The sequence below is a fragment of the Erythranthe guttata genome, chromosome 12, assembly GCF_056151865.1.
Source record: "Erythranthe guttata isolate IM_541 chromosome 12, IM_541, whole genome shotgun sequence".
Taxonomy (NCBI): domain Eukaryota; kingdom Viridiplantae; phylum Streptophyta; class Magnoliopsida; order Lamiales; family Phrymaceae; genus Erythranthe; species Erythranthe guttata.
This window is the reverse complement of record NC_142544.1, coordinates 2,307,816-2,379,741: the sequence shown is the minus strand read 5'-3', so window position 1 is coordinate 2,379,741 and position 71,926 is coordinate 2,307,816. Positions and strand designations below refer to the sequence as shown.

Genomic DNA, 71,926 nt, shown 5'->3' with positions numbered 1-71,926 from the left:
GGTTTTCAAAAATGTCCTTACGAGCATACTTTATTTGTTAAAGTTGGAGAAAAAGGTGAAATGCTCATTGTCTGCTTGTATGTCGATGATCTCATATTTACTGGAAATTGTGATATCATGTTTAAAGAATTCAAGAAATCTATGATGGATGAGTTTGAAATGTCTGATCTTGGTAAGATGCATTATTTTCTTGGCATAGAGGTGGTGCAATGTGATAGTGGAGTTTTTATATCTCAAAAGAAATATGTGCGAGATATGTTGGATAGGTTTCGGATGACGGATTGCAATCTCGTGACTACTCCAATTGAGTTTGGCTTGAAGCTAAACAAAGATCGTGAAGGAAAGAAGGTGGAGAGCACACTTTACAAGCAAATTGTTGGCAGTTTAATGTATTTAACTGCTACAAGACCGGATATTATGTACTCAGTGAGCCTCATAAGTAGATACATGGAGAATCCAACTAAGATGCATATGTTAGCGGCCAAGAGAATTCTTCGTTACTTGCAAGGCACCAAGGAGTTTGGATTATTCTACAAGAGAGGTGCAAAGTCGAATTTGCTTGGTTTTACTGACAGCGATTATGCAGGAGATCAAGATGATAGGAAGAGCACTTCGGGTTACATTTTTATGTTGGGCACAGGGGCTGTTTCGTGGTCTTCTAAAAAACAGCCAATTGTTACTTTGTCGAGTACCGAAGCTGAATTTGTTGCTGCTACAGCTTGTGCTTGTCAAGCTATTTGGTTTAGAAGAATTCTTGAAGTACTTCAGTTCAAGCAAGGAGAAGCTACCACGGTTTTCTGTGATAACAATTCAGCGATCAAGTTATCGAAGAATCCCGTTCTACATGGAAGAAGCAAGCACATCGAAGTGAAGTATTATTATTTGAGAGATCTCTGCAGTGATGGAACAATTGAACTGGAATTCTGCAGAAGCGAGGAGCAGCTCGCGGATATCTTTACTAAACCTCTAAGGTTGTTCCCCTTTCAAAATCTAAGGAAGCTGATGGGCGTGTGTACTATGAAAGATCTGGAAAACGAAAGTGGCTAAACTAAAACTTCAAAGTTTTGAGTTTAAGGGAGGGAATGTTAGCTACTGTATTAGTGAGTAGTTTATTTAATTACGTATTAGTAGGTAGTTTAAATTATGTTAGTGGGTCAGTTATTTAGTTCATGGTGTTAGTGTTTTAGTGGATTATTAAGTGGGTTAGTGGGTCCTTATTTTATGTTTGTGTATGCCTATATAAAGGCTATTTCCATTGAAGTATTAAGAGTATATTGCAGCAGTTCCCTTCATCCCTTTGTTTTTCATTATTATTATCTTCTTTATTTACTATCAAAGACCCCTTACTTCTATTAAAAAAAGTTGTTTAAAAGCTATTTTTGTAAAAAACCACTTGGAATTCTTTTGACTAGATTCCAAGCGACAATGATGTGGCAACGTTCTGATGCGAATAACAGTGGACTACCGGAGAAGAAATTTGTCAGGCGGTGGTGATGCGGCGGCAATCAGGTGAAGAAGAGATTAAGAGAGTAGGAAATATGTTTTAAAAGAAGTCTGAAGAGTGAAGAGTGATGGAAGCGTGTTGTGGTTGTGGGCGACTACTGATGAACATAGTTTACGTGATTATGATTTATGATTAGTAATATTTAGATGTCTATATTTTAATATAATAACTAATATATAAATAATATCATGAAGGGCGGCGGGTCTATGGGCGGGTACCTACAAACCCGTCCTCGTACTCGGTAAAAAAAATAAAAAATCATCCATCCCTGCCCCTTATTTTTTCAAGGCAAATACTCGAGAATTTCGTGTCGGAGCTAGGTGGAAATTCATCAGGTCGGATCAAATTACCATCCCTAATGTTTACGGGCCTTTGAAAAAGAACTCAATTCTCTGTTTAGCAAATTGGGCCGTATTTCTCACAATAATCCTAAGTCCATCCTTTAATTAATAATCCTATTATAAAACAATGAATATTATATTAGTTTAATTTCAAATATATTCATTCATTAGTTTTTGGGAACGGCTAAAACAAATACCGTTTTTTTCTCACTTCAATACCACTAATAGAAAAATAAAAAGATCAATAGGTAATGACGTTAATACCCTTAATAAAATCAATGCCACGCAAATTTTGTGTGTGATATTGATTTTCATTAAGGGTAATATTGTCATTACCTATTTATTATGAATTTATTTTTTATTTTTTATGTTGTTGGTATTGAAGTAAGAAAAAATCGGGATTTGTTTTAGCCACTCCCTTAGTTTTTCTTGTTTTTAATTTTATGATTAAAAATTAAAGAGAAAATGATGAATACAAATTCTTACAGACACATTTATGATGGTGTACGCAAAAACTTTTAAGAACAACAGATTATAAACTTGTTTTGACTTATAATCTATTCCGAAGTGTTTGCAAACACACAATTTTCACTTTTACTATTCTTGAAACATATTGAAACACTTTTTTTTTTTGATAATTATATTGAAACACTTTAATAAGTCGTACCAGTGCAAACAAATCGGCTCAACTCGAAATGGAGGAACCAATTCACCCCAACGGCTTTACAGTGCAAAAATTGTGAAAATGTTCAATGCAATTTTTCACTTACTGCACCAATTGGACCAAATCGAGATGGGCTTCGGAAAGATGAATTCATTGGGTAGCCGGCCCATTTCCTAATATTTTTAGCCCATCAACAAATTATAGTAATTTGGTAGCACTTAGGTCCAACATTGAGCTAAATTGAAAGTTTGACTCAACTTTTAATCAATTTTTGCTACAAGGTTTACTGATAATCACTAACTTCTTATTGCGAACCATATTTTGAAAAACATCACATCCATCTTTCCTGCATGAACAACATGAAGAAAAAGAAAAAAAAAGAGATACATCATAGACAAAAGACCCTTTTCTCATAAACTAATAAGTATTTGGTAAATAAATTTTTTTAATCCCAAAAATGTGAACAAACATGCAAAAAGTTGAAAAGGAAAACAACCCATCCATCCATAGGAATGAATGTTTTTTTCCCCTCGTATCGATGTTGATTGTTGCCCGAATATAATAAAATTAGTTAGAGTTGTAGTAAAGAAGCAACTATAGTCTAATATATATATCCCAATCATGAACAAGGGGTAAACATCATACATTATGGGTTTTGTAGAATCGAAAATCTGGTGAAATATACCATGTAATTTTAGATTATCGATTTACATTAATAGTACACACATCTATATATATGATCAGTGGATAATTATTTTTGTAGATATACAATTTAAATCACATAGTGTATTTCATCGGATGTGGCATTTCACAAGGCATACATTCTTTTCATTTCATTGGGTCAAATATTGTATACACACATGTACACAACTATCAAATAATTTACGTGCATGTATTCCACATTTTTTATAGTAGTTTTGGAAATTAAATATACCAAAAATACATCATTATTTTCGAACAAGTCAATAAAAAAAAAATCATTTTTTCACTACTTCAATTAAGAAACATTTCTCAAATATTTATCCCGGAACGGTGTATATTTTGTATCAAATAAAGATTTAATCGAATTATTCATTTTGATTTAATAATGTATCTTATATTTTATTTTATATGCTTTTCGTAATTATATATTTTATTTTTCTAGCTATTAGTTCATTCCGAGTGCTTCATTACATTATATTTATTTATGATTATAATACGAATGTTTTTATTTTTTCATCTTTCCATCAAATTGAAATAAAATATTTTTATTTAACAAAACAAATAAAATTATATATTTTCCACGGGACTAAGGAACTTCAACTAACCGCATAATTGGGCACTGTAGGCAGGAAACTGTCGCATTCTTTCTGTTAGGCTTTTCCCTCTTAACGATTTTAGATCTAATAGCCTGTCCCCCCACCAGCAAGTTTTTCCCCGCCAAAATTTCAATTCCAAGCAATTCACTCCGACCGTACATCTACCTTCGTTCAATTCCGATCTACGGTCTAGATTGTTCTCCACTGTAACCCTTCTGTAGACGCGCACACATCAGATACTTTCTTCCCACGCTTTATATTTTCTGCTGCCTGTTTGTTTGCGTTTATTCACAAATTAAATTCCAATTTCAACCTTTCTTCTTCCCCACTGAAATCCGTCGTCTGCAAAAATGCAAAAGGAGAACGTTTCGTACGATTCCATAATTACTTCCTCCGCCGCCGCCGCCGATAAATCCTCAGCCTCCGCGGCGTCGATGCTGCACTTCTCCGGCGGCAATCCGTTTCTCTCCCCCAATTCACCGACCTACGTGAACTCCGACGCCTCCTTGTACACCTCGCTCTTCCAGAACTACTCCCCGTCGGAAAACGCCTCGTTCGACGGCGGAGATACCGATCGCCGCCTCCACGACGCCAGCCGCGTCCTCGAGTACCAGCAGCTCTACAACGACTACACACTCTGCCTCGCTCAGCTCTGCGATTCCGTCGAAGAGGTGGAAGCGCTCCGCCGCGAGAATGATTCCCTCCGCCTCTCCAATGCGGATCTCTCCCATCGAGTCGCCTTGCTTTTCTCCCGCGATCGGCTTCTCTCCGGCTTCAACCGCCTCAACCTCGGCTCCACCTCAACCGCCGCCGCGCCGCCGCGCGCGGCGGCGGCTCACATCGCAGCAACTCAACCTCTCACCGTACGCAATCGCGTCGAGCGGAAGGGAACTGAAAGAGTTACGCTTCCAAAGAGCATTTCCGTGCGATCCAGTGGTTATCTGAAGATGTCTCGACCGATTTCCGACGCGACTGAGAATAAAGCCCTACTGAGTCAACCCGCTGCTGCATCGGTGAGTCAATTAGATCTCTGGCGATTCATTTCCGTTTCCAAATGACGCTGAATGATTTCCCCTTTCTAAATTGCTGATTCAATAAATTTTAATTTCTCTCAACAATTTTTGGTGCAATTTGTATTTTTCAGATTTGAATATCAAAATCCAATTTACTTGAAACTGATGCTACAGTAGTTGAAATTATAATTAAATTTGGGTGGTATTCTCTGTGATCACGTGCAGCAGAGGGTGTATGTACCAGCAGGATCCAAAAAGGAAGAACCACTGGAGCTGGATGTATACAACCAAGGAATGTGGAAAACCGAGCTCTGCAACAAATGGCAGGAGACCGGCGCGTGTCCGTACGTCGACAACTGCCAATTTGCCCATGGAATCAAAGAGCTCCGGCCGGTGATCAGGCACCCACGCTACAAGACAGAGGTCTGCCGCTTGTTGCTCGCCGGAGGCAGCTGCCCGTACGGCCACCGCTGCCACTTCCGCCATTCTCTCACTGAGCAGGAGCGCCTCACGGCAGCGGCACCACCACCACCACCACCACTACCTCGTTGATGTATCAATTTGGTGAGTAATAAGAAATCGAAAATTCCTTGATTCAATTTTGGGGATTAATTAAAATTGGGTACTTGTAAAGTGGTTGATCCTATAATTAATTTCATTTTTGAGTGATGCAATACTTTCATCAAATATTCGGTATAAAATTTTGCTATTGGTGGAGATCATTTTTATTTTATTTTTTCTTAAATATATATACAACTTAGTAAATATTTACACATTTGGAGTAAGTCATATGTTGCCGAAAGCTATTGTAATATCGTTGTTAATATTTTGTCACTATTTTTATATTTTTGGATTGATTACAATGTTGTTTATTTAATTTATGAAATGTGATTACTTCTCAAATATATTTCTCAAACCTTGAAAAAAAATAATAAAAAAATAAATAAATTAATTAGTAGTAACTAATGTTGACAGATTAATGATATACGATTAACAATCACAAAGCAGTCAATGCAAACTTCTTAGATTTCTTTCTTACTGATGGTAATGGGACGAGCATGGGGCGGATTTTGCAATCCCGTTTCAAAATCCCCATCCCCGTCGGCCATCCCCATTCCCGTCCCCGTGAAATATTATGCGGGTCCCACTAAAATCCCCCTACTTATATAAAACGGGGCGGGAATGCAGAGCAGGTATAGCAAAATCGTTTCTCACCCCCTACCCCATTTAAAATTATGCATGAATTCCCATACCCGCCCCATATTTTTTGGGGCGGAAAATACTCGCTATTTTTCAAGGCGGGGCGGGGCGGATACTCAACGGGATGTGTCGAATTCCCATCCCTATTCTTTCTTACATAGCTTTCTTCTTCGAAGGATATGTTTTTTGTCACCAACAACCGTTTGGTACGGTGATGCTTATTGGCCCTAGCCCCTAAGTGCACTTCCAAAACAAACTACCAACAAATTAAGTCAAATAATGTACAATATCATATATATATATATATATATATATATATATATATATATATATTATTTCCCTAAGTGCAGCTTTGTGTTCGTGATACATAGTTATGTTATTTAATAGGTAACAATGTTTAACTCCATAAATTACAATTTTGGTTATGTAAATGTATTTATGCATATTTAGTCCTATTTCATCTTGTTTCGTTTACTCCTTTTACTAAGAATACATTGCATGTGCAGTATTGGGAGTGACGGAGTTAGCATAAGATTAACGGGCCATGTTTCCCAACATTTCTCAAATTTCTATTATTTTTTATCGAAATATATTTCTTTTTGTGTACAACAACCTTAACGACCCTTTTAGAATTTCTTTAATGCATTTGGCCCCCGAGCTTAAAATCCTGACTTCGCCACTGGTATTGGAAGTGTGTAAACATTATTTGGTCAATGGTTCAACTCAACTTTAGGTTCGGTTGTAGATTATTTCAAAATAAGAAGAAAAAAAAAACAAAGAATAGACCTATAGCTAATTTATAAGTCTCTGTTTGATTCCTAAGATAAGATTCCGATTTATATCCAATGTTCTCTCAATTAATCAAGATTATAGTTATTTTTTTCTATAACTGCGGATCGGCCAAAAAGGTTATCGGAGCAACCAAACGAGGACGAATAAAAAGTGCTACTAATATATTTACAACACCAAATTTACATTTCCTTCTTATTTATTCAACCATCAATGTAATTTATCTATCCGACTTCATTTGGATCGAATGATTTGAAATAATTCTAAGGGAGAAGGATTTGAAATGTCTCGAAATGGCAGAACATTGAAATCCCCAACGATTTCTCAAAATTCTTTGATCTATTCGTCGTCTAATTACTTCATATTATTTTTTATAAATGCAAAACTGAAGGTGAAGAAGCAGTTAGTTCTGTAGTCTTAGCTTCCAAGTTTCATTTCCATTTCATATATTATTCTTTAGAAGTAATTGACACTCCACGTTTTAATAATTGGGCTGAGGTTTTTGACAATTTATATATATCGGAAATTCAAAACATCAACTGTTCGATATTCGGGGTAAGCTTCGACCCGGATCCGAAGCCCACAAGACTTGGCGATTTTGAACACAAATGGATTTTCAATTTAACTTCACAAAAGCAGCCCAATATCAAAATTAACTTTGTTTATATATACTCCAGCTAAAGCCTAAAAGTATATAAGAAATTCAAATTAGTCATCCTCGGCCGGTCGCCCAGGTTCTCGCCTCGAGAAAGACGCGCGAAAGAGGTATGACCGGCGCGCCAATGATCCATTGAGAGTTTGTTAATGGTAGCATAATATATTAGCGTAGATTTTATACTATCTAAATCGAGGAGCTAACTTGAGAAATTAATGATACATGGATATTTAATAAGGGAAAAAATGGTCAAAAAGACGCTTAATATGAAATGGAGATAGTATAGTTTAATAGAAAGTTTTGCTTTTTATATTACTACTCAGTACTCACCATGGTTATCGAATCGGAAAATATGGGCATATCGTTTTCCTTCGTGTATTTTATTGTATCGTTATCGTATCGCATGATATTTAACCAACTATTAAAAATACTAAAATATATCTATTTACATAATATAGTATTATAAACATGTGAAATTTAATATTTTAAAATCAAATCAAGTTTCAATTCTGAAAATTGCACAAACACCTCAACTAAGCTGAAAATTGAATCAATCACCACAAATCAACTAACCCACCTCAAATTAAGCAAACCCATCACAAAATCGAACAAACCCAAGGCTAATTGAGCACAGAAAGAACGAAAAAGTGCTGTAAATCGCGCCCCCGTTCAAATTGTGCGAAACTCATTCAAATTCGCACTTGAATCGCAAAAAAATAACAAGAATCTATAGAAATTGAGTTAGGGTTGTCATATTGTGATAATTTTTGAAGAAATTGAAGAGAGAAAGGTGGATTAGGGTTGTGAATTTGAAGGGTTATTTTGAAATCCGTTTTTCAGCCCTGGAACTGTGAATATTTCGGTTTTGTTTTTTTGTTTGTTGAATAGTTTGACTAGTATCGTAAATATCGTATTGTATCGTGATATGGCGATACAATATGATATCTCACGATATTTACCGATATTTAAACATAGCCGATACACAGTACGAGTCGTATCGTTTCGATTGGAACCGTACCGTATCGCGATAAATATTGCGATATCTCACGAGTTAAACTACAATGCTAGTCACTTTAATAATGCAATAAATGATTTTTTTCCCTTCGGTTTTACCTTATTGATGGAACTTCATTAGACATTAATAATTCTCTCTTATATCACCTCCTCATCAAAGGGTAAATATTGTTTTAGTATTTTTTATGTATTTTTTTTTAAAATTCAAACTCTTTTATGTATTTTACGAAAATCCTAAAAGACAGATACTACGGAACAAAGGCGTTCACCGCACATTGATGCATGCAGTGGCGGAGCCACCCTTTGGGGTGGGGGTTCCTAAAAATACTATAGCTATATGTAATTAACCCACTCAAATAATTTAATTTAACCCTCCCACCAAATAAATTATGTGTTATTAGTTAAAGTTTATAAAATTTTAGTTATTTTGTACTACTTTATATGAACGAAATAAAAAAAAATCTCAATGACTTTGCCCCGAACCCTCGTAAATATTAAGTCCACCGTATCTCGAATTGGGATCTTGAAAACATTCTAAAACTATTGGGACAAGAGGAGGATAAAATATAAAATTCCCAAATTAGACGAATAAAATGTGAAGGTAGGGGGTGATGACACGTGGAGGAATATGAGTGCCACCGCCCCACTATGTGACTATGTGTGCTACTTTAGAGATACATATACATGTATCTATATAGCAATAGTCTCTGAACGCAAAAAAGGGTTCCTTTTTGGGTTAAGATGATAAGGAATTTGTGATGATATGAAAATTCTTTTGTTCTCCATTCTTCTGACAAGATGATGTTTTGTCCAATATCTCTAACTCTTTGAATCCAATAATCTTCTCAATGATTTATTGTTTTCTATAACTAGAAAGATTTTAGTTCTGAATTTTCATAAATTTTCTACCGGTCACAATCGATTATCAATATCGTATCTTATAGTATCTTATACGAAAGTTGATATTTAATATTGATTAAGTTAGATTTATTTCGTGCAAATATTATATATTAATTTGTGTCAGATTTAATTTTTCGTTACTGTTGATGTTGATGTAACTGTTGTAATAGTTCGTAAAAATAAAATTAAAAAAAACACAAATTTAATTTGGTTCAGATACGATTGTACCCTACATCCATGAGGATCTGCAAAAAATAAATTTCAAAGTTTTTCGAGCACAATATTAGGTTTTAAATAAGGGTTTATTAGGGATAACCCCCTTGTTCATATTTTCTAATGTGGTAGATCCAATTATTTTTTCCCTTTTTGAGATACACCCAAATTTGCCAACTTGGCAAAATATATTATGTAATTTCCCTTTAATACCCCTTTTTTATTTTGTTTTATTTTTGAACGGTATTTACTTCCTTAACTACGTGATATGAGATTGCTGATACGTTGCCTAAAATCACGGAATAAAATTACGTGAGTATATTGGCAGTTTCTATCAAATCTTGTACAACCGGTTTTGAAGAATTTATCCAGCGTTTCATCGTTTTCCATCGGATTTGAAGATAGGTTCGGATTTGAAGATAGGTTCGGATTTGAAGATAGGTTCGGATTTGAAGATAGGTTCGGATTTGAGCGTTCATCGTTTTTCATCGTTTTCCATCGTTTTTCATCGTTTTCAATCGGGTACGGATTTGAACCGGTTTTGAAGAATTTATCCAGCGTTTCATCGTTTTTCATCGTTTTCCATCGTTTTTTCACCGGCGTGGAAATAGGTTCGGATTTGAGCGTTCATCGTTGTCCGTCGTTAAGCGGGTATGAATGTGTTTTCTTTTTAGTTTTTTTTCGGTTTTTTTTTTTTTCGTTTTTATTTTTCGCTGTATTTTTTCGTTTTTATTTCGCGGTATTCGTTTTTAAGATTTGTGTTGATACGTTGATTATATTGGTAGTAAAGTAGATCGTTTCTTAAAAAAATTACGTCGTTACATATACATCCTTATTTTGGCTGATGATGTTTGTTTGGAAGAGGATTCACAGAGTTGGCAGAGGATGGTTCACGCAGTCGGACCAGAGTTGTTTTATATGAGTGTCGTAGTTGGTTTACGCAATAATCGAGTGATAGTTGGTTTATTTGTTTATAACAGTTGATTTTAGTGTGCTCGGTAGTACATTGAAATACATTTTCGTAGTCTTTTTCAACTGATTGTATGGATTATGCATTTTCAAGTTTATTTTTGATGATGTTAATTTATTGTCATTCAAATGTATTTGCAGTCTATTTAATCATTTTTAGTATTCAGCATTTTTAAGTTTGTTTCATGATTTTAGGTTCATATGATGCTGAAGTTACGTTGTTATTTCTGATGATGATGGAACAGGGGGTGGGGGTGAACTAGTTGGAGCCGTTGATGCCACTGGAAGTGAGGCATTGAATGCAGGCTTTATGCAGTTGTTCGAAGAAGAAGTCGACTGCATTCCTGATGATAGCGACGAGGACATAAACTAAATGAATTCAAATGATTCCGATGGTTGTTATTTTCCAAACCACCCTACGATTTGATATGTTTAATGAATGTCGTGTTTACGATGTAATGGCTCGGTAACTTCGGTTAAGTGTTAAACCGTTGTAATACAACAGTATACTATTATGAATACCGTATGATACTACCATTATCATTTTATTATACTATTATGAGATTATTAATGTACTAGAGTTTTTTAACTCGACATATTGGTTTGATTGTGTTATGATGTGTTTTAAGTATTTTATCAAAACCCTAGATTGAAATTATGAGATTATTAATGTACTATTTTATTGGTTATGTTGGAATTACTTTACGTTGGTTTTGTTCTCAATGTTCTTGTCATTTCAGTGGTATATTGTTTGTAACACAATTTCATATCACTACTAACCGTAATATACTATCATAGTAGATTAATGTACTATATTGAAATTATTAATATACTATGTGGTTGAATAATACGGGATCCATAGTTGATTAACGAGATCCATAGTCGAATTAGATCAATGAGATAGTCTATTACATGATATGGGGTAGTCTAACAATATTAAAACACAAATCCGCCGCCATCACTTATCAGATCTAGGATTTTGTTGATTCTTCGGCCCAATAGTCAAATAACTAAACCCATAGTCGAATTAGATATATGGGATAGTCTATTAAATGATATGAGATAGTCTATTAATTTTAAAACACAAATCCGCCGCCGTCACTTCTCAAATCTAGGGTTTTGATAATTCTTCGGCCCATAGTCGATTAACGAGATCCATAGTCAAATTATATCAGTGGGATAGTCTATTAAATGATATGGGATAGTCTATTAATACAGATGTAATTCGACTATGCATCTCGTTAATCAACTATGGGCCGAAGAATTATCAAAACCCTAGATTTGAGTAATCCTAGATTTGAGTAACCCTAGATTGGAGCAGTGACGGCGGCGGCGACGGCGGCCAACGACGATATCACTCCTAAATTGATTGTTACGACCTTGGAGGCGGGAGCGGCGGAGGTCTTGGTCGTTTTTGGCGGTCTTGGAGGTGGAGGTGGTCGGATGTGGTGGTGGTGGAGGACTAGGCGGTGGTGGAGGTGTTGCTTATGGCCAATATCGTTGTTATCGTCGTTGGCCACCGGCGACAACGGTGACGGAGGTGGCGGCGGTCGATTTAGCCAAAACATATCAACATATTGATTGATGATAGCGATTCAGCGAGTGGCGACGACGTACCTACGGCGGCTTGGTCGGAGTGCAAAAAATCGTCGATCCACGCCGTATAAATTTCTGGTTTTGGGAGGTTTGAAGATTTTTGGTAGTGGGTTTGTGGGGATAGTGTTTTAACGGGAAAATAGGGAGGGATTTGATATTATTTCAAAAGGTAAAGTAACGGGATTTGTGGGATTTGATTGAGGGTACTTATGTAATTTAGAAAAGTTTGGGTTTTTATCAAAATGTCAAATTTAAGTTTGGGTCTACCCCTATTATTTGAATGTCTAAGGGGTTATATCTAATAGACCCTTTAAATAAAAAAACTAAAGCCTCTCACTTTATTTTGAGGCCGTTCTTTTAAAGTTAAAAATGAAATTTGTAACTCCAACCTTTGACTTTTCAGTGCAATTTGAATCGATGCTAAGCAAGGTGTGAACGAGAGAGTTGTGATAAAACTACCTTGCATTGACTTTATTATACGCCCTCCTTTCCAATTTAAATGTCCTTTTGGGTTATTGTACACATATTAAAAAAATCAATAAATATCCATATATTATAACAAAAATATATATAATTACTAAAATATCCATATATCCTTTTGGATTATTTCACAACTAATTAATTAAGAGTAAGAAAGTGGTAAAATTGAAAATAACAAGAAAATCTGAAATGAGAAATAATCTGGTACCCAAAAAAAAAAAACTCTACGAAGAGACAAATATTTAATCTCACAAATTACAAAGCATAAAGGTTAATTGTAGATTTATTTGGGTAAAATAAACCTATAAAAAAAGGTTATTAAGTGATAAAGCAAGGGGTACTTGTAACTAATTAATTAAATGTCTTCCTTGGAGCTAATTAGGGTTCATTGCTAGCTAGGGACTTACAGCCAATTTCTCGTTATGTATTTCCAATTAGACTGCGGCAATAATAAAAATACAAAATATACGGTATATATATCTATGTAGTACGGAAACTTCAATTTCTTAATGTTTTCGCGTTTTGGACACGTTTCGTGTTTGATACTCAAGGACACCTGTCGGACACGTTATGGACCATTTTACAATTTCTAAAAAGTTAGACACATATTTGAATAGCAAATTTTCAAATATTTTTGTTGTCTACCTAATTATTTACATGATTTAATGATCAATTGTATATAGATATATAGTTGATTGCAAAATTTATTTTGAATATGCACGTATGAAAATATATAAAAAGAAAATTATATATAAATAAAAACTTAAATATGTTTAAGGGTAAATTACACACACACCCCTCAGGTATAATGAAATAACTTTAAGGTCCCTGTGGTATTGGTAATTACACTCACCCCCTGAAATATAGTTAGAAACTCTAATGTGATAATGCATTAGATACATTGTTCCAATAAAGTTCTAACGGACTATTACTTTCAGTAAGTGGTGGAGACAAGGGTGACATAGCTCCCCCAACATTTCTTAAATCACCCATAGCACTATGTTGTCTCTACCATTTCATGAAACTAATAGTCTGTTAGAACTCTATCGGAATAACGCATCTAATGCATTATCTCATTAGAGTTTCTAACTATGTTTCAGGGGTGAGTGTAATTACCAATACCACAGGGACCTTAAAGTTATTTCATCATACCTGAGGGTGTGGGTGTAATTTACCCTATGTTTAAATAGCATATTCATAAAAATACCCCTATATTTTTAATATTTACATGTTTCCCCCAAGCTCCAGTATCTCCATTTTTGGGACATGCCGTTTGTCATTAATTATCCGTTTCCCTGTATAGCCGTTTCCGTGTCCATGCTACACAGCTGTACATTGTTTCCAATTAGAAGCTTAGAACTTCGTAAAAAGAAAAGTTGAAATATTCTTTTTCCTGCACATTAATATTATATATATATATATATATATATATATATATATATATATATATATATATATATATATATATATATATATATGTGTGTATGTGTGTGTGTGTAAATTGTAATGTTCTTATTCTAAATTCTACTGCTGGGAATATCAAACTTTTTATCTTGCATGCATATGCAGATTTCAAATATTATAATAAATCTAATCCGTTACGCACCCAATATAGAATACCATATTATTATTTTCTAAATGCTAATTAATAAAAGTCATGAATAAATTGCAGCTTTTTTTTTTCCCCCCAATAGTCAGGGCTTGATTGTGGATACATGCACGTGTGAAAAGAATCTTTTGAGTGTAATTAAGAATATAAGAAGCAGACATTTGTATAGTTCCTAGCACTATAAATAGAGGTGCTTGGAACTATACAAACTCACAGCCAAACACTTCTATCTAGTGCTCCAATCTTTCTTCTTTTCTGCTCTACATATATGTGTGTGTGTATATATATATACATATATATATATATATATATATATATATATATATATATATATATATATATATATATATATATATATATATATATATATATATATATATATATATATATATATATATTTGTGTGTGTGTTGCATGAATTCAACACACACTATTCATTAAATTTCTTGTATCCGAAGGTACAGCCGAAAGCCCAAATTCGTGTTTGTGTACGTATCTCAATTTTCCTTCTCTCTGTTCTTTTGTATGTATGTGTGTATGTATACTATATATATATATTATATATGTATATGTATATGTATATGTATGTAATATTTATGTGCATGTGAGAGGTGGAGGCAGGGGGGAGTGTTGTTGACAGAAGATAGAGAGCACAGATGATCGATGAAAATGCATATCCAATTTCGCATCTCGATTATTCGTGCTCTCTATTCTTTCTGTCATGTATCTATCTTCCTTTGGCGCCACCTCTTTCGAAACTCGACTTTTTTATTTTATTTTTTGCTTATTAGTTCTCATTCAAATATCCTCTTGAAGTTTAATTAATTAATTACATATATTTGTCCCTTGAAATTAAGGTGTTAATTAATTTGCAAAATAGAAACAAAATTATGTCCTTAATTCTAGAATCAATAATCGAAGTAGTATTTTTGTTCTTAGAGTGCATGTCGTTTCGGTGAAAAAGAAATCAAATTATCATATATATACGGTTGTGTTTGGATGGAAAAGAAAAATAGATTTCAAGTTTAAATTTATGATACAAAATTCAGAGAGTTTATTTGGAATCCGCTCGGCTAAATTTATTTTAAACAATTGATAAGCTCTTGTATATATATATTACATCCGATAAACTATTTTAAGATCAACTTATAAGTTGTTACGTCATATTTTTAGAATTATTGTTTGAAGTGTCTGGATAATAAGCTGATGAGTTACATTTACTATTTTTAAGATCTTAAATATATAACATGTATGTGGAGAGAGAGAGAGAGAGAGAGAGAGAGAGAGAGAGAGAGAGAGAGAGAGAGAGAGAGAGAGAGAGAGAGAGAGAGAGAGAGATGGAGGCAGGGAGGAGTGTTGGTGACAGAAGATAGAGAGCACAGATGATGAAAATGCATATCAAATTTGCATCTAACTTATTTGTGCTCTCTATTCTTTCTGTCATATATATCTATCTCCCTTTGGCGCCACCTCTTTCAAAAACTTGATTTCCATATTATTTTTTCCTTATAGTATCTCATAATACAAAGATCCTCTTGAGATATTATATTTGTCACTTTAAATTCCAAATTTCAGTTAAAAAAAGAAAAAGAAAAAGAAAAAGAAACAATCAAGTGAGCTCTATTTGTTCTGGAATTCTCCCCTGAAATATCCTCTCTCTTGTTTCTGTAGCCTGCAAATCATTTTATTTAGTAAACAAGGAAAATTAGCAAGAAACCCCCAATATAGGAAATGTAGGTTAAGAAAATACCCCTTCCAAAAATACTTAGAGAAAATCTCCTTATCTAATATTCCACCAAAATGCTATTTTAATAATTTCCAAATCACCCTTATTGATATTAAATCTCATTTTCACGTTGCTAAACCCTAACTCATTTCATTTGCCGTTTCTCTCTTATCCTTTTCTCATCTTCTCATTTTCTTTCTTCTCTCTTCTCTTCTCGACTGAAATTCGGAGGAAAAGCAAGACGTCATCGGAGAAAGAGATCAGACAGCGATTCTAGAAGAATGTTTGATGGCGACCGACGGTGGTGGTAGTGGAAGAGTGTTTACCGCCGCCTCCCGCTGCAGAGCGAGGTATGGTGGACGCCAACCCGAGGTCGTTGGGGTGGTTGTGCCGCCGGTGGTGCCGTTCACCGTAAGGGAGAATCACGACGGTGGGCCGGAGAATATTTTTCAATATCAGATGAACCATAGGGTAAGGTATTTTGATTAGACGCTGGTTTTATTTTTTTTATTTTTGTTTTTATTTCTATGAACATTTGAAGTACTTTTAATTATATTTATTGAATATTTTTTATGGGTTTTTTCTCTGTTTATTTTAGTTATTTTATTCTTGTTAGGGATTGGTTGAATAATGTGGTGTGGCGGCGGTGTGGTGACAATGGGGAGGCATATTTAGAGTTTTTAGGTGGATCGGGGAAGTGTTAACTGCATATTTTTACACTTAATCGTACATTTTTTATTGGAGCTTTTGGTGTGTTATTGATAATTGGTGCTTAAAATGTTGATTTATTGTGTTTTAGGTACAAATTGAAGAATTGGATAAATAGGGGGTCAAAACTGCAACTTTGGAGAAAATATGGGCGAAAAGTTAAGAAGTCAAAATTCTGAAGAATTATAGCCCAGACGGCCGGCTGAGAAATACACTTAAATCTCAGACGGCCGTATGAGAAGACGTAGATGCGCAGTAAAGGGATTCAAATTGCAGAAGAAAACTACCTTATTCTCCAAGTTTTTCCACCCTATATAAGATCAAGCCAAGCACACAATTGAGTATCAATCTTTTACGCAATTTCAAGAGCAACGAAGCAATAACGAAGACGAAGAATTCGAAGATTACAAGCATAGTTTATCTTTTCATGAATTATTATTTTGTTTTTACTTCAATCATGAGTAGCTAACTCTTTTATTTCTAGGATTTTATTGTGGACCCTATGTGGGATTTATGAACCCAATTCTATGATTTTATGCAAGTTTTAATTCCGGATTATTTCTTCTACTTGTTTTATTAAGTGCTTGAAACTGGCCACTTTGTGTGCTTTTATGTTATTGTTAATCGCATGAATCGGAAGATCAGGTTAATAATTAGAACTGTGGTAGAAGAGTCTTTGTGGTATTAACATAGGAATATAGTTAATCTCTTAGGTAGCCATTATCGAGATTTATGCTTAATGATGTGTTCTAGAATTAATTGCGTAGGAATACAATAATTGAATCTAGAGTATTAGAATCGTAATACACGCGGAAAGCAGGTTATGATTATTTAGCATCTTAGGTTAATAATCCGAGTTAATTACTTGCATAATTGAAGGAATTGGGGGATTAATAATCACATAGGGGGAAGAATAAAATCATAGGCTTGTTTACTTTGATTAAATCTCCGTTCTAAATTGCTTTCTTGTTTTTGCCTTTTTAAATTGCTTTAAATTGCTTAATTTAGTTTAGTTAATTTAGTTTATTAATCCTCTTTCGACTGTGTAGGGTGGGCTTGATAATAATTGCTAGGATTTAGCGTCTATGATTAGATAGTTAAATATGCTCTATGATCGATATTCGGACTTTTGGTCCACTATATTACTTGTACGATACGTGCACTTGCGTGTAGGTTTTCCACCAACACGGAGGACGGTGTGTGTAGAGAAATTCGCGCAGGTTGGAACCTTAATCGACTATGTACATGTTCAATAGTCTATTAAGCTAATCGACTATGCTATGATAGTCGATTAAGGTTAATCGACTCCAATTTTTAAATTTTTTTTTGATTTTTTGTTTATTGATTCCAATTGTATTATAAAGAATTATAATGTTTATATATTTTTTGTTTTTGTAAAATATAGTTGATTTTGCATTTTTTTGTAGTTGTGATTTGTTATTTTTAGTAAACAGTTCCTTAATCGACGATGTTTCATCATAGTCGATTAATATGCTTCATTGACTCCAATTTTTAATTTTTTTTTGGATTTTTTGTTTATTGATTCCAATTGTATAAATCAATTATAATGTTTGTATATTGTTTGTTTTTGTAAAATATAGTTGACTTTGCATTTTTGTAGTTGTGATTTGTTATTTTTAGTAGTCGGTTCATTAATCGACTATGGTTCATTATAGTCGATGTAATAAGCTTCATAGTCGATCAATATACCTGATAGAGAAAAAAAGTTAAAAAATGAAAAAAAATATGATTTTTTTTTAAATAATAAAATAATAATTAAAAAAAAAATAGGGCTGATGGGCGGATAGTGTTGATGATGGGCAGGGATATAATTGAAAAAATAGGTGGCTAGAACTAGGAGTGAGTTTTTCTCAAATGGTGCAAAATAGTTTAGGTTTCTCCCTATTAAAAGAAGTATTGACGGGTTATGCCCGCATCGGTATAGCTCAACTGGTTACGAAGGTGGTAAATTGGTACAATGTCCTAGGATCGAATCCTGGCAGCCGCAATGTGAGAATTTCAACTTCAATAAGGATTGGTTCCTTATGGGCACAAAAGAACAAGGTAAAAAAATCACTTTCAATTAAAAAGTCCATTTATTTAGTTAATCACCAGAAATAAGATCTTGCAAGCTATCCATGACAATGTGCCTGTGGGTTCCCAACTCGAAGTTCGTTCGAAATCCGAGTGCTATTATTATATGTAAATTGTTATTCTAATCATAAGATCATAAACAAAAATAAACTCCTCTTTATTTTTTGTATTTTCTAGCACGAACCTTGCAGCAGCGTAAGTTGAAATGCAACGAAGTAATCGTCATGCTGCTTAGAAATAGAAAAACTCGTTAAAAATATTAGTAAGTACATAAATAAACTGATTTACTTAGGGCTCGTTCGGTTACTACTGTTATATCCTACAATAAAAATGTCCGGTTTACAAGATTCGTACTTATTGAAATCCGCTACAAAAGTTAAGACCCGCAACTAAATGCTACTATTTCATTAAATCGGTGGCATCCAAACTCCTTTCACGCTCATGTCACGTCGAGGTACTGCAGAAGAAAAAATGGCAAAATCCGATCCAATTTACCGCAATCGATTAGTTAAAATGTTGGTTAACCGTATTCTGAAAAATGGAAAAAAAAAAATCATTGGCTTATCAAATTATCTATCGAGTCATGAAAAAAATTCAACAAAAGACAAAAACAAATCCTAAGATTAATCTTGTAGGAGGTGACAAGTTAACTAGGAAATTATATTTTTTTCCTTAACCTACATGTTAATTTTGTTGAATAAAAAGGGGAAAATTACATTTTATGTCCCTAAACTTTACCACCGAAATGATTTTTGTCCTTAAATATTTCGATCCACGAAATATGTCCTCGAACTTGTCACTTTTGATCAATTTTATGTTTTGCCGTTAACGTCGTCAGCGAACTTCGACATAAATAGCATGTGTGGCTCACGTGACGCCTATCTAACCGTTAAATGTGACGTGGAGAGGAATTAACCGTTAACCGACTAAAAATATATTTTTCCCAATAAATCATTTTAGTGGTAAACTCGTACGAATTACAATGGTGTGCGAGAGGAAGTACGGCCGAAGGCGCCGTGTGGTGAGGACCAGGGCGTAAGCGATTTTCTCCACCTCGGAATACCTTGTCTCTGCACCCGTCAGTATCTTGCTGATATAATAAACTGGCAACTGTCGATTATCTATTTCCTTGAAAAGGACCGAACTGACGGCCTCATCCCCCACAGAGAGATACACGAAAAGTATTTCACTCCGTTCTGGCGTGCTTAAGACGGGCAAATGAGACAACGACACCTTCAATGCTTCAAAGGCGAGTTGGCATTCGGCAGACCATTCGAACTGTGCCATTTTTCTCAGAACCTTGAAGAAAGGTAAGCTTTTGTCTGCCATACGCGAGACGAAACGAGCTAATGCCACGATCTTCCATGTGAGAGACTGCACCTCTTTAATGGACCTAGGATGAGTCATCTGGAGGACCGCTTCTACCTTGTCCTGATTCACTTTATTACCTTCTTGGGTAATTACGTACCCGAGAAACTTCCCTGCCTTGACCCCGAACGCGCACTTCTCTGGATTAAGCTTCATACCGAAGAGATGAAGTGTGGCAAATGTTTCGGCGAGGTTAGCGAGATGTGTTGAACGTTTCTTGCTTTTTACTAACATGTCGTCCACATATACCTCTATATTCCGTCCGAGATTAGGTCTGAACATTTTATCCATCAACCTCTTATTGGTGGCCCCTGCATTTTTTAAGCCAAACGGCATCACTACATAACAATAAGTGTCGGTTGTTGTGACAAAACTGACTGCGGGTTGGTCTCTCTGATCCAGGGGGATTTGATGGTATCCTTGTGAGGCATCCATCATACTAAGGAGTTCGCATCTGGCTGTGGAATCAACAAGTTGATCAATACGGGGTAAGGAGTAATCATCTTTAGGGCAATTTGCCACATTCGCCATTTGCCACTCGCTTTTTGCACTAAAACCGCATTAGATAACCATGTTGGGAATTGGATTTCTCGGATGTGCCCAATATCCAGAAGCCGCCGAACTTCTTGTTCTATAATTTCTTCCTTCTCGATCCCTAAATGACGTATTTTTTGCTTTATCCATTTGCACTCGGGTTTGAGATTTAGCCTATGTGTCACAATATGAGGCGCAATGCCGGTTAAGTCGCTGGGTTGCCATGCAAAAACATCTATGTTAGATTTCAAAAAGGCGACTAGCCTTTCTCGGAAGGCGGGCTCCAACTCTCTACTTATCTTTGTCTGTTTAATTAGATTCTCCCAGAACCAGATCGATCTTCATCAACTCATCCATTGGCTATACATGCGTAATTTTCTCTTCAGGATCGATTCGGGGTCGTTTCTCGTCTCCGAGATCTTCGCTTATGAGGGAGCTACGTCGTCCCTTTTCCGCCATCTTGACGACCTCGACGTAACAAGACTTTGATTGGGCTTGGTCACCTCTTACTTCGCCTATGATCCGATTCACAGGAAATTTGAGCTTCTGATATATAGTTGAGGAAATAGCTCGGAAAATATGCATCATGGGTCGCCCTATGACAATGTTATACGAGGTAGGTGATCCTTCCACAATTATGATGTTAACGGTTTGTGACCAAATATGGGGTGCGGTGCCTATCGTAACTGGGACCTTAACCTGCCGAATCGGCACGAAAGATCCTCCTGTGAATCCGTATATCGGGGTAGTGACTGGGAAAACCAGGAGGTCAAGGTCCATTTGTTGGAAACAGGCGTAAGAAAGAACATCAACAGAGCTTCATGTATCAACAAATGCTCAAGCGACGTCGTACCCAACTACGTTGATTGTAATTAGGAGGGGATCACAATGGAAATCATTAAGGTCCACAGCATCTTCTGGTCCGAACGAGATAAGAGGGTACTTATGGCATTCTGCCGCAGATATTTGACACAGTTCATGCCCATTCTTAATATTACCGAGGTGACGCCTTCTGGCTCGATGGGTATCCCCTCATGTGGGTCCACCGGATATTATTTGGATATAACCTCTCTTTGGTGCTGGGGGCGGGGGCGGAACCCGAGCTGGATTTCCGAATTGAGCCTCTCGCTTCTGTCCACGTAGGGGGATCTAGTTTTACGAAATCTCCTATTTTGTTATCCCTGATAAGGCCTTCTACCTCATCCTTCAAACGTGAGCACTCGTCAGTGGTGTGACCGTATTCATTATGAAAACGGCAAAAATTGCCTAACGCGGGATTTCGACGGGGTTCTTCTCGAGCGAACCGAGGCCATTGCAGGTCGGGCCTTTTCTCGATGGTGCACATGATTCTAGATAGGGGAGCCGTAAAAGGCTGGTATGATTGGTAGCGGGGTCCTTTAATTTTTTCCATCCTCCGACTCGGCATGCCATCTTTCCGAGGTAATGTGACCTCCTTACCTTTGCGTGTCTCATTCGGCTTTAGTATCGTGACATGGTGAGATTCCTCTATTTTTTGCTGCCGAGCTTCTTCCAAGTTAATGAATCTAGATGCTCTACCTAAGAGGTTATCAAAATTAGGTGATGGTTCGAGCGCTAGGGCCTGAAAAAACTCGTCGTCCCTCAATCCCTGGGATAGTGAGGTCATTAACACTTCGTCACTCATAGTGGGGACCTCTAGAGTAGCCGAGGTGAAACGCTTAATGTAATTCAGCAGGCTTTCCTTTTCTCTCTGTTGGATACTAAACAAGGATAGCGAGGTCTTTTTGCATTTCTTCGAGCTAGCGCACTGATTCATGAAAGCCTTGGCAAATTGGTCAAAAGAGTGTATGCTTCCCTGTGGCAGTAGTCCGAACCAAGCCTGAGCCGGTCCAGCGAGGGTAGTGACGAAGGCTCGACATCTTACTCCTTCGGTGAGTTGGTGAAGGGAAGTCGTGTTGTTAAACCGACTTAAATGTTCAGCGGGATCCGAGGTACCGTTGTACTCGAATAAGATAGGTCGATAGTTCAGGGGCATGGGGTCGTCGTCAATGTGTTTAGCGAAAGGACTGATTGCTTCGGGAACCCGTTTAGACTCGTTTCATAACGCCTTCAGCTCATTTATATCTCTCCGCAAGATATCAACTTCAGTTCGAACATCTTGGTTTTTCCCCTCTCCGCGTGCCGAGTAACTGTTGCATTCGTTCTCAGCTCGCCCTTCATTCGTGTGATGTTTGAAATCTCGTTTTGATTTGTTCTCCTGGGGGAGTGGCTAGGAATGGTGGCTCTTTATGGTTTCGGCGATCATCGCTTCCACCTCGTTCTTGGTGTACATGCGTTCGTTTACATGGAGTGGGGTGGGTGGTTTATGTAGCTTCTTGGGAGCATGTTCTGTTGGCATAAATTCGAAAGAGTGATAATCGGAGAGGGGGGGTGCAGGGCCTTCTTTGGTGGGAGTGATCACGCTGCCACCTGGCTTATCGATCTGTGCTCGTGGTGAGTTAGGGAGGGGTTCTTAACATGCTGCAATGTCCAGTTCATTTTGCAAATTTCGGATGGTGGTATCCCCTTGCTCCATTTTCTCTACGTCATTTGCTCAGATCCGGTCCTCCGGGGGCAGATATTATTTTTCCCGGAGGTTTCGTACCAAGGAATCAGTTAGTTTCCCACAGACGGCGCCAGTTGATTTAGTCTTTTTTGCTTCTTCTTCTTCCTCAGAGTGTGGATGTATCTTCTTCTTCGTGATAATGAGCACCGAAAACCAGGGTACCTGCAACGCCGGAAAGAGTTCCCGGCGGGAAAGCTCCAACGATCAAGTCAACGAAGAGTAAGATTCAATTTCAGTGTGTGTGTGTGTGTGTGTTTGCATCAGGGTCCCTGTTTTAGAAAGAATAACTTCATTTTTATAGATGCTTTAAGGAACTTGCCTTAGGCTCAAAGGTTTCCATTTTTAGGGTTTCTTTTCTCTTAATTGGTTTATTGGGCCTCAAACTTACAATTGGGCCTTCTGGAGGCCTCTAAAGGACCAACTCGGTTCCTTTCTACTTCGTTGTGTATCTCTCTCAAGTGTTCTTACTCCAAGGTACGGTTCATCACACCCCCGATAAGTTGAGTTCGGAACTAGTTCCTCGCGCAGAATGGGGATTGAGCATCCGTTCTTCGCATTTACTCACTTCGGACGAAGTGGCCCGTATCACTAATGATGATCAACAAGTTCCGCAAGCTGCGGCAGCAAGAGTTCCGTAAGCTACGACAGCAAGCAGCAGAACGCAGCCCTAACAACACCGCGGAATATTCTGGAACAACAACAACAACAGAAGGCTTCGAAATACTGAATTCAACAACCGTTGGTCAACCATGCGATGGGCGTACTATGATGATCCAAAAGTTTCAACAGATGCGGCTTGAATAAGTGCAGCAAGCAAGCAGCAGATCACAACCCTAACTGTATCGAGCTTACGAGATATATTTTTATTTTGGATTGAATAATTTTTTTTTTTTACATTTTAGCTCTTCTTTCGATGTTTTGAACTACTTAATATCAATTCGACGAGACTCGATTTTCTTTTTGATTATCGACAAAATCCCGAGACTCGATTTTCTCTATTCATTCTTCGGGCAAGGTATCGATCGATGCACATTGCATAGAATTGATTTGAAAAGATCAGTGCCAAGTGAATTTATTCAAACCCAAAAAAAAAACAAGAAAAAAAATAGAGATCAATATCAATTGGTACAAACCACCTAATGAATATAAAACTATAACCAGCAACAATCAAACAACTGCTTGAGTATAAAAAAACGACAAGTCGAAAATCAGCCTATATTATACACACACTATGTTGTGTAGCTATCTGCTACTAGGCCTTCAACTGTGGTGATAAAATCCGCTTGTTTCTTCGTAAGATCAGTGACAACCAAATTAACTGCGGCTACAATGGGCACGAGGTGATGAATCTCAGAAAGAATGAATTCCCAATCATTGTAAGTTGGATTCTGCCCCCCCCCCGCACCCCCCATCAGCGATGACATCATCGTGCTGCCCCTCTTCCTCAGCGTTGACAGCATCATCGTGCTGCCCCGCCTCATCAGCGTTGACAGCATTGTGGTGCCCATCCTCCTCAACAATGACATCACCGTGCTGTCCCTCCTCCTTAACGATGACATCATCGTGCTGCCCCTCCTCGGCGTAGACAACATCATGCCCCCCCTCATCCGCGATGACATCATCGTGTTGCCCCCCTCATCGACGTTGACAGCATCATGCTCCCATCAACGATGACATCATCATGCTTCCCCTCCTCAGCGTTGACATCATCATGCCCCCTCATCAGCGATGACATCATCATGTTGCCCCCCCTCCTCGGCGTTGAAGGCGTTCGGCCCCCACTGAGGGTTGAGGATAGTCGGGCCATTGTGAAGATATTCAAGAATCTCAGCCTGCTGATTCCCTAGCGCTACTACGTTTTCGTTGATTGCAGAAATACACCAAGCGAGATCCTCGATCTCCTTGCGAATTAACTGTAAGATATTGTCGGGATTCACAAGAACCGCTGAGCCCCATCCGCCGGAAACGGCTGAACCCCATCCGCCAGAAACGGCTGAGCCCAATGGGTCGGAAAGGGCTGAACTAGACACGGTCATGGGCCGATTTTTGGCCCGAACCGGCCCGTTGACTGGTGAACCGGCCCGTTGACTGGTGAACCGGTCCCGAAACCGTGAAACGGCCCGTGTCCCTCGGGTCGGGCCCGGTTCTTGAAATAGGTGAACCGTGAACCACCGGGCCAGCCCGACGGTTCACCCGAAATTAAAAAAATATATATTAAAAAAAAACAAAAAAAGCTTAAAAAACTTGAACCGGCCGTTATTTGCTCTTTTTTGAAATTTCCCCCCCCATTTTTTCCGATAAATATCCTCACCCCATTTTTTCTTATAAAATTTAAGTTCAAGTCATTTTATTTATGTTCTTGTCTTTTTCATATTTGAAAGTAATTCTTTTAATTTATTTATCGATCAAGTATTTTCAAAAAAAAAAAATATATATATATATAAATTTTTGGGCCGACCCAGAACTGGCCCGGAACTGGAGTGAACCGGCGGGCCGACCTAACCCGCCGAACCGTGTGTAGTACGGGCCGGTTTCGGTTCCGGAAAAAATGAACCGTGAACCGGCCCGAACCGGCCCATGGCCGTGTCTAGGCTGAACCCCATCCGCCGGAAACGGCTGAACCACATTCGCCTGAAACGGTTGAACCCCATCTGCCGGAAACCGCTGAACTCGATCCGCCGGAAAAGGCTGAACCACATTTGCCTGAAACGGTTGAACCCTATCCGCCGGAAACGGCTGAACCACGTCCGCGGGAAGCGGCTGAACCCCATCCGCCGGGAATGGCTGAACCCATTCACCAGAAACGGCTGAACCCCATCCGCGGGAAATAGCTGAACCACATCCGCTGAAAACGGCTGAACCCCATTTGCCTGAAACGACTGAACCCCATTTGCCGGAAACGGCTGAACCCCATCCGCCGGAAACGGCTGAACCCCATTCGCTGGAAACGGGTGAATCCCATCCGCCGGAAACGGCTGAACCCCATCCACCGAAAACAGTTGAACCTCATCCGTCGGAATGTTATGTATACCATTCATCATAATCACCTAGATTCAAGAAAAGCTGAAAGAATGTTAAAAGACGGACCTCAGAGAATACCTTGTAAATTGTTATGCACTATATTTCTTATGAAGAATACCAGGCGAAGAAGTATACCGGAACTAACTATTTAAAAGACGCCAAAAACGGTTTTAAAAAATGGGCTCTTTGAGAAAAGGACAAAGTTCACTTTTCACCCCTAAATTATGGGATGTATCGCAAACACACCCCTTAATTACTAAATGTTGCAAATACACCCTTCCTTTTGTATTTCATATAAATTATATTGACATTACTTATTGACTTTCTTGTGGCCTTTTTTTGGCGACCTGTTTAACCATATTGTATAAGTATTCAAAGCTTATATGTGTATTATTTTTAACCTTTATTTTTTCTATTTTTATTTGAAATTAGTTCATTCTTGCTCCCTTCTTTTTTTCTTAACTTCACTAAAATGTTCAGCTCTAATTGTTATCATGAGCTAATTTTATATAGCAATCCTAACCAAACCACATTAGCAACTAGATACCTAATTTTTTTTAATTAAAATCAAGTATCTCAAAATAGGAGATCAAATCGGGGTAAACATCTCACCCAATGTATGTCAAACTTCCAATATATTGAAACTCCATAATCAGGTCTCCATAATGAATTTTACTTTAAAAAGAAATTATTTGTCATTATAACATACAAAAAAATATGTTCAAGTTAATAAAATATTAAAATAAACTAAACAATTGTTTAAATACTCGGTAAGGTACTGTTTGCATGATGAGTTATGTTGGAAAAATGAAACAAATAGTGACTTAATTTGTATTTTTTATTTTAACAAATCGATGCAATTGAAAGTGAAAGGGGGTAAAGTGGTATCGAGCCAAAGTACAAGGGGCAAATCGATACATTTAGGAGTAGAAAATGGGGTAAAGTGATATCGAGGCAAAGTGGGGGGGGGGGAGGTATTTTGATTCTCTTTAATATGCAAATTGGAACGTACCATTTGTCCCTCATGTCATACTTTTGTATAACATGTTTCATACTTTTGTATAACATGTTTCATACATTTGTGTAACATGTTTCATACTTTTGTATAACATGTTTCATACATTTGTATAACATGTTTCATACTTTTGTATAACATGTTTCATACCTTTGTATAACATGTTTCATACTATTACAAAATAATATAGGTCATGAGGAAGTACCCATTGCACAACAAGTTATACTGGGCGAGTGTTTTACATAATGCTGCATATGCCCCTACTCGGCAGGAGTTCGATGCAACTATTTCTCGTATAGTGCAATCTATGCCTCTCGCGGCATCATTTATTTCGAATTCTGATCCAAATCATTGGGCCAATGCCTATTTTTCTGGAGAAATATGGGGAATCGTGAACAATAATCAGGCAGAAAATTGGAATGGTTGGGTTAAAGATGCCCGATCTTTGCCTGTTCCATCCATGATTGATCACATACGGATCAAAATAATGGAGATGCTAGTTAAACGACAAGGAAAAAGTTTGGCAATGACTGGCATATTGTGCAAGAAAATTCTAAAGAGATTAACAATCAATCATATGGCCTCTCGTTCCTTCAAATATTGTAGATCAAGTAGTACCGCTTTTGAGGTATATGATGAGGACAAGTCGTATAAGGTTGACTTGCAGCACAAGACTTGTTCTTGTAAAGCATGGCAATTAGAGAAACTTCCATGCAAACATGCATGTGCATGTTTGGAGTCAAAAGGATACTCAGTATATGAGTTTGTTGATCCATGCTTTCATATTGATACGTACAAACAGGTATATCAATTCACGATTAACCCAATTCCCTCGTTTGATGAGGACTTTGACTTGTACGATGTGTGTAATGCTCCGCCCGATGTCTTTGTTAATGCACCTGATTCGAGAACTCGACCGGGACGTAAAAAGACAAAAAGAATTCCTTCACAAGTGCAAACTCGTAAACTGAAGTGTACTCGTTGTGGGAAGCCTGGACATAATCGTCGTACTTGCACACAACCAATCTGACTAGCAATTTTTTTTAATGTAAATATTGTCTGCATTTGTGTTATTTAAACTAACTAGTTTTGTTTCTAATGTAAATTTTATTTTTTTCATCAGGGAGGACAAGATGGAAGAGAGCACACATGATTGCCCATTATGTTATTCAAGTGATTGAAGTGAATGAAAACTGGCTGTTTGTACTTTATTATTATGTGATTTGTACTATGTTGATTTGAACTTCGTACTATGTTTCAATTTGCACTATGATTTTGCTATTTGTAGTTTGTACTATGTATCATGTACTCTGTTCATTGATGGTTTATCATTTTCAGTCTAATAGTACTATTTTTATTTACACATGGTATTGGTTATGAGATAGGATGGTATGCCTATTGTTGGTTGATGGTTTATCATTTTCAGTCTAATGGTACTATTTTTATTTACACATGGTATTAGATATGCGATATGATGGTATGCTTGTTGTTGCTTGATGGTTTATCATTTTCAGTATAAAGGTACTGATTTGATTTACGCATGGTATTATCTATGGGATATGATGGTATGTCTTATGTTGGTTGATGGTTTATCATTGTCGGTATAAATGTACTGATTTTATTTACCCATGGTATTATCTATGAGATAGGATGGTATGACTTACTCAATTTATGACCGTTACAAACTAATATAGCCGTTGCTTATTGTCAGAAGTAGTCAAGTCATAATATGAGCATAAATGACACATAGGCTCATTTGTTTCTAATTCGTGGCTTCTTCGAGTAGCACCACTCAAATGAGTGGGTTAAAATACAAAAAAGGGAAGTGCAAGCGTCTTGACTGTGGGAAGAAAACAATAATCATGGTTTCAGAAACTATTTCGAATCCCGGAAGGTTATTTTACTGTTGCCCACACCATGGCTACTCCCATTGGTGTGAACCATTTGAAGTTGGGCAAACTTTTTCCAACTCAAATCGTGAAGAAAATGAAGCTACAAGTGCGTCGATGAACCAAGTCCATCAAGAAAGTGAAGTGAAGAATTGCAATTCTGAAGGTGGAGTAGTTCATAGTTTGATAGTGTTGAATCCAGTAATATTTGCAGTCTACATGCTATGTAAAACCTATGTACTGTTGTTTAATTAGTGAACATAAGAGTACAATGTATAAGCTGGTAAAGTTCGGGTTATTCGTGAATATAGTACACTTTGTTCACCAAATAAGACAATGTATAAGCTGGTAAAGTTCGGGTTATTCGTGAATATAGTACGCTTTGTTCACCAAATAAGTACAATGTATAAGCTGGTAAAGTTCGGGTTATTCGTGAATATAGTACGCTTTATCCACCAAATAATTACAATGTATAAGCTGGTAAAGTTTGGGTTATTCGTGAATATAGTACGATTTATTCACCAAATAAGTACGTTGTATAAGCTGGTAAAGTTTGGGTTATTCGTGAATATAGTACGATTTATTCACCAAATAAGTACAATGTATAAGCTGGTAAAGTTTGGGTTATTCGTGAATATAGTACGCTGTGTTCATCAAGTAAGTACAATGAATACACATGTGAAGTACAAGTGATTCGTGACTATAGTACGATTTGTTCACTGATAAAGTATATGTTTGCCATCTATATAGTATTGTTACACTCTATATATTATTGTCGGGCCAATGCATCCATATGATCGCATTTTAAGACACAACTCTTCAGTTTAAGACTATTAAGAATGAATGGAGACAATGTGGGAGTTGATCAATATCGATTATGGTAACAATTGAGGAAAATATTAGTTTTACACTTGAGCATTGTAGACTTGTATGAATATATTGTATAGTATATGAGTATCATGTATGAAATTCAACATATTTATGGGATCTTGTATTCCAAACGCAACAATAATGCTCACCTACCTTAAAATAACCATCTAAAACATAATTTATGCATCTCCCGTATTTATTGATCATTAAAGCGTCAATGAAATTGGTACAATTCAATTCATCAAAAAATATGGTACGCTTTGTTCATCAAGTAAGTACAATGAATACACATGTGAAGTACAAGTGATTCGTGACTATAATACGCTTTGTTCACTGATAAAGTATATGTTTGCCATTCATATAGTATTGTTACACTCTATATATTATTGTCGGGTCAATGCATCCATATGATCGCATTTTAAGACACAATTCTTCATTTTAAGACTATTAAGAATGAATGGAGACAATGTGGGAGTTGATCAATATCGATTATGGTAACAATTGAGGAAAATATTAGTTTTACACTTGAGCATTGTAGACTTGTATGAATATATTGTATAGTATATGAGTATCATGTATGAAATTCAACATATTTATGGGATCTTGTATTCCAAACGCAACAATAATGCTCACCTACCTTAAAATAATCATCTAAAACATAATTTATGCATCTCCCATACTTATTGATCATTAAAGCGTCAATGAAATTGGTACAATTCAATTCATCAAAAAATATGGTACGCTTTGTTCATCAAGTAAGTACAATGAATACACATGTGAAGTACAAGTGATTCGTGACTATAGTACGCTTTGTTCACTGATAAAGTATATGTTTGTCATTCATATAGTATTGTTACACTCTATATATAATTGTCGGGCCAATGCATCCCTATGATCGCATTTTAAGACACAACTCTTCAGTTTAAGACTATTAAGAATGAATAGGAACAATGTGGGAGTCGATCAACATCGATTATGGTATGTTTTTCGTGAATACACATGTGAAGTACGCTTTGTTCATCAAATAAGTACAAGTCTAGTGTTGACAAGGTATCTTCGAATAGACTAGAAAGTATTTGTTGCTCATTTTTATGGTACGCTTATATTCTTTATACAAATTAATTAATTGCAAAATAAAGTACCATGTGTTCAAAAGGTAAGTACTTTTCATCGAAACATATAGTACAATGTATACAATGGAAAAGTACGAGTAGAGCTAATCAATAGTATTATTAGCTCTACAACAAAATGACAGATTGTTTATGGCACAAAAACACATTCATCTGTTCATTAATTAATTACAAAAAAACACAAAAACCCCAAAACACTTCCACTCCCAGTTTTTTCACAATAACGCTAAATCTCTTTCATCTTTAGCTTCCACTTCTACTCCCCGATGCCTCAGAAAGATAATTGCTAGTTTTGGGCGAAGTGTTTTGATATCGCAAGTTTTTGCCTTAAACCAAATATCTTCACTGTCTACAGCACGACAATATGCCCACATGCAGACAAACAAGCCGCAATCAAGGTTCCCATCCTGCTGTCTGCATCCATGAACCCATTGAGCTTCCGATTGTATCTCCAACCCAGACCTTCTTTCAATCACCTTGATGTAAAACGAGGCCTACGAAAATAAAATATTATATTAGTCTACAAGAAACCAGTACATAAAGAATAACTAATTACAAGAATATGGGCTTACGACATAATTCGCAATTCCTGGGAAATTCGGAGAATAGTCTATGGAGTTCCAATGGTAAATACATTTATCTATAGGGTTCAGAACAAGTAGGAACCAGTGTTCACTGGAATTGATAGGTATCATGACAAACTTTTTACTGAAGATATTTGCTGTGTTTAGCTTGTCAAAAGCCATCGTTCCAAAAATAGTAAATTCATTGAGAAGACAATCAAACTTGGCATCGCCCATTTGTTGTACGTCCACCCGAGGTCGCGACAGTAACTCTTGCTAACATAATAGAAAATATTAGATAAACATTGTAATGTATGCAACATATTTGTTAAACCGCTATATACCTGGGCAGGGGAATCAAGGTAATCAATCTCATGTCCATGCTGGTTCATGATAGACTCGGAACATAATAGATTCAAGTACAAATCTATGTGTTCCGCACTCAGCATGTCATCAAATAAAAGTTCGCACATATGCCTTCCCGTCAATTGATGTGGGCCTCTCTCCACAATAGTTTCACTACAGTAAGACATAACCACGTACTATTGGATAAGTAAACTTGTACTATGTACAAAGTTACTACATACTATAACATGTAGTCAACATGTACTATTGGATAAGTAGACTTATACTATGTACAAAGTTACTACATACTATAACATGCAGTCAACATGTACTATTGGATAAGTAAACTTATACTATGTACAAAGTTACTACATACTATAACATGCAGTCAACATGTACCATTGGATAAGTAAACTTATACTATGTACAAAGTTAGTACATACTATAACATGCAGTCAACATGTACTATGTATTCACTTGACATATACCATTAAAGACATTAACATGTACTATCAAGGTGGTTGTGCTCTTACCCTAAATCAACACTTTCCAAGAACAGATCCAACAATATCCTCTCTTCTTCGGATATTTGGTCACGACGTACGTAGTCCTTTCTTCCCCGGTAATAATCGGCATTCTATATAACGAATAAATCACACCAATTATGACAAAAAATAATAATAATGTAATACTAATATAATCATAAATACCTTGATCCCAGGGACTGAAACCGAAACCTTGGACACATGAACTTGTTTACGACCACGTCCTCGTCCTCGTCCTCGCACGCGTGGAACTTTGGCCTTTGACTTTGGGCATGTGGAACTTTCGTCTCCCTCATTGATCTCTCCTTGATTTCTCTCTCTTTCTTCATTTCGTTCTCATTCATCTTCCATCCCCTCTACTTCATTTTTTTCTCCTTCTCCTGCTTCTTTTTCCCTTTCCTCTATCTCTATCTCTGTCTCTATCTCTTTCTCTGTCTCTGTCTCTCTCTCTTTTCCTCTATTACTCTTACATTCCCCCTCTTCCTTTTTTTGTTATTCTTCTTTTGATCTCCTTCATCGGGTATTGCCTCTGGAGAATGATGCTGCAACTAAAATAAAACAATAGTACGAAACATGTTATACATTAGTATTATATTAGTTGACATATAGTATGTTCCAATGTGAATGGAAGTATGAAGTTTAGGGTTTATTGTATTAATAACTTACAGGTGTTTCTTCCACGTCTTCAATCTCATCTTCACTACTTTCAGAATTTATTTCAACAAACCTATCAGCACTAATCCTTGGCTTTGTTGCAACAACTGGACCATAAATTATTTCCAAAACCGGAGAAAGCAACGCTTTCTCTTTTGGGTACACAGAAAATGGTATAACCTAATAAACGTAAAAAAATTGTTAGCAAATACCTAATACATTATATATTTTGTAACTCAAAGTGTTACCTGTACTTTTTTTATCTGATCAAAAAGCAACCTAGCTGATTCTTCATCGATTAGGATTTTGCTGTCTTGCCACCGGAAGAACCGCGGAAATTTGTAAACGCTGGTGGAAACCCCTAGTAACGTGATCCTTTCATGCACCCATGCCTGCGTATTTTGGAATCACTATTAATTGGTATATTCAATATAACATAATATATATTCACTATTAGATATCACTTACCAATCAGCCGATAGTGCATCCATCAAAATACTTTAACCCCCCCTTCATATACATCTCCATATTCTCAACAAGAATATCATATACCAACTTTCCCCATGCAAAAGACCCTAAAACCTCCAAATCTTCTACATGCGGATAAACCCACCTTTCTAACGTTTTGTTACCCTTTGGCAGTAGAACAGTATTAAATAGATAAATAGTGTACAATCTGCTGAAATCTTTAACAGATTGTTGATCGGTCATAACTGCATAGGCCTCCAGTTTATAACCAATATATGGCCTCGTCATTAATGATAATTTACCATCAAAAATACTTGTAATGAAATCAGTGTCTCTGCCATCCATATTTACTTCGATCGGTACGCCTTCGTATTGCAGCCCTAATACGATAGATAATTGTTGCGGAGTGAATTCCAAGCGTATAGTATTTCCCCCGAACCAGAAGGCCCGATCTTTTACATTGTACGCTTGCATGAGAGACACAACCCTATGGAAGCTGTGGTTTATTTTAGGCATGTCCATGTAGTGATATAAGGGATTTTTCTTCAGTACTTCATAATGTTGTTTCTTCATCACTTTTTTCACACCTTCCATGGTTGTTTGAAAAGCGATCGATGAGCACCTGCTTATTGATAGCTTGCTGCAATCTTCTTTTACATCAATTCCTGCAATTACATACACATAGAACTACAATTATAACAAATACAACGTACTATAAAGTTCCACATGTCAATACCATCCAAAGTTACTAGTAATACCATTCAAAGGCACTAGTAATACTATTATGGCATATGACTTATACCACAGGACCATCAAACATTATACTTCTAGTACCACATGTCAATACCATCCAAAGTCACTAGTAATACCATTCAAAGGCACTAGTAATACTATTATGGCATATGACTTATACTACAGGACCATCAAACATTATACTTCTAGTACCATATGTCAATACCATCCAAAGTCACTAGTAATACCATTCAAAGGCACTAGTAATACTATTATGGCATATGACTTATACTACAGGACCATCAAACAGTATACTTCTAGTACCATATGTCAATACCATCCAAAGTCACTAGTAATACCATTCAAAGGCACTAGTAATACTATTATGGCATATGACTTATACTACAGGAACATCAAACATTATACTTCTAGTACCATATGTCAATACCATCCAAAGTCACTAGTAATACCATTCAAAGGCACTAGTAATACTATTGTGGCATATGACACATACTACAGAACCATCAAAGATTATACTTCCAGTACCCTGTGTTAATACCGTCCGAAGTCAAGAGCAATACCATTATTACATATGACATATCCCTTGTAGGGACTAAATGCTTTCGGGACAGTACTTCGACTACCATGTGTCAATACCATCTAAATGCACTATTAATACCATTACTGCGCATAACACATACTATAGAACCAGTACGAAAAATACAATAAGCCTCTTTCCCATATCCTATATGAAACCCTTGTTAGGACTCAAAATGCTTTGGGGACATGCTAATGTCACCGAAGAATAATACCCATGAGAAAACTGTTACAAAATCATGAAATTCGACAACAAATAAATGATCTTTGCAAACCCAAACAACAGAACAACAAATATTGGAACCGATTTAATGATTAGGGGAAACACCGAATAAAGTCGAGGCATAATACCCATGAGTGGATATGTTCAAAATCATGCAATTCTATAACAAATAAACCTTTTTGCAAGCTTAAGCAACACCCAAATGGGTCGGTTTCCAAGAAAATGAAAAAAAAATAAAAAATCAAACCTTGTTGTTTACCCTGCTTCACCATTGTTTATAAATGGGTTTGTTTATTTTTATTTTTCCTTTCGCTTTATTATTTTTCTGCGTTTTGTTGATTCTTCGTGCTTCGTAATTTCTTCCTTCTTTGTTGTTTCTTTGTTCTTCGTTTCTTCTATGTTTCTTCTTGGTCTGAAAATGGGTATAAACTGACCGGTGGTTTTTTTTTTTGCGCCTTTTTAGCTTCTTTTGTTGTTGTTTGATTTTTGAAATGTAACGGGCAAAGAGCGTGTAACACAAACGGCGCGTTGGAAGTTGAAAAGAAGTTATGTAAAATTAGTATAAAGTAAAGGGTATTTTAGTATTTGCACATTTTATTAGGGACTGATCTGCATGTTAGGCGCGTGAGTAGGGACTGAATTGCTTGGGGAAACTACCTAGGGACTGATCTGTGTTTTGAGTTTTGGATGAGGGATTTATCTGTAGTTTCCCCTTGATTCAATATAGTTGTTTTCGTATAGTAATATAGTTGTTTTCGCAAAACAATATTGTTGTTTTCATTACTTTTTAGTTGTTTTGAATAAATAGTTACTTTAACAAATAGTTGTTGGAATGTATAGTTGTTTTAATACCAATTGTTTTAATAACAGTTGTTTTTAATAATAGTTGTTTTATTGAAATATAGTTGTTTAACTGAAAAACAAAAAAATATATATAGTAACAGAATATTTAAATAAAAATATTAAAAAAATAAAAAAGAAAATTTAATTTTTTTTATTATTTTTTAAAGAAGAAATAAATAAAAAAATCGAAAATTAAAATTAAAATATTTTTTTTAAAAAATACATCAAACTAGTGGATAATGGGTAGAGAATAGTTGAAGGGTAAATTTGAGAATAAAAAATGATGGGTCTCTCACTAATAAAGGAAAATGAGCTAGATCCATTCTTATTAAAATAATATTCGAGGGGTTCTCACTAATAGCCCCTTTTAATTAATAGAGAGAAACGCATATTTCACTCTTTGAGATAAATTCTTGCTCTTTTCACCTTCTCTCTAATCCCAAAATTGTCCTTCCACTATTTTATTTCCACTACATCAATCCCTATTCTCATTTTTTCATTTGAAAATAATATATTTTTTTTAACATTATCTTATTAATTTTTTTTTTAAATTCTCATTTCTTTAAACCTTTTTTTTTTTCCTCTGACATGTATATTAATCGACTGAAGCATACAAACGAATACAAACAATAAATAAACCAAAAGAAATAACAAAAACAACTACAAAAATCGAAAATCAACTATTTTTTACCAAACAACAGAAAACCTCCGTGGAACTTAACCGACTACTTAAACGTAGTCGATTAACCTTAATCAACGACGAAACGTAATCTTAGTCGATTAAGGATCCATCCTCAGCAAACTTCATCAACCCACGGCATCCTCCTCGCAATCTACTAAAAAAATCCTACATCTACTCCCCATCATCACCCCATCGTCGCCACACCACACCATCACCATCCACACACCATTTACGCCGTCCGCGGCGAACAAAATAGAAATAAATTGTAAACGTTTGTCATACTAAACATAATATTAATATACAAAGCATTCCTGGATGAGTAGTTGTTGGGTGCTAAATACCAACACGCAAGTGCACGTATCGCAAAGCCTCTTCAAATTTCGCACGGCCGTGCGAGATTTAGGTGTAAAATCCGCACGGCCGTGCCCTTTTCCTATTTTGGGCAGTAGCTTCCCCGAAATCTCACACGGCCGTGTGAGATTCCTGCCCTTTTCTTGCACGGCCGTGTGAATAATTGCAATTAGGTCCCTGCAAAATAAAAACTTCCTATTAGTGCCCCTGAAACTTTTTTTTTTTTTTTTTTTTTAAATAAAAAAAAAAAAAAAAAACTAACACTAACAAGATAAATAAATAAAAACAAAAATTAAAAGAAAATAAAATAAAAGAACGAAAAACGAAAGCTCGGGTTGCCTCCCGAGAAGCGCTAAGTTTACAGTCTTCAGCCGGACGTTGTCTGCTTCTTTAATTCCTTAGCTTTTGAACCCATCTCCTAACTTCCTTTTGGAGAAAGTCTTGAATAAATGGGTTGATCCGATTCTTCTTTCGACTGGTTCGCTTAGGACTGCCCTTGAATTTATTCTTCTTGATGTCATGAGGCTTGCCAACATCGTCTTTTATCACGGTGTTTTGAGTAGGTGTTGTAACCAACTCAACCTTTTTCTTATGTTCTCCTACATGCACATTAGTATCCACAAAAAAATTTAAATCATGTAATTTAACAGGAAAAAGTTTAGAATCACTTACCTCATCAAGAAGATAACATCCATTAGCCGTAATAGGCTTTTCATCCACCCGGTACACCTTGAAGATCACTGTTTCTTCCCCCACACTCATTCTTAGCTCTCTCTTTCCTACATCAATAATTGACCTACCGGTTGCTAAGAATGGGCGTCCTAAGATAAGGGGAATATTTTCATCTTCCTCTATGTCTAGTACTAGAAAATCGGCCGGGAGTATGAACTTATCTACCTTGACCAATACATCCTCCACTATACCTAAAGGGTGAGTAAAAGATCTATCGGCTAGCTGCAAGGTCACGGAAGTAGGCTTAATTTCTCCTAAATTCAATTTCTCATAAATTGATAAAGGCATTAAATTTACGCTCGCCCCTTGATCACACAACGCCCGCCCAAAATACCTAGTACCTATTGTGCATGGAATGGTACAACTGCCCGGATCTCTAAGCTTCGGTGGAATTTTATTTGCAAGGATAGCACTACTTTGCTCATTGAGGTCTATGATTGCTGCACACTCCGGAAGCCTCATCTTCTTCGATACAAGTTCCTTTATAAACTTAACCCAATTCGGCATATGCTTAAGTGCCTCAACAAAAGGAATATTAACATGCAATTTTGTAAGATAATCTAAAAATGACTGAAATTGCATATCAAGCTTAGAGTTTTGAAAACGTTGAGGGAAAGGTACCTTGGGAGTAGGTTCACTTACTGTGATCTTTGTGTTGCTTGGCCCGACCTCGGTTTTTTCCTTGGGCTCCTCTACAATAGGCGGTGGTGCAACGGACTTTTTAGGAACTTCTTCTAATTGCCTCCCATTTCGCAAACTCACAGCATTGCACTGCTCGATGTTGCTCTTTCGAGGATCTTCCGTATTCGACGGCAGTGCTCCCGATGGCCTCGCGTTTAGTTGGGTTGCAAGTTGCCCCATTTGTGTCTCAAGGTTCCGAATGGATGCTTGAGTCGCCGTCATGAATTTTGCTAAGATGTCAGCGAGGTCAACTCCTTGGGGTGGAGCTTGAGGTGGTGCTTGCCTTTGTCCTTGCTGATTTCCTCCCCATCCAAAGTTGGGGTGATCCTTCCATCCGGGATTGTACGTGTTGGGGTACGGGTTCCTCTGTTGTCGGTTGGTGTCATGCACATAATTCAGAGACTCCGTTTCTTCTATGCGTTGGTCGGGAACTTGGACTGCGTGGACTTGCTGAGCCTGCAAAGCCGCTACTTGCTTCGATAGCTTCTCCAATTGGGCCGTGATTGTGGTGACTCCATCTAACTCCAAAATTCCGCCCGTCTTGACTGCTCCGCTATTCGACCGGTCCGATGCTCGCATGTATTTATTCCTAGCGATTCGTTCCAAGAGCTCGTATGCTTCGTCGTAGGTCAAACTCATGTACATACCTCCAGCTGCCGAATCAAGCACGGTTCTCGAGTTGTCTTGCAATCCATCGTAAAATATTTGCAATTGGCGCCACTCTTGAAGTCCGTGATTCGGGCACCTCCTTACTAGCTGCTTGAACCGCTCCCACGTCTCGAATAATGCTTCACCGGCTTCTTGTATGAAATTTTGAATTTCTCTCCGGATTCTCTCAGTTTTTGTTGGGGAGTTGTATGTGTTCATGAAAAGTTGCGCTAGCTGGGCCCAAGACGAGATGGAGTGCGGTGCGCGAGTTTGCAACCATTCTCGGGCTGCTCCTTGTACGGAGTGCTTGAACAGGCGGAGTTGCAGTGCTTCGGGTGTTACTCCGTTCATCTTGTGCGAGTCACACGTCTCGAGGAAGTTGACCAAGTGGAGGTGTGGGTCTTCATGAGCCAATCCGCTGAATAAACCATTGTTTTGAAGCATCGTGAGGAGTCCCGCTCGAATCTCGAAATTGTTGGCTTCAATGGGGGGCTGCTGGATGCTTGATTGAAACCCATTAAGCGTTGGAACGGTGTACTCATGCAGTGCTCGTTGACGAGGCGGTGGATTAATCAGCTGGCGTTGCTCTTGCTCGTTGACGATTTCTCTCGCCACATTCGGTGGGCGCCTTTGGTCACCCTCTCCACGATTATTCTCGTCTTCCATCGTTGCTGGAGTGGTTTGGGCTAACCGTTGATTTCTCCTGGCTTGCCTAAACGTTCGCTCAATTTCAGGGTCAAGAGGTAGCAGGCTCGTGTCGTGTCCTCTTCGCATAAAAAAAGTACCTAAAAAAAAATAAAAATAAAAATTAAATAAAATAAAAAAAATTGGCTGAAGTAAGAAAAATTGCTCAAATTTAATATTAGGATAAATAAATAATTTAGCCGTATTCCCCGGCAACGGCGCCAAAAACTTGTTGGGTGCTAAATACCAACACGCAAGTGCACGTATCGCAAACAAGTAGTAAAGTAGACTCGTGAGAGTCGGATGTCGATCCCACAGGGAATACGCAAATTATTTAATCCTAAGTACCAAATTCTAACAATTATGATTTTTATCCAGCCTACGCAAGTTTGTCAAATTAAATTAATTAAACAACTAAACTAATAAAGAAAGCAAATAACACGGGAAAATATCAATTAAAACGGACCTAGGATTTTATCTTCCCCCTATGCAAGAATTGCTCACCCAAAACCCCTCAATTATGAAATATATGATTCATGATTATTAACCCGAGACACTAATTTACTCATAACCCGCTATCGCGTGTATTATGAGTCTATTATTCATAAACGATTCACTATATGTCTATGCAAACCAATTATGAATAAAGCATTAACTAACAAGTCTCGCAAATGGCTACCTAAGGTGATATCTGTATGTCTACGACACCACATGCAATTGACACACTCATCCGGTGAAAACTACTCGAAGGTTCTTCTACTCACCGTCTAATTATCAAAATAGCTCTGTCGAGTCAATCCCAATAATCACAGATAAAGCACATAAATTGATCAAGTTCATGCACTAACAATCATATCAAGTAGAAGAAATAATCATAAAATCATAATTGCATAATCTCAAGAAAACGGGTTCACAATCCCCACATAGGGTTCCAACAAAATTCTAGATTAAAAACTTAGCTCCGCATAACGAAAAACATAAAAGTAATAAAAATCATAAAAGCTATAAATAAAAGTCAAAGAGGGGAACTAGGATGAAGATTCGTCAAGTCTTCGTCTTCGTTCTTGTGCTCCTTGATCGCGTGTAGAAAGATGAAAAATAAAAACCTAAAGATTTAAGATAAAAGGTAAAAGATATCTCTAATTGTGTGCTTGTGGCCTTTAAATAGGGTGCAAAACTATAATAGGGCGGGTTTCCTTGTGTAATTAGGATTCCTTCACTGCGCCAATTCGACCATCCGGACGGCCGTGTGAGATTTATGCCTACAATCCGCACGGCCGCGCGGTCCTTTAATTCTCCAGAATTCTGCTTTTTTCACTTTTGACCCACTTTTTCTCCGAAATTGCAGTTTTCACCCCAAAAGTTGCCAATTCTTCAATTTGCACCTAAAATACAATTAATAACCATATTAAGCACCAATTATCGTAAAAACACACCAAAAGCTCCAATTAAAAGGTATAATTAAGTGTATAAATATACACTTAACAGTAGTCCTGTAAATAGATTCCATCATAGTCGTGACTTCATCTTCATCCACTTCATCATTCTCACGCTCCACTATAAGTACATAAATCACACCACTCCTAACCGTTCTCTCAATCTGACCCACGTATCGACTCGAAAATAGGGCTCAATCCAACTACACACCAAATCTTAGATTGAAAATCCCATCAACGAAAGGTTAGTTATGTGAATTAACCCGATTCACCAGTGGAGGGGTATGGCGGCAGTGAGGGGTAGGTTGCCGGTGACGGTGGTTCGTAATCACCCAATCTTGAAAGAAGAAATTAGGGATTTGGGCGGAAAACAAAGAAGAAAAAAAAGGAAGAAGATGTAAGATGGAAAAGAAGCAAGATGAAAATAGAATGAAATTAACACGTTGGAAGGGTATATTTGACAACTTATATTGTAAGAAGAGCTATATTAAAGGTAAAGGGATTCTCTCAAATTAATAAAAAAGGGGGGTCTCCTCTTAAATGAATTTATCAAAGGGGTTTTTGTGCATAGGTCCCTAACCAAGCATCTTTATTATTCTAGGTTGAGGGACTATATCTCTTTCACCAATAATGTTGGGTGGCCGTTCAAATAGCATTAATATTACAGGCCTTTAATCAAATGGATTACACAGATTAATCAGCCTAAGGGGAAGGGGATTAGGACTTAACAAATAAATTACAGAAATAATAATAATAATAAAACAAGAACTAATCTGGGGGAGATCTGAAAATCTGCCCGTTTTCAGCTCCGGTGGAGAAGATGACACAGCAACGGCTCAGTCCCCGTTTCCCGTGTCCACGTCCGGAGTCCAGTCGGCGGCAGCCAGCACACTCCCGGTGTCAAGCTCACAGAACACACCCAGCCGTCAGAACTTCACCCGAGTGCTCGGATCTCAGCCTCACTCCGGCTGTAGTCTCAACCCAACCCAAAACCCCAAGGAATCGAACTCACACACACAGTGTTTCCCCAGATCTGTTACCCTCACTCACATAGGTCACAAAACCACTCACAATAGAGAGGTTTAAGACCAGAAGGTAGAAGATAGGAAATTTTCGAGGTGTTCTTCATCTTCAAGAAGAGATGTATATATACCCATACAGCTGCAACAAGAAAGGCAAGAGAATCGACCGAATCTCCGACCGCCATGGAATGCGGTGAAAGATCGGCCGCCGAGAAGAGAGAGAAGAGAAGAGGTGCAGCTGTTAGGGTTAGGGTTTGGAGGCTTTGAGAGAGAGGAAGGATATATAAGTGGAGCGTGGACGGCTGAGATCGAGACTTTTCAACCAACGGTCCAGATTGATTCTGCTTGGGCTTTAAGTGAGCTGATGGGCCGACACCAAGGGAGTGGGCTGCACAAAGTGGGTTAGCAATTTTGGGCCAAATAAACATTTGGGCCCCTTTTATCTAACAATCTCCACCTGGGACCAAATGGACTATCGGGACAAAATTAGGAGATGAGGTCGTCATTGCCGTTTTAAATGTACCTGCACAACACAACACGAAGTTAACAATGTACATTAATAAAATAATCACACATATTAAAAATAGGGGCAGTCACGAAGACAGCCCTATAATTACACACATTAATTAAGATTGAGAGATTAGGCTCAAGCTTTTCAAGCAAGAGCGAAACTTCTCGAGTGGGTTTAGTACCCATATCTGCTGGATTAAATTGTGATGGGATTTTTTCCAGCTTGATAATACCCTGTTCCACAATATTACGAATGAAATGATACTTAATCTCAATGTGTTTAGTACGATCGTGGAAAACCGGGTTTTTACATAATTGAATTCCCGATTGGCTATCCGAGAAAACAATGACATCCTTTTTAAGAAAACCAATTTCGCGCAGAATGCCTTTAAGCCATACAACTTCTTTTATTGCCTCGGTGGCAGCGATGTATTCAGCCTCGGTTGTAGATAGGGCTACAATATTCTGCAGTTGCGATTTCCAACTAATGCATGATCCACACAAAGTGAAAACGTAAGAAGTGGAGAATTTCCTACTGTCCCTATCATTCGCAAAGTTGGAGTCAACATAGCCAATTAATTCAATTTCAGTTTCAGATTTAGAAAAATTTAGGCCAATATGCAAAGAATGTTTCAAATAACGAAGAAGCCATTTCAAAGCTTCCCAATGCGGCATACCTGGGTTCGACATATAGCGACTCAAACAATCCGCATAAGCTATATCAGGACGAGTGCTTACCATCAAGTACATCACATAACCTATCGCATTGGCCTAAGGAACATTTTGCATAGAGTCAATTTCAGTTTCAGTCTTGGGGGACTGATCCTTACTTAATTGAAAATGGGCAGCTAAAGGCACGTTTGCAGGTTTAGCATTCGACATGGCAATTTTTTCTAAGATCTTACTCACATAAGAAATTTGCTTCAAGAACAGCAAATTATTATCTCGATTGCGATCAATGTCCATGCCCAATATTTTCTTAGCATCCCCTAAGTATTTCATGTCAAATTATTCACTTAGACACATTTTCACATGATCAACAGATTTCACACAAGGGCTGATTATGAGCATATCATCAACATAGATCAACAAGAAAATAGGCACAGAGCGAGTATCTTTGAAGTAAAGACAAGGGTCATAATCACTTTTCTTAAACTTCAATGAAAGCATGCAAGAATCGAATTTCTTATTCCATTGCCTAGGTGATTGTTTCAAGCCGTATAAAGATTTTTTCAGCAAACACACACATTCAGGCTTTTTAGCATCTACGAAGCCCTCGGGCTGTTTCATGTAAATATGCTCATCTAACTCACCATGCAAGAAAGCAGTTTTTACATCCATTTGTTTCAATTCCCAATTAAAATGCGCAACTAATGCAAGCATAATACGAACAGTGGTAAATTTAACAACGGGAGATTTTTTTTAGTATAGTCTATACCTTTCTTTTGCATGAAACCGTTAGCAACAAGACAGGCCTTATACCTAATGGATTCTACTTCATCCTTAACATTAAACAACCATTTGCAGTCTACCAAAGAGCAATTAACAGGTTTAGGAACAAGAGTCCAAGTTTGATTAACATGCAAAGAGTTCATTTCTTCTTTCATAGCATTTAACCATTCAGCTGATTTATCAGATTTTAGGGCATCCTAATAGTTTTAGGTTCATTGCTATCTATAGATTCAAACACATTGAAAACATGAGAAGCAAGATGAAAGCTATCAAAACGTTGTGGAGGCCTAGCAATTTTCACGTCTAGGTCGATCTCTAGCAAGTTGATAATCAGATAAATCATCCACATTAGGCAAGTCATGTTGAACATTTTGGTCATGCAAACTTTCAAGTATTTCAGATTCAATATCAGACAGATTTTCAGATTTAACAGTAGGCAGCTCCACCTCATTTGGAGCAGCCTCTGAATTCACAGCATTGTGCACAACAAGGCAAGGAAAAACAGATTCATTAAAAATCACATCACGACTAATAGCAGTTTTATAGCCATGTTCCCATTTAACCCAAAGTCTATAACCTTTAACCCATTTGGGATAACCCAAGAAAACACATTTCACAGAACGAGGTTCAAGCTTATCACTTTCATGATGCATGAATGCAGCACAACCAAAAAACACGTAAGTTGGACAAATCAACCTTTTTACCCGACCAAACACATTCAGGCAAATCACCATTTAAAGGCACAGAGGGAGATCTATTAATCAAATAGGTGGCAGTAAAAACAACCTCACCCCAAAACATAGTTGGTAAACCCGAAGTGGCGAGCATGGCTCGAACCCTCTCTAAAAGAGTTCGATTCATACGTTCAACCACCCCGTTTTGCTGAGGGGAGTAAGGAACAATTGTGTGCCTTTTAATACCAGATTAAGAGCACATAGCATCCATTTCTTGATTACAAAATTTTGTACCATTATGTGTCCTAAGGGTTTTTATCCGTTTTCCTGTTTGATTCTCAATATAAACTTTCCATGTTTTGAACTTATCAATAACATCAGATTTTTGTTTCAACAGGAAGACAAACACCTTACGAGAGAAATCATCAATTATGGACAGAAAGTAACGGTTCCCACCATGTGTAGGAACACTGGCAGGACCCCACACATCAGCATGCACATACTCAAGAATATCAGAACATTTAGAGGGATTGGGGAAGGGGTTGGTTGAAAAGAAACACGAGTTTGCTTTCCAACGATGCAAGAGTCACACATAGTAACCTCAGACACTTTATCATTGCCAAAATAGTGATTGTTATGCAGAATGCTGAGACCTTTATTACTAATGTGACATAGTCTATTATGCCACAGAATAGAGTGATCACTTTGGACAGCATTCACAGAAGCAGAGGATTCAGAATGACATACATACATATTTTGCATCTTATGGCCTTAAAACATATCAGATTACCCCTCATAATTTTCATGCAACCATTACCCCAACCACCATGAAACCCATCATCTTCTAAGATAGCACATGAAATCAGATTTTCACTTAAATTATGAACATGCCACACGTTTTGCAAAGTTAACACATAATCAGTTTCAAACTTTAAGCAAACAGTTCCAATTCCATGAACTTGGCGTTTTGTGCCATCAGCCATAGTCACATTGCAATTATTCAATGATTCATAGTGTGAGAAAACATGTTTCACAGGAGTCGTATGATGTGAGCATGCAGAATCTAACATCCAGTCATTTTCACCAAGAGATGATAGCACATAATTCATACAAGCATGTTCACCAACCATAAACACATCACCAAGATTATTTTCAGAAACATGATTCGCATGCTGATCATTAGCATGTTTATTAGGCTTAGTACAGTTCTGAGCATAATGACCAGGTTCACCACAATTATAGCTGTTGGCGCCATATTTCTGGCTATTGAAGATCGAGGAAATCCGCCAAGTTTTGGAATTAAAATATTGGCAAAGATTTGTTTTCCATATTTATTTTGGAATTTATTAGAGTCCTATTCTTATAATACTTCTATTAGGACTTAGATTTATTTCCATGTATTTTATTCTAGTTAGGTATCTTTTGTACTTATCTAGAATAGAAGTAGAAATCAACTAGGATTCTATTACCTAGTTAAATAGATTTCTTGGGGTTCAAGTTAGGTCTTAGGGCTTATTTTCGTGGCTATATAAGCCTCCAAGACATACAAGAACCGTGGGCATTATTTGGGAGAAAAACCACTTCATAGCATCGAAGCTTTGCCAAGGCGTTCTGCGGAGCAGGACTGTGCCATCGTTGCACTGTGCCAACATATACAGATTTGCTGTATAGATCTCAAGGGAGATCAGCCGCGTTTTCTGAAGGGAGTTCAGGCTTGAAGAAAGTTCAAGGCACGCGGAGTGGAGCTGCTGTAGAGAGAGACACGGAGTTCGAGTTGTGTACAAGAACGGCTTAAAAATTAAAGAGGGAGTCTTTGTTATTTTTAATAAGTCCTATTAATGTACACTGTAAATCTGAACTAGTGAAATCGTGTTTGCAGGTCCACGTGGATGTAGGGCACATTTGTGTCTGAACCACATTAATTTCTTGTGTTCATTTATTTGCTTTAAGTAGTTTATAACTGTGTTAACACAAGAATTATAGTTGTAACCGAATACTGTTTCCACAACTTAACTGTTACAACTTAGGTTAATTGATTTCTATAGGCATATAAATCTACAATAGCAACTACGATTGCTAACACGAGTTTTCGACTTACTCCTGCCCCTGCCCTTTTTCTTTTGAAAATTGTTTTGATGAGAACCATTTTGAGAAACATTTTGGTTAGTGGAGGAAGGCTTATTTGAAAATCGGTTTTGCTGCCTACCTCTCACAAAATTCACCTCACCAAAACTCTTATTGCTTTTGTTAACTCTCAAATCCAGTTATTTACTCTTTAAACCATTTATAACAGTGTCAAGAGAAATATTATCCCTGCCATACTTAATAGCAGATTTCAAATCGTTGTAAGAATCAGGGATTGCATTTAACAAAACAATGGGAGTATAGTTATCAATACTTTTGTCTCCCGACAGTTTAATATCCTGAACTAATCTGGTAAACTGGTCTATGTTCTCATCAATATCTTTGGTTAGATCCAATTTGAATCTAAAAAACTTTTCGAGTAAAAACAGTTTTGAGGGCAGAGAAGTTTCAGTGTATAACTCGTCTAATTTTTCCCGCAAACCTTTGGCAGAATCATGCATACCTACCTTTCTAATCGCAGAGTCAGAAAGATTCAAAATAATGGCAGAGTAAGCAAGTTCATCAAGTTCTATTTTCTTAGAAGCACTAGTTTCAGCAGCATAAGATTCATCAATAGCCACATAGCATCTTTGTTGAATTAACACACCTTTCATTTTGTGTTTCCAAATAGAAAAATCATCATTACCATCAAAAGGAGCCATAGAATAGACAGACATGGCAGCCATATAAACTTCAGCACAAAGCAAGATATTCGACCAATTTTTCACAATAGGCCAACAGTGAGATAAGTGCATATGCAACAAGGATAGACAATCTTGGAGACCCCCCTCACAGGATTCCAGGGCACTTGCGGTCCGGTCAAGTGAGGTCAAGAATCCAAGTTATACCACCCTTTAATATTTATATATATAAGTGAGCAGTTTATATATATATATATATATATATATATATGCATCGGAAGAATAATGTTCACATGGAAGCAAGAGTGGCACACAGACCACAACAGAACACACAAAGTGGCTCACGGACCACGAATCACACAAAGTGGCTCACAGACCACAGAATCTAAAAACTAAGGCAGTACCAATCACAGCAGAAAGTAAATCCCAACCATAGGGGGTTTAGAGTACAATACCTGAGCGGAATCCGGTTGGATTTCCGTACGCCCTATTTGAACGAGCACCCCCAACTTGACGATGCTCTGGTACGACTGTTGGGTGGCCGTTCAAATAGCATTAATATTACATACCTTTAATCAAATGAATTACACAGATTAATCAGCCTAAGGGGAAGGGGATTAAGACTTAACAAATAAATTACAGAAATAATAATAATAATAAAACAAGAACTAATCTGGGGCAGATCTGAAAATCTGCCCGTTTCCAGCTCTGGTGGAGAAGATGACACAGGAACAGCTCAGTCCTCGTTTCCCGTGTCCACGTCCAGAGTCCAGTCGGCGGCAGCCAGCACACTCCCGGTGTCAAGCTCACAGAACACACCCAGCCGTCAGAACTTCACCCGAGTGCTCGGATCTCAGCCTCACTCCGACTGTAGTCTCAACCCAACCCAAAACCCCAAGGAATCAAACTCACACACACAGTGTTTCCCCAGATCTGTTACCGTCACTCACAGAGGTCACAAAACCACTCACAATAGAGAGGTTTAAGATAATAAGGTAGAAGATAGGAAATTTTCGTGGTGTTCTTCATCTTCAAGAAGAGATGTATATATACCCATACAGCTGCAGCAAGAAAGGCAAGAGAATCGACCGAATCTCCGACCGCCATGGAATCCGGCGAAAGATTCGGCCGCCGAGAAGAGAGAGAAGAGAAGAGGTGCAGCTGTTAGGGTTAGGGTTTGGAGGCTTTGAGAGAGAGAGCGGATATATAAGTGGAGCGTGGACGGCCGAGATCGAGACTTTTCAACCAACGGTCCAGATTGACTCTGCTTGGGCTTTAAGTGAGCTGATGGGCCGACACCAAGGGAGTGGGCTGCACAAAGTGGGTTAGCAATTTTGGGCCAAATAAACATTTGGGCCCCTTTTATCTAACAAATAAGCCATCCATTTAATATTTATTATAAATAAAGGAAACATTCATGTATATGCAAAATTACCCCCAATCCTTTATACCCAATTCTTAATTGTAACCCCAATTTAATCATTTTTTACCAAAAAAATCCATGTTGTTTTTTCAAAAAAAAATAAAAAATTTGCCGCCGGTCTCCGGCGTTGACTTTTTCGATTTTTTTTCTGGTCTGTTTTTATCCGCTGCCGGAGTCCGGCGTTGATTTTTTTAGTGTTTTTTTTACGTCAGCCTCTAAACATTGACCGTAATTGTGCTGTCACTGACAGTAAATTAACGTAATTATACTGTCAATGACAGTACATTAATGTAATTGTACTGCCGTTGACAATACATTTATGTAATTGTTCTGCCGTTGACAGTAAATTAACGTAATATTATTATTATTTTTTTCATTTTTTTTTTTGTTTAATTTGTTGACAAGTCAACGTAATTATATTACTGTCGTTGACAGTAAAATAACTGTAAACACAATAATATTACTGTCAACCACATCAATATTATTATTTTTTTGAGTTTTTTGTTTTGTTTGAGCTATTCATGGAGTAACGTGATAATAATTATGTCTATTATTGTAATATTACTATGGTTGATGGTAATATTACTATTGTTATAGTAATATTACTGTCACTCACAGTAATATTAATTATTTTGACCTTTTATTATGTTTACATTTGTTGAACAGTCAACATAGTAATATTATTCTATTACACAATAATAATGAGTTTTGTTGTGTTAATATTATTTTTCTAGAGATTAATATAGCAATATTAATGTGTTAAACTGTAGTATAGTTAATTTTACTGTGTTTAACAGTAATATAGTTAATATTACTGTCAATCACAGCAATATTGCTGTTTAAACGAAAAAAAAGATGTTACAAAAAGAAAATAAGAAAGAAAAAGAAAATCGAAAAAGTCAACGCCGGAAACCAGTGGCGGAAAAATCAGGAAAAATAAAAGAAAAATAAAGTCAACGCCGGAGACCGGCGGTTAAGGGCGGTGACAGACGAAATATATATATATATATATATATATATATATATATATATATATATGTTATTATCAGTGTTCTAAAAATCGGCCGAGGCGGCCGATTAATCGGTCTCCGAGGCGGAGGCGGTCCAAAACCTTTACGATTTTAGTATAAATGTTTGAAAAATCGGTTTATTGCCTGTGAGGCGGTTTGAGGCAGGTTGAGGCGGTCCGAGGCGGATTGAAGCGGTCAAACTTCGGTGTCAAAAATCGATCAAAAATCATTTTTTTTTTTTTTGAAAATAAAAGTTGGTATTTTAATAATTAAAAAAAAAATTTATGCTTTATTTTGTTTATGTTAATTGTTATTATTAAAGAACTAACGGTGTATGCCAGAAGTGTTCAAGGATAAATGTAAATTCAAAAAAATTGTCTTTTTATTTATATTTTATAAGGATATTTATGTATTATGATCTTATTATTATTAAATTTTTATTATGTTATTAGGATATATACATGATGGAGATATAACTATGTTTAAATATTTTTTTATACGTGTTTTGAGTATTTATAATTAATATCTAGGAATAAATTTAATATAATATATTCTGTTAAATCTACTCCGGCAAAATCTACTCCGGCAAAATCGCATTACCTAATAATTATTCTGTTAATTTGTTTATCACATCTAATTTTCTCCATCTCTCCCCAAATCTCGCCCCCAACTTCCCCAATATCTCATAAATTAATTCCATCCTTTTCTCTTGATCTCCAAAAACTGCAACAATGGTTCACGTTTACTGTAAGAAAATCTACTATATTTTTTTTGACCAAACTTCTTGCCTTTAGGGCAAACAGCATACATATATTGGTTCAACGTCACACAAGCTTTTCCGGTAAAAAAATTGACGTGTATTACAGTGGAAATGGCAAAATTCACTTTGCACAATAGTGGATTTAATAAAATAGGAATGTCAAAATACATGGATTTAATAACGGAAGGGCAGAAACCACTATGCGCGCGAAAACCACTCTGTGAGCGAAAACCACTCTGTGTGCAAAAACCACTCTTACATTTAACTTTGAAATCCGGCATTGTGTCAAAACCACTCTGTAATTTGAAATGATCGATCGACTAGATGCTAACAACCACATAACAATGGGGGAGAAAAAATATGTGCATTCATATTAACATTATTTCGAACAGTGATAAAAACACGACTTTTATGAACTTACACAGTTTGCGTAAAAAGCATGAAAATCACTCTGTATTTTTTTGAGACGAACTTCCTGCTCATGCAATCAGATTGGTATTAATGTGGAATAGAATACCAATTACGTTGAAACGGTTCTCTATAATTAAGGGACGGGAATCGTGGGATTATTTAAGGAGGTGTTGTTACGATATAATAAGACTAGATATTGCATATCTTTTTATATTTTCAATTCTAAAACATACGTTACTTTTAAGTTAGGGGTATATTTGTGATAATTTATTAATTTTTATTAATAAATGCTCAAAAGGATTTATCTCAAAACGTTGTAAAAAAAATCTCATTGTAAGTACACTTGTGTGATGGGAGAGCATTTCACCCTTTTCTTTTCTTTTTTAATTTATAATAATCCATGGGTTTTCGTTCAAATCTTATTACTTATCCAAAATATAAATAATTTAATTAGTTATAATCTAGCGAATTTGTCTAACTGATATTCTAAATTAGTTACAAGCTAATCTATCCTTTTCCCTCAAAATAATATATCCATTAGTTTCGTTCAATAAACTATATTTGTTATTTTGTAGTTTGTACCCCCGTGTATTAAGATTTAAGTAACTTAATTTCAACCAATTTAAAATAATAATGAAAAGAAAAAAGATAGTAACCAATTTTATTAAGTTTCCACTATGATTGGTATCGGTAAATTCATGATCGAAGTCCCGCAAGCGGTTGGAGCAAGCGAGCTCGTGTTAATTGACCTAAGTTCGAATTTCCTTGCCAACGGTCTCTAGGTCGATCGAGCATGTCACACATGATTAGCCTAGTGTAGTTTACATCTCCCGTATGTTTACAAGTTATTATACGAGAGTATAGGTTTACTCACTACACGGGTTCCTTCGTTACCAAAAGAAGAAAAAAAAATTCATGATCGAAAAATATTTCTCTAGTATTGATCAATATATTTTAAGTGATGAATGATTTAAGCATACATAATTAGTTTTCATAATTGGACATTTGGCCTACGATATTGTGTTGGTTAGTAGTTCAATCGGTCGGATCGGTTGAACCGACATTCCGATCGATCGACGTATCGAAAAATTGACTATATATTTTTATTACATTATAGTAATGACGATGTAAAAAATTTAAAATGCAAAATTTTTTTAATAAATCCTGAAATCATTTACAAATTGGTCCATATTTATAATTACACTACCCCATAACTAAGAAATGAATTTTCATGTTTGTCTAGTCATCCATTTCTATTTACAATTTATTTTAATTCAGAGTCTAACGAATTAAATTGTTAATATAATTACTTGTATTTAAAGTTCAACAAGGAATAAATAAATGAAACATATATATCCCTAGCCAAACTCAACCAGACCTAAAAGAACTTAAATCATTAAATGTATCTCCACAATCTTTCATCCTCTCAAACCAACTCATTCCGAACCGAAGTCTTCTCATAAGATATTCGTCGTCTAGCTTCACTTGCCTGAAATATATATATTTTTTTAAATAGACATATATTTAGTGTAAAAATATTTATTGCAATAATCGAAGCCAAAAAGTTGTCGGAAAAATTGTACCTGTTCCTCCCAATTAGTACGGGACGTTATAAAGCCGAGAAGGATAGCTTGGACTGTTCCACCTGCTACTAATCCAGCCCAAAGACCCTCGCCTTTCAAGTGCAAAACGAATCCTAGTACTAATGCTACTGGAATACCTACTATATAATACGCACCGAGATTTACGTAAGCTCCCATTCGCTGCCACCCGCCGCCTCTTACAACTCCTGTAATATTAAAAAAAAAAATTGGACCAAGATTTCAGGCATTTATTGGAAAAATACAATTTTGGTCCCTCAAGTTTGCACCAATTTCACATTTGGTCCCCTATGCTTACAAAAAACACAATTGGTCCCTCATATTTCAAATTGCCCATCACTGCCGTAACTGACAAAGTAACGGTAAATTGACGAAAAGAACCAAAAGTGTTAAATTGTTGAAACATGAGGACCAAATGTGTTTTTTGTGAACATGGATGACCAAATGTGAAATCAGTGCAAACTTGAGGGGTGAAAACTGTAATTTTCCCCGCATTTATTTGGTTCGGTCTGCAAGAAAGTCACTATCTTGAACACTATCGGCGCCAGGATTTAAAGTCCGGGGGGTCAAATGTATTAAAAAAATTATGAAGGAGGGCCGTTAATGCTATTATACACAATATTTTTATATTTTTATATATAATAATAGGGATTTGAGAAATGAGGGGGGTCATGGCCCCCTTTAGCCCTATGCTGGCGGAAGATCTTGAAAATGTAATGGAAGGAGTTTTACGGAGGAAAAAATAAAAAAAGAAAAATCACCTGAAAGGGCTGCTACTATGCAATCCATGCCGATGGATAAGCAAAGAAACGGAGTCATTTCTTTGACATAATAAGCTACGTTTTTCTCGTTACTGAACGAGTATCCCAATATATTACGGCAGAAGAAAATAACTGTTACTGCAATAACTAACTCCACCATTGCTAGAAACATCACAGCAGAGAGAACTACCCGAGCCGACTGCGGTTTCCCAGCTCCAAGTTCATTAGAAATTCGGGTACTAGAAGGGCAAAAATGTCTTTTCAGTCAGTGGGGAGGCGTAGAAATTGCTTTTACATTAGCTCAAAATTATACAAAAATAGATTTAAAATCTAACCTTGCTGCAGCACCAAAAGAATACGGTACAAGAAAGTGCATCGTAGTAATTGTGAGGCTGCTCGTAAAATAAAAAAAATTAAAAAAACAAGAATTTTAGCACACTCAACAATTTTTTAGCCATATAAAAAACTATATATATACAAAATAAGCATTTACCATATTGATAGCACCGATGTCTCTAAGCCCGGGTTCGGCAATAGTCCACCAAGCAATATGATTATCTCATATGTCCACCACTCCAAACTTACGACACGAAAGAAAGTTTTGTCATTTATTCATTGTCATATATTATAGAGTAGAAAAAAACGAAACGAAATAAACGGAACAAAAATTACCAAATCATCACTGCAGAAGGGATAGCATATTGGAAGAATATTCCCATAGTAAGAAACAAATCCCTCGAGAACTTAGCACGTGTCTTCTTACACGTCGAAGAATACTTCACATAAAGAACAAGCATGATCACGTTCGACCAATAGGAGAAGCCGATAGCTAGTGCTGCGCCAGCATTTCCGAGATTTAACTTGAATATAAAAACCCACGAAAGAGGCACATGGATGCATAGGGAAGCTAACGAACTAACGAGCATAGGGAATATCAAACTCTGAATCTGCAAGTAACGAACCAACGACTGAAGAATGGCGTACGGGAATAGTGAAGGGATTAGCCAAATCGAAAAATTTCCGGCTTCTGCAGAGATTAGTGGGTCTTGGCCGAGTAGTATTAGAATATTTTCCGTGTAAATCCATAATAGAGATACTGGTAAGCATGCGAGACAGAGCCATATTATGGATCCGTACGTCAGAATTCCGACTTTTTCGTATTGCCGCGCTCCGTAGGCTTGTCCACATAGAGTCTCTAATGCACTAGCCATTCCAGTCTGCTCAGAAAATTAAAATTTTCTAATTAAGTGATCAATAAATAAAACATCTCTACATTAGCTCAACCAAAAAAAAACGCATTCTTCAATAGCTTAATGCATTTTGTTATTAATTTTTTTATTTTAATTTGGCATTTATCTATTAGTTTATAGACTTTCGCCCTTTTATGCATTTTTCCTGCAGAAAAAATCTTTTGTTCTTTTCTTAAATCACAACATATTCTAGCCCCGGAACAAAAAAACCTCTAGGTCCGCTGCTGACTTAATATACTTTGGCCTCGTTTGGTTGCCAAGATAAGATTAAATAATCTAATAAAAACCCAATTATTTTATCGGCCACCGAGACGGCCAACAAAAAAAACTACCTAAGAGACAAGATAAATCAATATAAACATAATATTTGCAGGTCGACCTGACAAGTTATAGGGTATACCAAACATGAAACAAAGTCCAATTATTTAGTTAATAATGACCAATCTCCCCAACCAAACGAGGCCGTTGCGTTTTCGGGTATAATGATACATATGAGTTTTTCTTTCTGTTTTTTTTTCTGCAAAAAAAAAAACAGAGTAATATAGCTGCAAGTGGTATGAAATTTGGTTTTAGAATTTCTTTGTACACCTTTTACTCTATGAAGCAAATCATCAAACACCTAACAGGCATTAGAAGAAAAAAAAAAAAAAAAGGAAGAAGAAAGGGGCTTACTTACAAGGAGACTGAAACCGGTGACATTCGAAAGAGAGGTGGCGATGGAGGCGCCGGAGAGTGCGAGTTCGCCGAGGTGGCCCAGCATCATCAGCGACACCGCCCGGAGCATGTACTGCGACACCGACACCACCACCATCGGCATCGCTATGTAGCTCACCATGTTCAGCTCTCTCACAAACGCTTCCCATTTTTTCGTCGAATCTTTTTCTTCTCGTGCGTCGTCGTTTCCCGGTACGAGGAGGAGGAGGAGTGGTTCCTCGGATTCCATTCGTCTGGGTTTTGTTTTCTCTCTCGATCGTTGGACCGCCGGAAAAAGTTGGGGAGATTGTTTCGCCGCCCTTGTTGGCTTTAAGAGGTTGCCGAAAGTGGTGGAACATATAAAGGCGGTGTTTGCGAAAACTCCTGAATAGATATAAATTATAATTACGGGTTAAGACTAAAGTCTATTTTCTGTTTTTCAAATGTTGGACTCTTTGTAAATGGGGAAAATTACAGTTTTGACCGCACAAGTTTGTGCCGATTTTAGATTTGGTCCCTTATGTTCAAATAAAATACATTTGGTCCGTTATGTTTCAAAAATTCAACACTTTTAGTCTTTTCCGTCAGTTTTCCGTTAAAACTAACGGAATCAAGCATGTGACCGTCACTGCCTTAACTAACGGTTAATTGACGAAAATGACCAAATGTGTTAAATTATTGGAACATGAGGGACCAAATGTGTTTTTCGTGAACATGAGAGACCAAATGTGAAATCGGTGCAAACTTGAGGGATGAAAAACTGTAATTTCCCCGTTTGTGAATATATTGAAATATAAATTTTAAATATATTAAACTTGGGAAAATTACATTTTTCACCCCCTCAAGTCTGCACCGATTTCACATTTGATCCCATGTTCATACAAAAAATACAATTGGTCCGTTATGTTTAAATAATTTAACATTTCTGGTCATTTTCGTCAATTTACTATTAGTTCGTCTGTTAAGACAGCCATTGGCACACGCTTGATTCCGTTAATACTAACAGAAAATTGATGGAAATGGCTGAAAATGTTGAATTTTTTTAAACATGAGGGACCAAATGTATAGTTTACGAATATGGAGGATTAATTATGAAATCGGTACAAACTTGAGAGATGAAAACTGTATTTTTCCCTATTTAATTTAGTATTGATGTATTTGTAAAATAAATAGGGTAAATTACACACACCCCCCTGAGGTAAGCTTAAATAACTGTAAGGTCCCTGTGGTATCGATAATTACATTCACCCCCTGAAAGGTAGTTAAAAACTCTAACGGGATAATGCATTGTATACATTATTCCGATAGGGTTCTAATGGACTATTACTTTAAGCTAGTTGTGGAGATAACATAGAGTTATGGGGAGTTATGGGGTGACATGGCTCCCCCAATATTTTTTAAATCACCCATAACTCTTTGTTGTCTTCACCACATCCTGAAACCAATAGTCCATTAGAACCCTATCGGAATAATGTATCCAATGCATTATCCCGTTAGAGTTTTTAACTACCTTTCAGGGGGGTGAATGTAATTATCAATACCACAGGGACCTTACAGTTATTTAAGCTTACCTCAGGGGGGTGTGTGTAATTTACCCAAATAAATATTTAAATTTGAGTATATCCAATGCAATTTTCATTTTTTCACAAAATTATCATTAACCAAGAAAACTTTAGATATTTTTTAGTTTATAACTTCAAATAATATACTTTGACTTAATCCCATTTTACATCCTTAAAATGTATTATTTTGGCAATTTGCACTCATGAAAAAAAATTAATACTATTTTGCACCCTCAAACTACAACAAATCATACAATGAACCCCGAATGAATTTTTATTTTTAGTGGTAATTTTTCAGAATACCAAATGTCAAATCAATTATTTTATTCATCATTCCTTTAAAAATTACAAAGTACAAAAATAAAAATATATTTCATCTGCATATCCCCAATTATTTGCCACTCTATATTTCTTATGAAGTAGTACATGCATTTTTTTCAATTTTTCAACTTTAATAAGTTAGTTATGATTGAAATTTGGTCGAGTGCGGTGAGAAATTTGGTGGAATACAAATAGCCTTCCGTAAATTTGGTCGACGATGACATTTAGTCCTTCAACGAATGCAGCTACAAAGGATGCTATTCACGGAATTCTTGGCTTCGAGGTCGTAGAGAGGCATAATAGGTACTTGGGGATGCCGGCGTCAATAGGAAAAACAAAGAAGGAAATTTTTGGATTTCTTCGGGACCGAATCTGGGCGAAAATTAACGGGTGGGGTGAGAAAAATCTTTCAAAGGCTGGCAAAGAAGTTTTAATCAAGGCGGTCCTTCAAGCTATTCCATCTTACATCATGGGTTGTTTTCTGCTTCCTGGTGGGCTCATTCGGGAAATGGATATGGCAATTCAGCGGTACTGGTGGGGTAACGGAAAGACGCGGAAAATGGCGTGGATTGCTTGGAAAAAGATGTGCACGGCTAAAGATTCTGGCGGGCTTGGATTCCGTGATTTGTTGAGCTTCAATATAGCTATGCTCTCAAAACAAGCGTGGAGGTTAATGACTCAGCCTAATCTTTTGTTGACTCGAATTATGAAAGCGAAATACTTTCCCAGTGGTGAGTTTCTTTCGGCTGATCTTGGTAGGCGACCCTCCGCTACGTGGCGAAGTATTTGGTTGGTTCGGGATTTTGTACGGTCTGGGATGAGGAAGAGAATCGGAAATGGTCTATCGACTTCTATTTGGGCGGATCCGTGGCTCTTGGATAATGGCCAACTCAAGGTCTTTACTAAGAGACCGATCCACTCTCCCTTCCCGGATAAGGTGTCGGATCTAATGGACCCAATCTCACACTCATGGGACATAGGCTGTATTGATAAATATCTTTGGTCCGTGGACAAAGACCGCATTCTCGAGGTCCCTATCGGCAGCGTACTTGCAGAAGATCGTTGGGTGTGGCGATTTACAAATCACGGAAAGTTCACAGTACGTTCTTGCTACCATCATGTTCTTTCATCAATCACCGGGGCAACTCATTATGGGCGGTTGGACTCGTCGTCGACTAGTGGAGTTATCAAATTTAACTGGAAAATGATTTGGAAGCTTAACGTCCCTCCGAAAGTTCAGATTTTTCTTTGGAGAGTGTGCTCCAATATCCTCCCCACCAAGTTGGAGCTTTTCCGAAGAAAAATCGAGGTGGACCCTAGTTGCCGCAAGTGTGGTGCAGAATCTGAGTCTTTTCTCCACATTATATTCTCATGTAGTGGTACAAAAGCCATTTGGCAGGTCCATCCATTTTGTTGCCTCTCTATGGATGTATTAATGACCAATTGGCAGTGGGTAGATTATCTCCACCAGAAGCTGGGCCTTGATGATTTTTGTCTAGCAGTTGTTATTATGTGGAAATTATGGGAATTGTGGAATCGTGAATCTCATGGTGAAGAGGGTATGCTGAATGGAGAGGTAATAAGTTGGTGTAAATCTTTCTTGGGGAATTATAAGCAGGTCCAACATAATCCCGTCTTAGGTCGTCCCTTTTCGCATCCGTCACATTGGCAACCGCCTGAGCATGGTGTGGTGAAAATTAATGTTGATGCGGCTTTTCCGAAAGGAGTGAACTACTATTCTATAGGGTGCGTAGCTCGTGATGCAAGAGGGCAATGTCTATGGTGGGGAGCTTTTAAGATTAACGGGCGTCCCCGTGCTGTTAACGGGGAGGCTCATGCGGTCTTACGAGCAATATCTAAAGCTAGGGCTATGGGATGGGAGAATGTTGTGATCGAAGGTGATAATCTCCAGGTGATGACGGTGCTGCGGGACAAAAGAAATTCCACGTCTTCATTTGGGGCTTACATAGAGGATTGTTTATCCCTTGCAAGTTATTTTAGTTTATGTCGATTTACTTTTGTTAAGCGTTCGGGTAACCATATGGCCCATGCTATTGCTAAACTATTTGGCCATGATTGTATTGAAGGTGATATCCTTCCAATGATTTTGGCGAACATCGCCTAATAATATATCTCTCTTCTTCTTCAAAAAAAAAATAGCCTTCCGTAAATAAAAACATGAGCCGTAAATTAATAATCAAGGTTTAATACGATTTTGCATTTATTATTTTGAATGATTGGTGCTTAGTTGTGTCTCTTTCTTTTTTTATATTACTCTCTTTAATCACATAATATAGTATGTCTCTACAGAGAATTTTTCTTATCCCAAATTATTTGTCACTGTATATTTCTTATGAAGTTATTAATTGTATTTCTTTTCCCCGATTTTGCCATTATCACTTTGAATCGGTTAGTTGATAAATAATTAATGACAATGGTAAATTAGTAAATTCCAAATTTTTTACTGTTATTTATGCACTTAATTTCTTTTAATATGCTCTCAACAACGAAAAATGTCATATAATATGAGACTAAGGAAGTAAGAATCAGGTCAAAACAAATTGTTGTAGGAAATTGTGTTTATCTTTTTCAACAATAATTGGCTCTATAAATATAATGTTTGTCAACATATACATTATATGCAATTCTTTTTTTTGTTAACTAGCTTGTTGAAATATGTATTATTTTGGTGGTTTACTCAACAACCAAGCAAGAATGGCTATAACAACAAATTAAAATGCAATAAAATAAGACTAAAATAAAACAACACGACAATATTGAAATTAGTAACGACAAAGAATACTACTGATATACAGCGCACTGGTTTATCCGTAAATTTGACTAGCCTTGCTATATATACTAATGTCAAATTTACTTTTCCTTTTTTAGATACATAAACTTTTATGATCATTGTTCTATTAGTTGTCCAAAATTCTTTAAAATATCAAATTCTTAAATAAAAAGAATATATATATATATATATATATATATATATAGTCGTACGAATTATTTGAAAAATGAGTATTTGGTCCACCAGAAACGAATTAAAAATGAGTATTCGCCTATTCGGACCTTCTAAATCATCCACTCTAACGTTGTCCGATAGATGTTTTCTACATGTCGTGACATCTAACATTGGTCATTATATATAAAAGAAAAAAAAAGTAACGATTTTATGATATGATTTTACAGCCCTTTTTATAAAAAAACGTATTACGATCCAATTTTAATTTCCAAAGAAATAATTTTAAAATTGAAAATACACTTATAGGGTTAATTTCACTTGGATCTCTTGTTGGATAGTGGAATTACAAACTCCTCCCCTTTTAGTCAACAAATTGCACACACCTCCTTGTTAGATAGTTTCGCTTATAATAATTAATGTAGCATGTGAAATGTCACTATTACCCTCATTATTTACAATTAAAAAACATGGCGAAAAATAGACATGTTGGAATTGCACCTTAAAAACACTATTTTTTTGCACGTTGCCCCATTAAAATGTTATGTTTGTTCCACAATGTCCTCAAAATATTGACTTATGGGGCAAAGTGCAACCAAAATAATATTTCGAATAGAGGTATCCATTTTTTGAATTTTTAGGGGAAAAAGTGCGAAAATGAAAAATTTATAGCGGCCGAAGTGCATTATGCCCAAAATTTTAATACATAATAAATATGTGGAAGATCATATAATCCCAAAAGCCACGTGTTAAATAATGATCATTTTAACATATTAAAACGTGTGCCAATGACTGCATTAACTAACGATATACCTGTATATTAACGAAAATGACCAAAAATGTTAAATTATTGAAACGTGAGGGATTAAATATGTTTTTTACAAACATGAGGGACCATATGTAAAATCGGTGCAAACTTGAGAGAAAAAAATTGTAATATTCCCATAAAAAATGATGAAAACAACATTACTTGCAACGTATTAAAACTAAAACGGAATAAATTTAAGTTTATTTGAAACAAAATTGCCAGGAAGTCCGTACCTATTTGCAAAATTGTATCGGTAGCACACATTTTTCGACCTCCTTGTTTTTACTTTCGAGCTTGAAATCATGTTTCCAGCCTTCTGTATCGAATATGATGAAAAATCGACTTGATATTATATTATAGCAAGAAACTAGAAAAAAACATTGAGAAGATAACGAAAAGTGGAAATATAAACATACCTTCGAATTTAGCTATTTTGATCCAAGCGTTGAATGTACTTGTCGTTGATAAGTATAACCGGGATATGTGATATTTTTTGCCAGTCTTTACCCTTCGGTTTCTTGCATCTCTTCTCGAGTTGCGGGCAATGACATACTTCCAGCGTTGTCGTTGATTTCAGATTCTTGAAGTCGTCGGGCAACGCGTTCAAGTTCTTACAACTCTGAATACTTATTTCGGACAGTGACTCAAGACTACTCAGCCAGTTTGGTAAAGAGCATAATCCATCACAATGCCATATTTTCAACTCCCTCATATTACTTAATACCTGCATGCTTTCGGGCAAATATTGGAGCTCTGGAATTCCATTTATCACCAAATCTTGCAGGTTTGGTGCTCGCTTTAGTGGTCCTGATAATGGCTGCAGTTTCTTGCAATTCTGAAACGATAGTGATCTAAGCGAAGGCAAGTCTTCCAAAATTATTGCTGGAAACGATGTGAGACTATTGCAACTGCGGATATCTAATCTCTCGAGTGACTTGAGGCTCTCGAGTCCCTCGGTTAGACTATGAAGATTAGAACAATAATCAAAAGATAAGGATTTTAAAGCGAAGAGGTTATCGAGCACGTTTGATAGAGTTCGAATAGGTAATGAACCTATTTGAAGGTCTTCAAGTGCTTTGTGATTTTGCAGTAACCCTTCCGGAAAAGTATCTAATCCCGCAGAATCGTAGAGGCTAAGCGTTGTCAGCGAAGTAGTTAGAAACGTGATGGATCTAACAAGTTCCAACTTGCCATCACCCAACATCAAACTTGTAAGAGCTCGTAATTTTGGCAATCCATTCAACTTTGGACAAAGGGTTATATCTAATTGTCTTAAACAAGGAAAACTTTCTACCGAATCTGTTGTGGTCCATTCCTCAAAATTGGGCATTTTACTGATTCTGAGACTCGTTAGCACAGGAAACGGACCCCCGGCATCTAAACTCTTGATTGAATCCATTCCAAAGAGGTATAGGCTTTTAAGAGAGTGCAGTTTCCCTAAAGGTGGTAGGTGTTCACATCTTCGACAGTTGTCGAGAGAAACTTCTGTCATATTTTTAAAAGCTAAAGTTGACATCCAATTTGGGAACCTGGAACCTTGATATGATTCGATACGTATCGTTTCAAGATTATTGTGAGGCTCGAGACCTTGTAGAACCTCTTCAGAATGTTGTGTGGAGTTCTCTTGTATGCCTTTTGTCCAAGATAAACTCAAAGATTTCAGATTCTTCTTTGTCATTAAATTGGCACTTTTGGCATTTTCTATATTTCTCACATACTCAAGCCCTTTTATGCTCAATTTCTCACCAAGGTTCAACTCTTTCAGCTGGTCTATTCCGTGCAATTCATCGGGACCCACAATAAAGACACTTAGTCTACGCAAGCAAGTTAAATCTCTAAGCCCCGGTGGTGTACAAACAAGCCACTGGAAGTCTTCAATGTCAAGAAACCAAAGATTTTTCATCATATTCAAACTTTGAGGCAACTCAAGAAGCTCCCAAGATTTTGTAAGCTTCAAAGTCTGAAGGTTTTGGAGACAAGTCAAAGACTCGGGTAACCTCTTGATATTATAGCACGAGAGTACAAGGTACCTTAGATGTTCCAATTTCCAAACAAAATCAGGTAACCTTTTTGTGATGCAATACTTTGCGTCCAATGCTCTTAAGCATCTTTGCTTTGAGAAGATGGAAGAAAAACCTTCTTTCCAAGCTTCTCGTATTTCTCCTTCTTCGTGAACAATAATTGAGCGCAAAGAGTCATCAATTGGAAGTTTGAACTTACTCGTACTTTCTAAAAAAATCCCATAGGAAGGTAAGTTGATAGACAAGTGACGAAGTGTTTTAGGCATTTTGACTGTCTTACCATGCTCTAGGATATAGGTTTCGTGTCTCATAACAGAAGAAGCTAAATCGTGCATCAGATCATGCATTTTACACACCATTTTACCCCGATAATCTATCTCGGCATCTTGGAGAAATGATCTCCACACCAATTCTTGAAAGATCAAACGTCCGCTGAGGTACATATCCCTTAGCCCATCAGAGGGAAGGTAGCCGTTAGCCATCCATAGTTCAACGAGTTGGTTTTCTTGCATGACATAATCTTTCGGAAATATACAACAATAGGCAAAACATTGTCGCATTTGCGGGAGTAAATTGTCATAACTCAACCTCAACGCTGGTAAGATACCATTTTCATCATCCGATAGATGCCAAATTTCACTCCCTTCAATTGCCAACCATTCACTTTCGTCAGATTTGAATCGCATCAAGCTCCCCAAAGCCTTGATTGCCAAGGGAACCCCGCCACATTTCTTCACTATCACCTTACCGATAGCAACAAAATTCTCCTCCCCCTCTCCACTTTCAAAGGCTCTCCGACTGAATAAGGCCCAAGAATCATCATCCGATAAATACCCAATATGGTGTACGCCAATATTAGCCATCATAAGAGCTACTTTCTCAATACGGGTCGTCACCATTAGCACGCTTCCTTTCGACCCGCATTGCAATATTTCTTTCAATCTGTCCCATAGCCTATGGTTCTCATTCCATACATCATCCAGAACCAATAGAAATCTTCTCCCCCTCAGCCTTTCTTGAAGAAGGCGTTGCAGTGGATCCAATGTAGAAATATTGCTTCCACCTCCGCCTATCGATTCCAGAATCGCTCTTATTATCATCTCTATGCGAAAATCATCAGAGACGCAAACCCAAATCCTCAATTCGAAATGTTTATCTATCCTTTCATCATTGTAGACCACTTGGGCAAGGGTGGTTTTCCCAAGGCCACCCATACCCTGCACCGCATACACAGAAGGATCGTCCCTATGATCACCCCTATCACGAGTAATGCAAAGCAGTTTCCCGATGATCATTTCCTTTTCCTCGTTCCGACCGTAAATCTCCGATTCATTCACGACAGAACTAGTAATTCTACTCTCGAACGCCTCTCCAAATCGATTTTCGACAACACTCTCTCCCAAATGAAACTTAAGCCTTTCCTCCGCTATGGCGTCTAGTTTCGCCCTAATATTTTTCACTTCATGCGCCATTTTCGAATGGAACAACAATGGATTTCTTAAGGAAAGAAACGATTTTAAACGATAACGCATACCTCTTTCGGCATCGGCTTTTCGTCGAAGGCCCTCGGTGGCTATCCGATCAAGTACGTCTTCGGCATCGTAGGAGGCGTTTTTGAGCTTCCATAGCCAGTTTTGGATCGCCTCACTCTTCTTCTGCTTGATTTCAGCATCTTTGAGCACGAGTTGGATTGTCGAGAACGTGCTTTCGAGATTGTTGAGATCATCGGTCAATCCCAAATAGAGAGAGATCTCTTGTAGCGTAGATGAACTCAAAACTCCGAGAACTGTTTCGACAACTGCGGAAACAACTCCGTCTGCCATAGCTTGTGATCTTTATATATTTTTCAGTAGCTGAAACAATTTTAGTTGGGAATATGTTTTCAAGAAAATATGATGGGATGAAAATCTGATCTAAGATGAGATTGTTGGAAACACAAGTCAATGGTGAAGTCTTTCTTCTTTATGTGATGCTTCCTTTTTCTTGCACAGGGCTCCACACGGTAGGTGGAATATATATATATATATATATATATATATATATATATTTTCCTGGGTTTTTGCTAAAAGTACACCTGCGAAATATCTAACTACAGTAGCATCGATTTCACATTTGGTCATATATATATATATATTCTTGGTTTTTGTTAAAAGTAGCACCGATTTCATATTTTGTCCATTATGTTCACAAAAAATACATTTGCTTCCTCATGTTTCAAAAATTCAGCACTTTTAGTCATTTCGGTCAATTTTACGTCAAAACTAACGAAATCAAGCGTGTGCCCATCAATGACTTAACTGACAGACTAACGGTAACTTGACGGAAATGACCAAAAGCGTTGAAATATTGATTGATGGTGGCGCCGGTGAGATGTAATTCCGGCCAGTAAAGATTATAAGATAATGGTGGCGCCGGTGACAGCAGATTTGGAAGTGATTTTGCTTTCCGACACGTTAAAACCATGAGGGAGAAGATTGTTGGATTTTAAAGAATTTCTAAAAGTTGCAATTTGGTCCTAAACGTTTTGGGTTCTGTATAAATAAGCCAAATTGTTTACACTCGAGGGACAATTACGTCTTTTCTCATCAAAAAATTCATCACCAGGTGCACAAACCGCGAGTGAACTACACAAACTTCACACTAAGGGGAAAAGTACCTTTGACTAAAACTCATAAGGGGTTTCAGTGATATTTTATATCACATGGACTTTTTCTGCAGTTGGAGATTTCATAGGGGTAATTTTTGCAAATAACCCTTTTTTTTAACTAGGAATTTACCATTTAGGACACACCACACAAACTTTGGCTGGGTTTGAAGAGACCTTGGTTGAAATCTACACTTGGTCTTCACCAAATTTTTTATCTTCGCTTAATTTTTGAAAATAGTTATAAGGGTAAAGTACGAGAAAACCCCTGAGGTAAGGCCAAGTTACGCAAATCTCCCTCCTATTTGCGTGATTACGAAAATCCTCCTTTGACCAGTGTTTGAGCGTTTAAATTCACAGAAAATGTATTTTGTCCACTATACCCTTCAATTATTTGAGAAAAAACAAAGGATACGAGAACCCACCCAAGTTAAGATCTAATTAAAAAAATCACCCAAAATTTGTGTTAGACGGCAGCATACCTCAGTGGGTTTTTGTAATTAAGCAAACATGAGGGAGATTTTCGTAATTAGACTTTATCCCAGGAGGTTTCTCCTATATTTATATTATATATTATGCATTTTACTTGGCTTGTAATTAACAATGGATCTTGAGTACTGGTATAAAAACAAACTTGTGGTAATGGTAGACTCTTAGTAACAAAAAGATTATCATTCCAAGATGAAAGAATGCTATTTAATTTCTTGTTAATCATACTACATACATATATACATTATAATAGCACAAGTGCATATTAAGAATGACTAAAAAAATCTAATTATGTTATGTAGTTGACCTTGGTATTCAAACCACACCACCACTGTCCATAATAAGGGTCTTCAATAGAAAACAACTTGCTATTATTTCTACTAATTTATCCTAATTAACTTATCTTAATATGTCAGGAAAACGAGTCAGCTTTCTTCGTCATCTTGGTCAAACAAACTAATTAACACTTATATATATATACTACACCAACATTATTGCGGTCTAGTACAGTTGGGACAAAAAATGGAGGGAGAATTACAAGATGCAGAAGCAAATAAACAGGGTGGGAAACGAAGCGATTTCGTGCAAGAGTTGAAGAGTGTTTGTTGCATAGCAGCTCCAATGGTTGCTGTATCAGTTCTGCAGTACCTAATACAATTTGTATCCGTAGTGATGGTGGGCCACCTCGGCCAGCTCACACTTTCCAGCGTGGCAATTGCTACTTCTCTCACCAATGTCACCGGCTTCAGTCTCCTTGTAAGTACTTTCATCTCCATTATTTCGAAGAAAAAAAAAATAAAGTACGAACAACCCCTGAACTTAGGCTAAATTACCAAAATCCCCCTTACGTTTGTCTCCAACTTACATTGACCCCCTTGCGGTGACACTTTGACGGAATCTTTTTTAATTCCAGGGAAAATTCATCATAAAACTCGGTCAACAGTTAGTTAGAGGGGGGTTTTGGTAATTACTGATGGGGGGGTGTTTTACGTAATTAAACCTAAACTCAGGGGCATTTTCGTAATTTAACCTATAAAATTAGGAAAATTTCCTTTTAGTACTATTTTAAGAGAGGGCATAATCATTTTATGATTCTTGATTTTCGGTGAGTAATATATAGTCAGGGCTTGTTGGTGGCTTGGAAACTCTATGCGGGCAAGCGTACGGAGCGAAGCAGTATCATAAGCTCGGTATTTATACGTATAGTGCCGTATTTTCGCTGCTTCTTGTATGTATTCCAGTTTGCATAACGTGGTTTTTCATGGAGAAACTGCTCGTGTTGATCGGACAAGACCCTTTGGTCTCTTTTGAATCGCAAAAGTACGCTCTTAAGTTAATTCCTGCGTTACTCGGCGCGGCGATTTCGAAGCCACTTGTGAGATTCTTGCAGACACAGAGCTTGACTTTTCCGATGTTAATAAGCTCGTTTGTCGTACTATGTTTCCATGTTCCGATGAGTTGGGTTTTCGTGTATCGGTTGAATCTCGGAAGTGGTGGTGCCGCTATAGCTATATGCGTATCGAATTGGTTGTATGTACTTGTGCTTGCGTTGTATATTAGATTCTCTGCTTCTTGCAAGAATTCGAGGTTGGCTTTATCAGTTGAATCTTTTTTTGCTATGGCGGAGTTTTTTCGATTGGCTGTTCCTTCTGCTGTGATGGTTTGGTAGCTCTTCTTACACTTATTTTTTAGGGCAAATTACACATACACCCTTGGGGAGGGCTAAAATAACTTTAAGGTCCTTGTAGTATTGGTAGTTACAATCACCCCTGAAACATTTTTAGAAAGCCTAACGTAATAATGCATTGGATAAGTTATTCCGTTAAGGTTCTAACAGATTATTAGTTCTAGGCAGTGGTGGAGAAAACATAGAGCTAGATGATGACATGGTTCTCCTAAAAGATTTATAAATTTTCGTCTATGGTAGCATTAACGTTCCCGCGAGAAACAAATATAGTGCGTACCGGTCCTTAGGACATGAACTTTTGGCTATGGTAATTGTCCAGGGGTGTGACTGTAATTACCAATACTACAGAGACCTTAAAGTTATTTTAGCATACATCAGGGGTATAGGTGTAATTTACCCTATTTTTTATTTCGATTTCGATTTTTTTTTACTGTCCTAAATTTGTTTTTCCATATGAATATGTTGATGTATGTGATTGTAGCTTGAAATGGTGGTCACTTGAAGTACTTGTCTTGGTATCTGGTCTTCTACCTAATCCACAGCTTGAAACATCAGTGCTGTCAATTTGGTAAAAATGTCTAAATATAATCACTCTTTATTTATTTAATTAAACACATAAATTTATATATACCTATGTATATATGATCTTGATGAATAATTGAATATTGTAATGTTACAATCAGCCTAACAATTTCGACGTTGCACTTTACCATTCCGTACGGGCTAGGAGCTGCAGCGAGGTATGCATTCCTTATAAGTATTGAATATAACATTTATATATGGTTCATTAATTTAATTTGTCAATTTATTTTAGCACAAGGGTTTCGAACGAATTAGGGGCGGGAAATCCAGACAAGGCCCGTGTGGCGGTTTGGGCTGTCATGTTTCTTGCTGTCACCGAAACTATTACAATAAGCATACTTCTCTTTTGCTTCCGCCACATTACGGGCCGGGCTTTTAGCAACGAAAAGCAAGTGGTGAAGTACATTGCACTAATGACTCCTCTTATTTGTGTTTCCACAATCACAGATAGTCTGCAAGCTGTAATTTCTGGTAATTTTTACCTACATTTTACTAATTTAATTTAATTAGTCCCCCCACCCCCCACCCCCAAAAATATGGGATTTTTTATTGGGAAAAATACATTTTCCGTCCATCAAGTTTGCAATGATTTCACATTTGGTCTTCATGTTCATAAAAAAACACATTTGGTCCCTCATGTTTCAAAAGTTCAATTATTTTTAGTCTTTTCCATCAAATTTCCATTAGCGCTAACGTAATCAAGCGTGTGCCTTGGACTGACTTAACTGACGGACTAACGGTAAATTGATGGAAATAACAAAAAGTGTTAAATAATTGAAACATGAGGGACCAAATGCATTTTTTATGAACATGATGGACCAAATATGAAATCGGTGCAAACTCGAGGGATGAAAACTGTAATCTTTCCTTTTTATTAGTCCAAAAACATGAATTTAATTTGTTCCTGATTGGAATAGGAATCGCAAGAGGGAGTGGGTGGCAACACATTGGTGCTTATGTAAACTTGGGCTCATTTTATCTAGTTGGAATTCCGATAGCATTAGTTCTCGGATTCGTCGAGGAATTAAAGGCAAAGGGATTTTGGATCGGAATAGTGATTGGATCGGCGTTACAATCGACTGTTCTATCGATTATAACAGGCTTCACCGATTGGCAAAAACAGGTCAAATTAATTTATTTTTTTAACTTATGCGTCGTCACTTGTTAAGGCTGCTACAAACAACGTCATACGAGTTTTTCAACTGTACTTTTTTTCGTTTACGCAGGCAACGAAAGCTAGGGAAAGGATGAAAGAAGAAACTTAAAAGTAGGATTATTTGGCCTAATAGATGAGTGAATTTAGACCTCACAAGAAATGTACATTCTTGTTCTGTTCGTCTTCAACTAAATAGCTCCTAATCCCTTTTGGGACAACCAAAATATATATATAATTAATATCATCAATTTGTTTTTTTCCTTACTGTTTGACATATCAATATTAAATTATACATTTCACTAGTAGAAGTGGTCATTCAAGGTGATAATCAGAGTCAAATCAAATGAAAGGTTCTGAATTTGAATTCCACCGCCACTCATTTCAAATATTTCAAGTGCCGGTTACCCTTTCTCTTGCTTCCCTTGCTGCAAGAAAGAGAATCAAGAGTTGATATTTCATATCCACAGACCAATATTAGATAAAAACCAATGTCTTTTTTTTTCTCGATCGAGGATAATTTTCTGGGATTTTTGAACAAAGTAAATGAAATGGGGGCAAAGAAGAACAAAACAAGAAAGTTGGTTTTCTTCTTTTCTTTTCTTTTTTTTTTTCTTTTTTATTTTTTATTTTGGTGACCTGTTTTTCCCAGTCTGTGAAGAATGTTATGAGTGAGAGAACAATAGACTGTAATACTGAACCAATCACTATTCCAATCCAAAATCCCTTTGCTTTTAAGTGATCAACAAAACCGAGCACTAGAGCCACTGGAATTCCGACTAGATAAAACGCTCCCAAGTTTACGTATGCACCGACCCGTTGCCACCCGCACCCTCTTGCAATTCCTGCCAAACAAAAAAAAAAAAGAAAAAAAAATCCCTTATATATGTAATGTCTCTTGGTGTCGAAAACCAACCGCAATTAATAATTAAAAATCTTACAATTACACCCTCGAAATCTTAGGGTAAAATTGGAATATTTGAACGAATATTCTTAGAATATAAAAGAGGGTAAATTACACGTACACCTCTTAGGTATACTAAAATAACTTCAGGATCCCTGTCGTATCGGTAGTTACAACCACCCCTGAAATATTGCTAAAAACCAGAACGGAATAATGCATTGGATAAGTTATTTCCGTTAGGGTTGTAACGGACTATTAGTTTCACATAGTGGTTGAGACAACATAGAGCAAGATGGTGACATGGATATCCTAACATTTCTTAAATTTTTATTATTTTATATAAATTTTCTTCTATGGTAGCATTAACGGCCATGCGGGAAACAAATATAGTGCGATCGGTCCCCAGGACATGAAATCTTGGTTCCGGTAATTGTTTCCGGGGTGTAGTTGTAATTACCAATGCTACAAGGACCTTAAAGTTCTTTTAACATACCTCAAGGATGTAGGTGTAATTTACCCTATAAAAGATTATGTTAGAGTTGACATCGTAGGAGGAAAATTGTTAGAAGGTGATATACCTCAGGGTTAACTGTAATTTCACAATCAGGAGAGGTTTTCGTAATTTAGAAATTGTTCAGGGTGTTATTCGCAATTTGCGCCAAAAAAAAGTTTGTGTTTGGAACAATTGTTTGTTTGAAAACTAACCAGAAATTGCAGCTTGTAGGCTATCTGTGATTGTGGAGACACATAGAAGTGGAGTCATTACAGCAATGTAGTTGATAACTTGTTTTTCGCTGCTAAAAGCCCGGCCCAAAATATAGCGAAAGCAAAAGAGAAATATGCTTATTGTAACAGTTTCGGTGACAGCAAGAAACATGACTACCCGAACCACAAATCGGGCACTGCCCGCATTTCCGGCCCCCAATTCATTCGAAACCCGCGTGCTGAAAACAATTAATACTATTTACTCTTTGACACTTTGGATAAAAGAGTGCAAGGAAGATGTTGCCACCCAAAGATTCGAGCAAGTCACGAGAGAAGGATGAGTCAAGCTATTGCGGGCGTAAGGAGAAAATCAAAAAGGAATTGCACAA

At 36.9% G+C, this 71,926-nt stretch overlaps 6 protein-coding genes across 9 annotated transcripts; 3 read left to right on the top strand and 3 right to left on the bottom strand.

Moving 5' to 3' along the window:
• The first annotated feature begins 4,093 nt into the window (after positions 1-4,093).
• On the top strand, positions 4,094-5,675 carry LOC105953438 (zinc finger CCCH domain-containing protein 14). 2 transcript variants are annotated; one of them, XM_012977100.2, is made up of 2 exons: positions 4,094-4,820; positions 5,049-5,675. In XM_012977100.2, exons 1-2 carry the CDS (start codon positions 4,158-4,160, stop codon positions 5,370-5,372), a joined length of 987 nt encoding a protein of 328 aa, XP_012832554.2. In that variant the 5' UTR covers positions 4,094-4,157; the 3' UTR covers positions 5,373-5,675. The 2 variants fall into 2 exon arrangements, with proteins under 2 accessions (XP_012832554.2, XP_012832553.2); XM_012977099.2 differs by having other exon boundaries at positions 5,046-5,675.
• Positions 5,676-27,487: 21,812 nt separating this feature from the next.
• Positions 27,488-28,637, top strand: LOC105970531 (uncharacterized). The gene is made up of 3 exons (XM_088826806.1): positions 27,488-28,268; positions 28,418-28,493; positions 28,583-28,637. Exons 1-3 carry the CDS (start codon positions 27,488-27,490, stop codon positions 28,635-28,637), a joined length of 912 nt encoding a protein of 303 aa, XP_088682932.1.
• Positions 28,638-52,529: 23,892 nt separating this feature from the next.
• On the bottom strand, positions 52,530-56,089 carry LOC105953464 (protein DETOXIFICATION 14). Of its 2 annotated transcripts, none has more exons than XM_012977125.2 (7): positions 55,683-56,089; positions 54,429-54,973; positions 54,250-54,336; positions 54,092-54,148; positions 53,757-53,995; positions 52,978-53,183; positions 52,530-52,883 (listed from the first exon to the last, which is right to left on the bottom strand). In XM_012977125.2, the coding sequence occupies exons 1-7, from the start codon at positions 55,947-55,949 to the stop codon at positions 52,821-52,823; spliced, it is 1,464 nt and encodes a 487-aa protein (XP_012832579.2). In that variant the 5' UTR covers positions 55,950-56,089; the 3' UTR covers positions 52,530-52,820. The 2 variants fall into 2 exon arrangements, with proteins under 2 accessions (XP_012832579.2, XP_088682867.1); XM_088826741.1 differs by having other exon boundaries at positions 55,679-56,030.
• Positions 56,090-61,374: 5,285 nt separating this feature from the next.
• Positions 61,375-65,358, bottom strand: LOC105953465 (putative disease resistance protein RGA3). Of its 2 annotated transcripts, none has more exons than XM_012977126.2 (2): positions 61,769-65,358; positions 61,375-61,668 (listed from the first exon to the last, which is right to left on the bottom strand). In XM_012977126.2, exon 1 carries the CDS (start codon positions 65,194-65,196, stop codon positions 61,777-61,779), a length of 3,420 nt encoding a protein of 1,139 aa, XP_012832580.2. In that variant the 5' UTR covers positions 65,197-65,358; the 3' UTR covers positions 61,375-61,668; positions 61,769-61,776. The 2 variants fall into 2 exon arrangements, with proteins under 2 accessions (XP_012832580.2, XP_012832581.2); XM_012977127.2 differs by having other exon boundaries at positions 61,375-61,665; positions 61,769-65,346.
• A 1,657-nt stretch (positions 65,359-67,015) lies between these two features.
• On the top strand, positions 67,016-70,190 carry LOC105953411 (protein DETOXIFICATION 12). The gene is made up of 7 exons (XM_088826127.1): positions 67,016-67,262; positions 67,627-68,171; positions 68,675-68,761; positions 68,877-68,933; positions 69,008-69,246; positions 69,693-69,898; positions 70,002-70,190. Exons 1-7 carry the CDS (start codon positions 67,029-67,031, stop codon positions 70,038-70,040), a joined length of 1,407 nt encoding a protein of 468 aa, XP_088682253.1. The 5' UTR covers positions 67,016-67,028; the 3' UTR covers positions 70,041-70,190.
• Positions 70,191-70,332: 142 nt separating this feature from the next.
• LOC148766200 (MATE efflux family protein) lies at positions 70,333-71,709 on the bottom strand. Its single transcript, XM_088826803.1, has 3 exons — positions 71,538-71,709; positions 70,568-70,773; positions 70,333-70,356 (listed from the first exon to the last, which is right to left on the bottom strand). Exons 1-3 carry the CDS (start codon positions 71,707-71,709, stop codon positions 70,333-70,335), a joined length of 402 nt encoding a protein of 133 aa, XP_088682929.1.
• Positions 71,710-71,926: the final 217 nt, after the last annotated feature.

Coding starts and splice junctions, on each gene's coding strand:
- LOC105953438 (XM_012977099.2), top strand. CDS start 4,158: ATGCAAAAGGAGAACGTTTCGTACGATTCCATAATTACTTCCTCCGCC. Junction 4,821..5,045: donor GTCAACCCGCTGCTGCATCG/GTGAGTCAATTA, acceptor GATCACGTGCAG/CAGAGGGTGTATGTACCAGC.
- LOC105953464 (XM_012977125.2), bottom strand. CDS start 55,949: ATGGAATCCGAGGAACCACTCCTCCTCCTCCTCGTACCGGGAAACGAC. Junction 54,149..54,249: donor ACATCGGTGCTATCAATATG/GTAAATGCTTAT, acceptor TTTTACGAGCAG/CCTCACAATTACTACGATGC. Junction 52,884..52,977: donor GTACTAATTGGGAGGAACAG/GTACAATTTTTC, acceptor TATATATTTCAG/GCAAGTGAAGCTAGACGACG.
- LOC148766200 (XM_088826803.1), bottom strand. CDS start 71,709: ATGTTTCTTGCTGTCACCGAAACTGTTACAATAAGCATATTTCTCTTT. Junction 70,774..71,537: donor CCTACAAGCTGCAATTTCTG/GTTAGTTTTCAA, acceptor TTTGTTTGGCAG/GAATTGCAAGAGGGTGCGGG. Junction 70,357..70,567: donor TCACAGACTGGGAAAAACAG/GTCACCAAAATA, acceptor TCTTTCTTGCAG/CAAGGGAAGCAAGAGAAAGG.
- LOC105953411 (XM_088826127.1), top strand. CDS start 67,029: ATGGAGGGAGAATTACAAGATGCAGAAGCAAATAAACAGGGTGGGAAA. Junction 68,934..69,007: donor GGGCTAGGAGCTGCAGCGAG/GTATGCATTCCT, acceptor AATTTATTTTAG/CACAAGGGTTTCGAACGAAT. Junction 69,899..70,001: donor TCACCGATTGGCAAAAACAG/GTCAAATTAATT, acceptor TCGTTTACGCAG/GCAACGAAAGCTAGGGAAAG.
- LOC105970531 (XM_088826806.1), top strand. CDS start 27,488: ATGAGGAAGTACCCATTGCACAACAAGTTATACTGGGCGAGTGTTTTA. Junction 28,269..28,417: donor GCAAACTCGTAAACTGAAGT/GTACTCGTTGTG, acceptor TTTTTTCATCAG/GGAGGACAAGATGGAAGAGA. Junction 28,494..28,582: donor GAAGTGAATGAAAACTGGCT/GTTTGTACTTTA, acceptor TGCTATTTGTAG/TTTGTACTATGTATCATGTA.
- LOC105953465 (XM_012977126.2), bottom strand. CDS start 65,196: ATGGCAGACGGAGTTGTTTCCGCAGTTGTCGAAACAGTTCTCGGAGTT.